Raw genomic sequence first — 61141 nt, 5'->3', positions numbered from 1 at the left:
CCATTAACCCTAGAAATAATGTAAAATGAGTGTTTATTATGGGATAGTGTCCATAAATAGAATAAGACTATTTTTATGGACACCCATAAAAGAAAAATGAGGACTATTTTCGTAGGATGGAAAAAGTCCATAATTTTATAACAATTCTAGTATTCTTATCTAGCAATTTTTTATTAACAACTAACTTCATGTTAAATACTAACAACTTATAAAACTTCCCAAAAAAAGTAAAGGGATTATAGCAAAAAAATACACGAACTTTTATAAAAGTTGCAATTTTCACCTAAACTTTCAAATTAGCCAATGATTGAACTCTGTCGAGGTGAAATTTACAACAAAAAATATAAGTTCAGGTATATTTTGGCCAATTTGAAAGTTCAGGTGAAAATTGCAACTTTTATCAAAGCTCGTGTATTTTTTTGCTATAATCCCAAAAGTAAATAACTGAATTCATTAAGCAAAAAAAGAATAAGAAAGAATTGACATCTAATGATGTCGAACATTTTTTATTTAATAATTTTATTAAAGAATTAAAAAAAAACCTGAAAAGGTAAATTCATTGATCCAGATTAAGAGCATCGGCAACGCCTTACTCGAGTGCCTACTCGAGTAAGGCGTTGCCTTCGAGTAGGTGCGTTGCGGGGGGGCGGTACTCGAGCAATACTCGAGTCTTCGAGTATGCTCGAAGGGGGGGAGATGGAAGGCGCGTGCAATGCACGCACCCTAATTAAAAAAAAACAAAAATAAAATAGAGAAATTCGAATTTTGACTGCTTTGCCTCGATATTTGTGCTTTGACCGACCGTTTGTAAATTTTTTTTTTCTTCTTCTCCTCTTTAAAAAACCCCATCTTTTCCATTTTTCTTCACACCTCTTCTTCTCCAATTTTCTTCTCCTCCATTTCTCTTCAAGAATTTTCTTCCTTCATGGATCCACACAACCCTTTCTACGATCCAAATTGGTGCCCCGATCTCTCCTCCGATTACCATCCCGATATGGGAGGAATCAACTTGGAGGAGACCCCGCCCGAGGAGGAACCGGTCAGTGCACAGCAGAGTGCCTCCCAACCAAAGAAGGGCGGCCGGAGGAAGAAAATGGACACCAAAATCAAGCACGACAAGGAAGGAAGGATCCGTCATACTTACCTTCCCGAGCATACGGATCTCATCGTCCAAATTTGGGCGGAGGAGACCAACGACGCGATCCGTGGGACGGATCAGAAGGGGGAGGCGTATAATTGGGGCCGGATCCGCGCACGTGTGAACCCCATCCTCGGCGTCTAGACTAGGATTTTAATTATGTAATTTTAATGATGGTTTTTTATGATGTTTTAGGTGTTTTTAATTTTTATGTAATTTTTTTTAAGTTTTAGGTGTTTTAAAATTTTATGTTTAATGGCGTATTTAACTATTAGAAAAATATGTTATTTAAATTATGCAATTAAATTTAAATGAAAAACATAAAAATCAAAACTAATTTTATCAAGTAGGCTATCAAGTAACCCCAATGCAGCACTACCTACTCAATAACACAACCACTATCAAGTAGGCTATCAAGTAACCCCATTGCGGATGCTCTAATGGTGGACATGAACTTGAACTTCACCCGGATTAATTATTCCTTTTCTCTTCTCGAATGAGTTTAAGAATCAAAAGTATTTTATCAGGGTAAAAAATTAGTTAAGTTAATTCTTATTTATGATAGTAAATTTTTATATAATAAAAATAGTATTAATAATATTTTTAATTTAAATTAAATATGATAATTCTCTTTTTTACATGGCAATGGCATACCATATAACCGTGAACACAATGCGTTCATAATGGATAGGTGAACAATTTTGTATAATTATAGTTATAAAAATATTAAACTGACTCCAATATGATAATTATTGAAAAATATTTGAATTCCTAGATTACAAATGCCCAATATATCAGACACGTGATTAAAATCAGATTATGAACCTGTTACCATAAACGTATCGGTCTATTACCAAAATCCCAAAATATTCTGTTAGTAAATCATCTTTCTCCCTCTATTTTTAACGTTGATTTTTGCGTTACTATTGTCAATCTCACGATTACTTAAATAGAAAATAAACTAAATAAAAAATAGATCAAATACAAAGCCGTTATACCCCACCCCCACCCCCACCCCCACCCCCCTCAAGCACGCATTCCTGTCTTAAAACCTGTCATCACATATTTGCCAGCTCTCATCACACCATCATCATTTACTCTCTCTCTCTCTCACCGTCTTCGCACCTCCACACCTTCTTCCCATGGCGTCTTCTTCCGACGACGAGGGGGAGGAGTACCTGTTCAAGATTGTTATAATAGGCGATTCCGCCGTCGGGAAATCCAACCTGCTCTCCCGCTATGCGAGAAATGAGTTCAACATGCACTCTAAGGCCACTATTGGGGTTGAGTTCCAGACGCAGACCCTTGAAATCGACGGCAAGGAAGTTAAGGCTCAGATTTGGGACACCGCCGGCCAGGAGAGATTCCGCGCTGTCACCTCCGCCTACTACCGCGGCGCGTTCGGCGCGCTTGTCGTCTATGACATCAGCAGGAGATCGACTTTCGACAGTATTCCCCGATGGCTCGATGAACTCAAGAGTACGTCTCTTTTCCTCATTTCTCCATTTCTACTTAGTTGATTTTTTATTTTTATTTTTGTGGAATGATCAATTTTATGTTTGGAATCGAAATTTGATCGATTTGAAACCGAGGATGAGATGAGTTCATTTGTTCTGATTGGAAGTGATATGATAGAAGAATCGATCTGCTTGATTATGTACAAATTGCAGTATGGATAGGTTGTATGATACTTGAGGAATTTGGTGGCGGTGCTTCCGTTTCAATGGTGTTAGAAAACAAGCATTCCTGTCGAAGAAACAGTTTCCAGCTAGGGCAGAAATTTATTACAGATCTGATTTTTTTCGATCTCAAAAATTGTGGATTCCGATGATTGTGCGTGGGCGGGACTATCTCTTTTGGCGCGTTATCATATTGAATTACTATGGGAAAGTAACATATTCAATTTTTCTTAAGTGAAAGCGAACAGATTAGAGTTTAGATTCTTTTGAGGAATTGATCAACCACGGAGAAAGCTTTAGAATATACTCCGGACAGAAAAGTTGCTTATATTTGAGAAAGAGAATTCCTTTCTGGTTAGAAGAGAAAGTGTGAACAGCGGTTTGAATGATAATGCTGTCTCCATTTTATCATCTGTCACATATTTAATCATAGAAGACATGCTTTGCACATAATTGCAATCTGAATAATCATTCTTGGAAGAATTTAAATTTATAATCTTTAGTTTGGTAAAGTGGCCTCTTCCTCAATTTGGCAATTTTAACATGGAAGTGTCAAATTTTGGGTATTCTTGGTTGGAAACTCTTTGTATTAGAAATTATAATGTGGGAAGAATCTACTTAATTTTTGTTTGGGAGCTCAAAATTGACCTGATTCAAGATTGGAGGTGTATGTTAGATTGAGTTGGAGCCAATTTCGTAAATTACGTTGTCTAGTTTAGTGATACTATAATTTTTTATTTTTTTTTCGGAAGTGGTGAAAATTGTTTGAGGAATGATATAACAGTGGATGAAAGTCAGTTTTTTAAAGCTCAACCTGTATATTTTAATCATGATCTTGATTCCTTTCGTTAGTAGCTTATAACTAACTTAAAATCAAGATTGCTTCGCTTGCTATGTGGCCCCATATTCTGTGATTCTCAGATAGTAGAACAAGAAAATGTTGCTTGCCTTCCTCTTCTGTAGGCTGTATATATATTTATATTGGTTTATATATGGGTACTGTGCTTGTGCTCGTGTGACAATCGAATGCATTATGTGTGTTCATTTACTTTCTAATTTTTTATTTTGGGGAGGAGTTGACATGTGGTGTCTAGATTCTTCTGTCCAACCAAGTCAGTGAATCATTGGTCAAGTTGTTCAGGTAGATTACTCATGTGAAATTCCACAGATTTAGTCAATTTCAGTCTTCACATTTACCAGAGAGTTGTCTAGATCTTTCCCGGTTATGATGGAGTATAAAATTTAGATCATACCACATCATCTAGTATTTACACTTCCTTAAATCTGAACTTATAATCCAGGTTTCCGGGTTCAATCTGGCAATTTCACTGTCTTTTATTTCTTAGAAGGTGGGATTGTTTAGTCTGAAAATTGAGGGATATATATTTGTATGATGTAGGCAACCCTTAGAGTGGGACCCAACTAACTGAATTTTAATACAGTATATTAAGCTTACTGGAGTTTGGAGGTACTAATCTGTTAGTTATACAGATATTGAAGTGTTTTTATTTATTTATTTATTCATTTATTCACGGCCTCTAAGACCTAAGATGATGATTTCTTACTTTTTGTTTAGCCTTTATATTTTTGCTGACATTAATTTTCTCATCTTATGTTTCTATATGTTAAATTTGGTTTAGCAGAAATTTATGTAGTTAATTTGAAATAAACTATTTGTTGGTGACTTTTCATATATTCCTGTCTTTTGTTCAGATTGCACAATAATAATTCGACTTGTATTTTAGGAAATGACACATGCTCTATATAAAATGTTAGACTAAATAAATTGGTTAGGGTACATTTTTTTTCTAAAGTAGATGCCATTTACTTTTTAATACTCATAGCTTTTTTCTTATGATACGAGTAACATAATATTTGCGTACTTTTTGATGTTTCAAAGATTGTGCTCGTGAAACTATATGCTATTATTGGATTATTAGTAGTTAGTTATGCATTGACATAATTATTATTAAACATATTTCTTATAATTCTTCTCTTAATTTTTATGAGAACTAGATTCTCTTTTCCAGAGTGGGGGTGGGGGTGGGGGTGGGGGTGGGAGTGAGATGATTTTTGTAGGTCAAAATTGTTCTTTTACTCACATGTGTTTGAAAAATAATCTTATCACGTACCCTAACACTAAATTTTTGTATTGTAAGTTTGATTTTAGTGATTAATTGTCTGGGGCTTGTGTTTGGGAAAGATATTACAAATTTCTTTGTTTTACTGAAATAGCTTGGAGTTCAAATAGTAAATACTACTATAATTGATCGCTTGATTTGCTTTGAGGTCTCGAGGCTATAATGTTAAGCCATGAGAAACAGCTTTACGAAAGATCTTTTTTTCTTGTATGTTCTTTTTACTCTATGTTTTGTTATCTGATCAAACTTTTTATCTTGTGTGGTAAGATCAAACTTTGTGCTTATATATATTCTGTTGCCGTAGTTCATTATAGTTTACTTTTGATGAAGAACTGAATGAGTTGAAAATATTAGAGAAGAATATTCTGTCTGTGTACTTGCTTATTTGTATCTAGAGTACATATTTTAAGATCCCTACTTGTACATGCTTTGTGAAATCTGATGCGCGCAATACTCTTCATCCAGCTCATTCAGACACAGCAGTTGCAAAGATGCTCGTGGGGAACAAACTAGACTTGGACAATATCAGGGATGTGAGCGTGGAGGAAGGCAAAAGCCTAGCCGAATCAGAAGGATTATTTTTCATGGAAACCTCAGCATTGGACTCTACAAATGTAAAGAAGGCTTTTGATTTAGTCATACGCGAGATTTATAACAATGTCAGCAGGAAGGTCTTGAATTCAGATTCATACAAAGCAGAACTATCAGTCAACAGAGTATCCCTCGTCCAAGACGGTGCTGATGAACCAAAGCAAAAAGGGGGATCATATTCTTGTTGTTCCAGGTGACTCTGGAAGCAAAGCTCTTATTCAATCAAAAAACATGCATGAGAGCCATTTGACATTCTTAAATTTGGTTGATTTATCCTATTTTATTCATCTGTTTTCTTCCTTCTACATAGAAAGGGATCCTACAATGACCAAACGTGGGTTTTTTTAAAAATCTTGAATTTCTATACTAAAACTTCTTTGCTCTGGAAGTGTAAATTATACTCTATTTTGATTGTGTTATCTGGAAATCTGATAACATTTATTTATAGAATTCCCACTACAGTTTGTTTTATCATATTTTAAACACTGAAATAATTATTCATTTTAGTTTATTCTTTGTCTTGATTTGGAACTCCAACTTTGTATTGAAAATGTCTAGATATCCCACTATGCATAGGTTTGTGCAGTCTGCCCACCCCCACCCCCACCCCCACCAGCTGACCAATGAAAATAAGTGGACTTTTTGAAGATAAGGATTTTGATTTTTGACCTTAGTATTATTAAAGATTTGCTCCAACTAAATACTGTGAGCATTGATGTAGGTGGGAGCAGGAAACATCAAAAGATACAAAGGTTTAACTGTAATGTGTTACATAAAATGGCATAAAACATTTAACTGTAATGTGTTGTTACATAAAATAGACAATGATGGCGGCCAAGTTGGCAGAATGACAATCTCATGAGTTGAGTGGTGAGTCGTGAATCCTTTTAATTCCACTAATACTTTTCTGATGAATTACTTTGAGTGCACTCGTGTGTTAACAGTTATGGACATATTAAAAAAAAGAATATAATATATTTAAGATGTAAATGACGATGCTAAAAATTGGTGATGAACGATGGGGGTAGGAAAAATGCATTTAGGTCCGCATAATAAAATTTTAAATGATACTATTACCTTTTTTTTACTTGATAAAATTGGATGATCGCTCCTTAATTTATTACAAAATTGAGTTTTTCATAGATGGGATTCAACACAAAACACAAGTTACAAAACGCACACGAACTCACACACACACAACAAGACCCAATGCTCTAAAAAGACTGATTTAATTTGATAGAATTACGAAAACCTTCCCTTTTAATAGGAGTTTTAGTTAAAATGTCAGCACTCAGCAATAGAAGTGCTTCAATATCCCTCGTTGCCGAGTGTAATCCCCCACTTTTGTTTCACTGTTTCTATCAAAATCTAACTTCCAACATTTACAATTTGGTCTACTTCTCCCACTTTTATTTTGTTCCACTATTACTATAAAGTTCGTTTACTTTGATGGAACATATATACTTTTATGTGACAATAGACACTTCTAGCCAAAAGCATATAGTTTGAGATTTTGGTAGCCACCACTTTTAAAGTATGACTTTAGGGGTCAAAATGCTATTAAAAGACAAAGTTACCCTTACTAATTGTTGAATAGAAATAAAGAAAAATTGAATACACTCCTCACCCACCTCCAACTGCCAACTCAACACCACTTACTCCTCACCCACCCCTCTTCATCGTCTCTCTCTCTCTTTCAATTTTCATTTTGGCTTCCATTACTCTTTCTTCCTCACCATTAATGAAACTGACGATTCTTCATCGTACCTTTGATTTTCGTAGGTTAAGATGGTTCGTACAGCTAAATTAATGTGATAATAAATGAGGATGTAAGGTAGGTTGGTGAAGAAATGGATGAAAAGTGGATTTGTGTTCTTCTTCCTCATTCTTTTCTTTGGGTCGGACGAAAATGGATGAAACCCACGAAAATTTTCTCCAAAAAAATAGCGATTTTTTTATTTGAAAACACTTGGGTCGGACGAAATTCTTTGGGCATTCTGATTGTATTTAGGTATGTATGTTAAATTCACGGCAAATGTATCAATTGTATGTCTTATTTTTTGATTTTACTGAGCGATGAACAATATTTTTGCAGAACACAGTTGTATTTGTAAATGACACAGTTTAAAATATATTGATATCAAATTCATGATTTGTTGTTTTGTAATGAAAAAATTTAGTTTATTCACGTCTAAGACCACATTGAGTGTGAAAAATATAAAATAAATAGTTGATTTTGAGGACACAGTTTGGAGCTATGAATGTGTTCTTAGCTACACAGTTGGGAGCTCAATTGTTCTTAACTACACAGTTGAGCTCAACTGTTCTTAACTACACAGTTGCATCCACAATAAAAAAAAAATATTGTGCATTGTTGAATTATATACACAGTTGACATATTATTTATGAATTAGCTTAATTATTACTATTTGAATTTGTTATTAATTATTTGAATTTTTTAATTAATTATTATTTGAATTTGTTAATATATTCATTAACAAATTATTTGAATTACAAGCTCGTAAAAATCTTAATAATTTATTATTAAAAATTAATAAATATTTAATTTTGTTAAATTAGCTAGTTAATTAAGTGACTAATGAAGTATATTATTTATTTTTTTATTTATTTTTTAAATACAATATTTATTTTCTACACAGTTGAGTATAATACGTACACAGTTGATTATGTAAATATTGTGCACAGTTGAATTGTATATGCATGCATGATATATACGTACTCAATTACTTTACGTGATTCATTTGCAGATATGTCGTCGCGACGTGTAGCAATTCGTCATGGTGGTCATTGGGAGAGATCTAATTACATAGGTGGGGACGAGGTTCTTGTATACATGCATGTGGGTTTGCTATCTTATGATAATCTAGTACGAGAGATTAACGAGCAACTGGATTGTGGTGAAAGCGCCTCTGATTTTTTGTTTCACTACCTGACGAGCATGAGCGATGGTAGGAGAACAAAAGTTGCTTTGAAAAATGATACAGATTTTTTTCGATTGCTTTTGGAACAAAATGACTATCCAATAGTATATGTGGTCAAGAAAGGCAAACAATCAGCTACAGGTGTAGAAAACCGCACTGAATCAAGGCGTTTTGGCGATGGCAAGCGTCCAACAGTCAACGCGCATACTCAGATAGCCTCTTCCGATGACGACATACCCGATGACGATGATGCTGATGATGATATAATGTCTACAGATGATGAGATCGTGGACAAGCGTCGTGAAGAGATAGTGTTGTCGGCAATCCATGAATTTACAGGTTGGATTCGCCATCCTGGTCACCTCGAGAAGATGATTGGGAATTGTAAATTTTCTTCTAATGATCGTCATCGGGACAAAGACGTGCATGCTGAAGATGACGATCCTGATTCGCGTAATGAACTCCGCAATTGGTTGATTGTCATCCCAGAGGTTGATAGTGTCTTACCATTATGTTGGGATGAACCCTCGTTTCCAGATAAAGATCAACTTGCGGTGAATGCCACATTTCGGTCTAAGGATGAGTTGGCAATTGCTGTAGGGCTTTATCACATGGAGAAAAAAGTGGAGTACGCGGTGGATCGATCCAGTGACAAACGTTTGGGTTATATATGCAAACATGACGACGATTGCCCTTTCATGTTGCGTGCAGTACAGAAAGTTGGAATTTGGAGAATCATTAAGTTCATTCCGGACCACACTTGTCATTCGAATTTGAGTCGCACTGCTCCGAGAATGCTGCCGTCTAGAGTAGTTGCTGCATACTTTTCACGTAAATTATCGGTGGAGAGGGTTGTTCTCAAACCGAAAGAGATGATTGATGAGATGCTTAGGCTATTTGGCATTGAGATGGGCTACAAGTTTGCTTTGCGGTCCAGGGATATTGCTATAGAGATGATGTATGGCGCGTTCGAGCAGTCTTATCAGTGACTCCCGACTTATCTATACTTGTTGAGGGAGCGTAATCCTGGGACCCTATATGATGTTCAGACTAGTACTCTGACAGGTGAGTTCCGCTACATGTTTTTAGCTCTTGGACAGTCTATTCACGCCTTTAAACATCATTTGAGGCCTGTCATTGTAGTGGATGGAACCCACCTTAAAGGAAAGAACAAAGGGGTTCTATTCGTCGCAGTTACCAAAGATGGGAACGAAGGGGTCTTTCCTCTTGCAATTGGTCTTGGTCCTATCGAGAATGACGAATCATGGACATATTTTTTCTCGATGTTGCGTATGAGCCTAGGAGATCCGCCGGATGACTTACTGATCGTGTCTGATCAACACATGAGCATCCAGAGTGCCATTGAGTCCATATACCCTAATGTTTCTCACGGGTTGTGCTATTATCATATACAAAAGAACTTGGCGCGATTTGGCCGTCACGTAGCTCAAATATACAAAAATGCAGCGTACAGTTATCGACATGAAGTATTTAACGTCAATTTCACTGCTTTGGAAGCCCACAACCCGGAGGGTGCTTACAAAAGGCTGACGGATATTGGGGTTCAAAGGTTAGTTTTCTTATATATTTATTAGTAATTAAATATATATGATATGCACAGGCTGAGTACAATATGCACAGTTGATCTTTATAGTACACAATCAATTGAATACTTTATACACGGTTGACTGATTTTAAGTTATTTATTAAGGTGGGCAAGATCTAAGTGCCCGGTACGGCGCTACGGTTTTATGACGTCCAATGCAGCCGAAAGTATGAATGCTCGATTGTTATGGGCGAGACGTTTGCTGGTTTGCGCTATGTTGGAAGTGTATCGCTCAATTGTAGAACAATGGTTTGAACAGCGACGCGCAACAGCTTTAGCGAGAGACCACGAGATAACAGAGGAGGCTTTCAGAAAACTCTCTTTGTCTGTAGAATTGGGTCGTCGGTATAAAGTTTGGGGAACAACGACACATGTTTTTAAAGTCGAATCAGATAACAGGACAACCTTTGTCGATCTACAAAGCTTGACATGCGATTGTCGTGAGTTTGATTTGGACATGATACCTTGTCGTCACGCTTGTGCAGCTATACGGTATCTCGGTTATTTATTTAATATAATGTTTCCAATTTATTTAGTTGATAAATGAAATTAACAATTGATCAATTATTTTCTATTTTAGGCATGCCAACCTCAACGTCTATGACTTTGTAGGACGTTATTTCAAACAACATGCTTTATTACAAACTTATGCAGCTCGGGTAGAGCCAGTTCCACAACCTGACATGTGGGATGTGCCGACTTCAGTAACTGGCTACATTATTCGACCACCGGTCATTAAGCGACAATCTGGAAGACCGAAAGACAGCAGAGCTCAATCACATCTTGAGAAATCGTCTACCACACCTCGACAATTTTGCGGTAGGTGTCAAGGACGTGGGCACAATAGGAAATCATGCACTGCATCCATTCCTAGCGAGGCCATAGATTTGAACAACTCGTTGGACCCTGAACCACGGAAGAGACAAGAAAAGAAGTGCAGTATATGTAAGAGTACAGATCATACGAAGAGAAGATGCCCGGAGAAAGAAAAAGACCCGGTTGTTGAAGACTGTGTAAGTCCCGATTAACTGTGTACGTAGTTGTGCACTGTCATTGTGGACCGTAGAACTGAATTGAACACTATTGACTCGTTTTTATTGAATATAATGCCTATTGATTGAAATTGCATACTTAATTTCACTTAATTGCATCGGAATTACTAAAACAAGCCCCGTTTGGGGCAAACTGTGTACGTAGTTGTTAAACTGTGTACGTAGTTGTGCACTGTCATCGTGCACCGTAGAACTCTTGCTATTTTCCCGATTTGAAGGACATGGGGCATCGGAAATTTGGATTTTGTGTCTCCTACGTCAAATTCAAGTAATAACACATCAAATGGAATACTTGTCTTTTATCAAACACGTCTCAATTACTACGATGCTATCATATGCACTCTAACACGTACTCTTAGTATACTTAACTCTCATGCGATATATGCTCAATATGTTTGAGGGGGTAATGGAATTGAACACTATTGACTCGTTTTTATTGAATATAATGCCTATTGATTGAAATTGCATACTTAATTTCACTTAATTGCATCGGAATTACTAAAACAAGCCCCGTTTGGGGCAAACTGTGTACGTAGTTGTGCACTGTCATCGTGCACCGTAGAACTCTTGCTATTTTCCCGATTTGAAGGACATGGGGCATCGGAAATTTGGATTTTGTGTCTCCTACGTCAAATTCAAGTAATAACACATCAAATGGAATACTTGTCTTTTATCAAACACGTCTCAATTACTACGATGCTATCATATGCACTTTAACACGTACTCTTAGTATACTTAACTCTCATGCGATATATGCTCAATATGTTTGAGGGGGTAATGGAATTGAACACTATTGACTCGTTTTTATTGAATATAATGCCTATTGATTGAAATTGCATACTTAATTTCACTTAATTGCATCGGAATTACTAAAACAAGCCCCGTTTGGGGCAAACTGTGTACGTAGTTGTGCACTGTCATCGTGCACCGTAGAACTCTTGCTATTTTCCCGATTTGAAGGACATGGGGCATCAGAAATTTGGATTTTGTGTCTCCTACGTCAAATTCAAGTAATAACAATAGATATAATTGAAAATACGTGCACAATAGTTAGATAAATTCGTACACATCCAAAACAACCTAAGTTATAGTTCAAAACATCCCAAATCATAATCTAACTAAATGTTATCACATAGTAACAGAAAAGATCCGACGACCAACGCGAAGTCTATACTGGGACAGGTACTGCTCGTCGATAGACCCTCGGTGATGCTCTGTACTCGTCACGAGACGATCGAGTATCATGGTGCAGAAGGGGCCGCAACTCGTTGAGTCCGTCTGACAAAATTGATCCGACGCAGGCATCAATTTCAGTAGAATCTCATACAGTTCCTCCAGCTTCGAATCGTGATGCTTCCAGTAGTGAGACAGCCTCAAGAGTCGGGGAAGAAGACGAGTAATAGGCTTCAATTCCAACTCACGATGGGATAATGAAACCCCGGCCTCAGTATCATACTTGTATGCCAAAGAGTCGTACAACTCAGCAATCCATTCGTGCAATCGTACACGAAGGACGACCCAATGACAGCCGCCGACATTACATATGATAATAAGCTACATTACATAATAGGAATTCGTGTTAGCATGTCTATAATAAACAATTATACTCTTAGTAGAAATAAATACCTGCTTCGCATGCTTCCATTCCCCGACGTCTGCCACCAATCCCTTCGGTGGCTTCCAAAAACCGTAGAGGCTTTTCACCCCATGGCCTACTCCAGTCGGCTTTGGTCCGTGGAGTTTTTCAAACTCACTTTTCAATATCGTCTAAATATGTAACAATGAGTAGATTTAGCAAACATATTATATAATGCTAAACAAACTAATCAAAGATGAAGAAACTTACATAGAATTCACATCCAACAATTTTTGTCAACTTTTCGTTCACCGATGGAAATATGCCACATTTCTTCTTCACTCTCTCTCTCATGTAAATCAAATAGCAATCAATTATCTGCACAGTGGATGAAATATTACAGACATGCACAGATGAAGGTGAATGTGCACAGATGAAGGTGAATGTGCACAGTGGATGAAATATTACCTTCCCGGTGAACTCAACAGAGATATCCTCGATGTCCGCAAAAGTGGCATTGTCAAAGTCATGCCCAGTAGATCTGACTACCACTTTTGCATCAGCCGGCTTCGATCTAAATTCTTTGTATAGCCTTTTCAGGCTAGCAGGGGTACCAGGAGCACGAGTACTAACACCCGACTCATACGGGCTCCTCAAGGCCGCAGAGGGACGTGACACTCGTGGACCCAAATCAGGGGGAAGCATGTCTTCATCCGACTCAGGGGAATCCTCATCAAAATGAACTGACGGCGTACTCGGCTCGTTCTCGGCCTGCTCCTCCACGTGCTCCTCCACCTGCTGCGGCTGTGGCTCCTCCACCTGCTGCGGCTGCGGCTCCTCCACTTGCTCCTCCACCTGCTCTTCTATCGTCTCCACTAAAACATCACCCGCCACCTGTTGCTCATTCTGCTGGCTCTGGTATACCTCAGACTCGACAAGAGGCCTATTTGCAATTGGACCGCCACGACTCACTGATGATGGAGTCGCACTGACAGAGGGTGACTCATCCGCTTCTTGCCTAAAAATATCAAGCAATTTATGCGCTAAACGGCTTATCCAACCCTTCTCAGAGTCATCCAGCAGCATATGAGGAGATATTCTTCGAGCCAAGCGCTCAAAGTGAGCCTCCTCGTCAATATCTGCATGCTGGCATGGTAATCCATGCAAGCAGCAAGTAGTAGATGGTTGTGCGGGCTCTGGAGAATGTCTCCGCTGTCGCTTCTCGGCCGCTGCACTTGACTCAGGCTGATGCCCTCTTTTCGTCTTCTTAGGTGGCTCATCTTCTTTGGACTTGTGCTGCCCTCTTTTCCTCTTCTTAGGTGGCTCATCTTCTTCGACCTCCTCAATATCTTCATCTACTAGCAGTTTCTTGGCGGCATGCCTTTTCGAAGGCTGGAAAACCACCTTCATATGATCCCCTCTCACAACACTGAGAAAGAACTCCTGGGCTTCCTCCATAGGAGTAGGTACCATAGGCGTAATCGCCAGCTACACAAAATCAGTTAAAAAAAAGTGTTAACAATTATCATAAAAAACTCACAAAAACCCAATAAATGAAGAACTTTAAGAACTCTTACCTGACGATCGAAAAACTCAGAAAAATCAACAGAAGGGGCAGCATGCGTGTCCCAGTGCAAGAAGCGAGGAATGCTCGTGTCGCTATCACGCTTCCCACACAATTTTCCCAATTTAGGGAGGACCTCGTACATCCATATCTGAAATGCCCACACAGGGCCGAAGATATGATATGTCCTTCGCGTACTCTGGATTTGGTTTGGATGTTTTGCCACCACACTCATTTGATGGCATAAAATGGAAAAACTGTAGGATCCCCACGGAAAACTCGCCCATGCATCCTCGTCCTCTACTAAGGCCCACACCCAGTCCTCTATCCATAAGGTATCCCCACGACAAATCAAGATTTGGTATAGGATAATTATATAGGCAGCCTTCAAGTAATCAGCCGGATCCCTCAATAATCCCGTATTGAACTCATGTTCCAACATCTTAACCCTCACTTTCCCGCCCTGAAAATGACGCATGTGCAGGCTGTCGGGGATGATATAATCATCCTTTGTTGGGTCGAATTTGCACGGACCGAACCTAAGCCCCGTGACTAAGGCATAATCCCGGGCTGTGAACCTAATCTCATGCCCACCAACAAAATAGCGCTGCTCGAACGCTGGGAAGCTAACATCATGCAATTCTCGAGCAATGAACTCGGACAGGGCATTATTGGCGCTGCTCGAGCGCCTCATTTGGGCTAAATGTCCAAATGTTCCATCGAGTAACCTTTCTTCCATACCCATGCTATGAAGCTTTTGTCGAATCCGGGTTAGCACCTCAACACGCACATAAAGATTTGTGCGCGCTTGATATCCTTGCAATTCGGGCCTCACCCATTTAAATCGGCGCTGCAATTATTTAAAATTACAAATAAATAACAATTCATTGCCTAAAATACAACAATAATTCTCTATAAGCATTAAGCAATAAATTGATCATTATTCTATCAATTGTGCACATAGTATTAAACTGTGCCCTAATGCATCAATTGTGCATAATCAATTTCATCAACCAATTTCATCTAAATCAATTGCAACATTAATTGAAAAACCACATGCATTGTAACACAAATCATCTAAACAACACCAATTCCTCATATTACAACTCCCACATTGCATTTATCGTCAAATTCCAACTGAAATTATATAAAAAAAATGACAACTTACTTCTTCCATTGGAGGTTGTTCTTCAACGATTTGCTCGTCCATCGTCGCCGTTGATGGACTCCCGGCAGCGGTAGTGGTGTGCTCTTCCACCGTCGCAGGTTCTTCAACTTGTTGCTTAGACATTTTTGATTTTTTCGAAGGCAAAGAAGGGGTTTTTTTATGCCTCTTCGATTTTGAGAAGGGGGCTTTTTTTCCGACTATTTTACGAACCATCGTGCGCCGCTGCTGCTGAAGCTCTCTCGCTGCCGCCGCTGGAGCTCTGTCTCCGTCCTAAGCGCCGCCCGCTGAAACCCTAAGCGTCGCCCGCTGGAGTCGTCGGGGAGAAGAGGCGCTGGAGGTTGCGCCGTGAAGAATCGCCGAGAACGAAAGTGGTTAGTCGACGGTCGCCGTGAAGAAATGCAAATGGGGAAGGGGAACGGACGGAAATTTTGAAATGGGGAAGGGGAACGGTTCGATGGTTTTGAAATGGGGAAGAAGAAAGATGAATATCGGCCTTTTTTTTTAATTCTTAAGTCAAAGTTTGATTTTTTATTTTGTTTTATCAGTTTTCTTTCAAGTCAAATACTATTTAAATTTTGTTTTATTTTTATTCACTAATTAGTAAGGGCATGCTTGTCTTTTCATTTCATTTTGACCCCCAAAGTCATGGTTTAAAAATGGTGGCTATATAAGTCTCAAACTATATGCTTTTGGTTACATATGTCTTTCTCCCTACTTTTATTATGATAGAAAATTTTCTCCAAATAAGATGGAATATTTTATCGGACAACTCATTTTCACTAATTTTCTCTCCAATATTAGATAATACTATTGTCTTTAGATAGTGGTGTGAAAATATTTTTGAACGCTTTTCAATATTTTTATTTCTAACAAATACATGATAAAAAAGGAGGGAAAAATAAATATTTCCTAAACATATAAAACATTCATGAGACGCAGCTCTATAAATTCGTGTTGATGCATTCTTCTAGAAAACAATGTGACAGATCAACTAAAATACCACTTTTGAGTTCCACCGAAAGTTGTAAAAATAAGCGAATGCATCAACACAAAATCACAATTGTAAACGGATAGTGTGGCAGCACTATTTCAGCACTTGATCAAAGTCAATAATACAAAATACTATCATTATCAATGCATGTCCAATTGAAATATCAAAAATCAAAACTTGATTTATGTTCAAATCAATATCTGCCACATTCAATAATCTAAGTGGTTCCACCAATTACCCTCTAAGGGCATGATTGATCCCAACTCACAAGAAAGGTTCTTTTTCTTTTTTTCATCCACACCCAAAAAAAAAATCATCAGTGGTCACAAGATTAATGCAATTTATTAGAAGATCTTATTCCGACAAGAATAAACTTGTAAATCTCAAAACTAATTACACAACCAAAAGAAAAAACAATACAAGAATCAACAAGTTCTAGAAGCAAGCTGACCCCATCATGATCACCTCAGCTATCAAACATAGTATCTCAGTGCTGCATATTTTCTAAGCTTCTAGAAGCTTTCTGTCCCCATTACTATGATAAAATCTTGAACCAATGATGATGGTGTGTTTGTGTGTGTGAATGTGTTGGTGAAGATTGAGATTGCTAGTGACAGAAACTTTACAACTTTTTTTTTTTTTTTTGGATATCACCTAATTAATTTGACTTAGTTGTTGCAGCAGCAGTCATTTAGACCTCCAGTTTCTTGCCATCTCAAAGCCATTGTTGCCATAGTAGTAGTCCTCAATGGTTTTCTCGATTTCGGCTTGTGTGTTCATGACAAAGGGGCCATGCTGAACCACTGGCTCATTGAGTGGCTCACCACCCACCAAGATGAACCTCAGTGGCTTGGCCGACTTGTTCCATACGCTTAGCCCCTCGCCCGGCCCCAAAACCAAGATATGGTGAGCTGACACGGGAGGCGAGTTAGGTATCCCAAACACCCCTTCCCCTTCAATAATGTATGCAAATGCGTTCCATGACTCTGGGATCCTCTGATGATGCTGAGAGTTGTGTTGTAGGGTGAAATCGAGGTACATTGTTGGGGTTCGCGTGTAAACCGGGGAGTGAACGCCCATCGACTCCCCTGCAATCACTCGAACTTCAACACCGTCTTCCTCTGCATTTGGGATGTCATCTCTCAGCAATTCTTGATATCTAGGCTCAATCCTGCAAGCCCATTTTGTTCATCAATGGACTCATTCTACTGAGTATGCATGTAACTAAACATCAAATGAATACTTCAATTCATTCGTGGAGAGCATGACACAAATCAGGATTGCTTCCACCAACATTTGAAAAAGGGAAAAACTAACATCTTATCATTGGAAGAGAGATTGATCCACAGTTGCAGGCCTGTGTGAGTACCTTCTCCTGCAGGCATTTCTGAGTGGACTATACCCCTCCCTGCAGTCATCCACTGCACCACACCAAGATCGTTACCAATTTGAAATACATAAATAAATTCATGAAATTATTACCTGCACTTCACCGGCATGTATTGTACCCTTGTGACCAGCAAAATCTTGATGTGTGATGCCTCCCTATTTAGAGAGACCATTTTATTTCATTGCAAATACACATCTCTCAACTATAAAAACAGCAGAAAATTACCTGTAACACGTATGTAACAGTCTCAAACCCTGAAAAAACATCATAAATTTATCACTTTCTTTTTCTTTTTTTTTGAATTTATATTTGAATATGAAATTTATATAATCATAGCAACTATGAATGGTAGATACCGCGGTGGGGATGATCAGGGAATCCAGCAGGCGGTGAAACTGAAATAGGAGAGTGGAAGGAAACACAATAAAAATTAGATAATTCAAATTCATGAGCTTATGCAAATAAATCATCATATACCAGAAAATTCATCCAGCAAGAGGAAAGGATCCAGGGACTTGAACTCGGGCCTACAAATTTCGAGCACCAAACAATCGATATTTGAAACAAAACGAAATCAACAACAAAAATTTCATGCACAATTCAAAATTTGAAGAAAATTAGTTGATTGTTGAAGAAGAAATTAGGGTACCTTCCGATGCTTCTTCTGACAACTGCACCTTCTCCCTCGCTCTGGGGCTTGGCCAAGAGTTTCTTGGCTACCAATCTGGGGTGTTGGAAGGCCGTGGATTGAGCGGTTAGAGACATTATATTTCTCAGAAAATGAGAATAAATTTGGCGTTTTGGTGTATTGATGTTGTTGGGTTTGTGTTTTGTGAGATTCAACAACACTAGTTTGGTTGCAGAGATCATATAAAAACACTACACGCTGCCTCTGTCTCTTCTGTCTGCTCCCACACCTCTTATTTATATGCCTCACATAACCACTTTCTTTTACTGCGTTTTTTAATTCTCGTCAACTTTGATTTTCATTTTTCACAACTTTCATAGAAAAATACAAACATTCACTATTTTTCGACCATGTCATTTCGATTGCGATATTTATTGGACGTCATCCCATGAGAATTGAGAACACTTAAATTTTTTCACTGTGAAAATATCATACATTAGTTTTTCGATCGTTCTAAATATTTAAGAATTATTACTATTATTATTATTACAACATTCTATAAACAATTTCATAATCAACTCGATTTATTAATATGTCAGTTAAAAAATAATATTCCTTCCGTCCCAATTTTAATATTCATTTAAGAATGATATGAATTTTAATAAAGTGATTGAGTGTGTTGTGAGTACAATAAGAGTATCACATTTTATGTGAGTGTTAAAATAATGAAAGTAGAGGAAGAATTCCACGTACCTTTATTCAAAATAGAAATAAATACTCCCTCCGTCCACCAATTAAAGGCCTAGGGGAAAAAACACGGGTTTTAAGAAAAAGTGTATTTTTATTAGTTGAGTGGAGAAAGGGTCCCACTTTTTAAGAAAAAGTGTATTTTTATTAGTTGAGTTGAGAAATGGTCCCACTTTTTTGTAAAGAATTTTTGACTTTTTTGATTAAATAATGAATAAAAACTTACCAAAAATAGGTAGGCCTTGTTTTTATGGACGTCCCAAAAAGGCAAGTAGGCCTTGAATTGGTGGACGGAGGGAGTAATAAACTGTGAGAGTACAAATAAGAAAAGGTAAATCATATCTTAATTATGTGCATGTAGTTATGGGATCATCACCCTCGTGCTTACAGGTCAACAAGTTAATAATATTGGTAGCAATTTTTTTAAAGGAAGTCTGAGACAAGATGAGATCCTATGTCCTACAATTTAGTGTGCATCACTGTGTATTATTCTTAATTTGTTATAAATTTTAATTATATTTTTTTAATTTTAATTTATTATGCTTTAACATAATAAATAGATAATTAACAAGGGTTCACTCATCCAATTAAGGTTTATAATTATTTTTTTATATTTATTTGAATTAATAATTGATTATTTGGATTCATTAATTTAAAGTTAGGGTATATAATTTTTTTAAATTTCAATTTCTAATAATAAATATTAATTAGAGTTCATAATATAATAATATTTTTTATTTTCATAAAAAATAATTATAAAATAAATAAATTAAAATTGGTACACACTAAATTGTGGACCAGATGATCCCATCCGGTCTGAGACGCAACGGTAAATTATGTTATTGTATACTCCATCCGTCCCACTGTATCTGAGACTCTTTCTATTTAAGGCGTGCCACTGTAAGTGAGACTCTTTTCTTTTTTGGTAAAGATTTTACTCTTTAAACACATATTTATTTTTTCACCTACAAACAAAATACACTTTTCTTAATTTTCGTGTAAAAAAAATCTCACGTATAGTGGAACTGAGGGAGTAATAACCTACGAACGATATTAAATAAAGTAATTATGCTTAAAAAACCAAATTTCACAAAAATTGTTATGAAAAAAAGAAGAGAATCTCATGGTATTGGTGTTAGTTGAGTGAAGGGCATGCATGGGATTGGAGGTATTGGGAAGGGAAAATATAGAAGTGGGGACCCAATAGTTAGTCGTTGGACTCATCATTCAATGACGTCATCCCAATGTCACACTGATGCAACCTTTGATCCTAATGCGACAATTCACATTTGCTTGCGTCTCCGAGCTGAGCTATAAAATAGTACTCCCTCCGTCTCACTTCAAATATCTCCTCTATTTTAGGCATGGAGATTAAGAAATATGTATAAAGTAGATAAAGTGAGTTGATGAAAATTGTTTAAGTATTAAGTATGGAGAGAATGTATTGCCAAAAAAAGAAAATGAAATATTTGGAGTGGAACGAAAAATAAAAAATGGGACATTTGGAGTGGAACGGAGGGAGTAATAAAATAATAGTGGTATCTAAATTTTTCATCTTATCATCGATATAATTTGATTGTGTGTGTACTTTATAATGACTATAATACATTGGTTTTATGTTATTATAAGCAAGACAATAATTATCACATGTAATCCGCTGGCGGAAATTTTGAGTGTTCTTTTAATATATATATATATATATATATAATATAAGAGAGAATATAATATGCTTCATTCGTTCACGAAATGAGTATTCATATATTCTTTTTAGTTCGTACATGAAATGAGTATCTATTTTCATTTTTGGTAAGTGTACCCTACAAAATCCTTTAATTAATATCCTCAAAAGATAGAACCCTTATTTCACTGACACCACGATCAATACATATCTTAAAACCCGTGATGTCTCGAAATAGATACTCATTTCGTGGACGAAAGGAGTATTTTTTAATAATCATAGTATTCACGTTAATTGCTTCACATTTTATAGTGATTTATTATATGGTTAATTAAGTATCAAATACACCTCTAACATAGACACCTTTTTCACATGTAGCTCCCTATATTCGGCTTTGGTTCAACTAAACCCCTAAAGTCTTAAATTTGATTCAATTACACCATCTACCCTAACGGTTGTTTAACTCAGTTAAGTATTTTATTTTATTTTTAATTTTGTTGGTGATGAAAACACGCCGAAAACACGTCTGTCGCGATCTGCATCCACGACGTCCACGTCGAGAGAACCGTGAAATTGGGGTCGATTTTGCTGCGAATACATAAACCTAAGTCTGATCCCTGCACGTATTCGTACACAAGGTAAATGTGCTCACCGGAAATTGAAATTCCGACCAGTTTAGCGATGTTGGTGAAATGTCCTTTACTGATCACCGACAGTTTCTGCATGATAGCGGCACTCGTCGTGGATTTGCGGAGCTTCCGCTGGAAAACGATGACATCCTTACCGTTGAGGACGACGCAGCGCCACGACTGCGACGAGGAGGAGGAGGAGTGCCGCTTCGCCAGGAAATTGTTGGTGGCAACAGAGTTATTGAGGAGGTATGATGATGATGTACCAGCGTCGATACCGCCGACGATGAGGATGACGAGTAGCCGCCGTGGGAAAATTGACTGGAGAGGTTGGTTTGAGGCGCTCTGGACGACGTTAAAGAAAAAGAAGAAGAGGGTTTTGTCTGCCTCCGATTGGGAAACACCTCTTCTCGGCGTTTTGGAGCCTATTTTAACTTTTTAAGGCTTCGGACCGGGTCTGAAGCTCTTATCGCCATTTTTCGTTCTGCACATAACAGAATTCGATCATGAAAAATCAACGATTTTTCGAAAATTGAGGCAGGAATCGAAGATTGATGCAGAATTGGTCAAATTAGGTTTTCGGCGTGTTTCCACCACCAAGAAAATAAAAAAAATAAAATAAAATACTTAACGGAGTTAACAACCGTTAGGGCATAAAGTGTAATTGAACCAAATTTAGGACTTTAAGGATTTAGTTGAACCAAAGTCGAGTATAGGGAGTCACACTTGAAAATGGTGTCTATGTTAGGGGTGTATTTAATACTTAACCCTTTATTATACTTCATCTATCCACCAGAAATAGAGCACATTCTTTGGATACGAGTTTTAATAATATGATCGGTTAGTGGAGAAAGAGTCCCACCATCATTTAAAATAAGTGATTGAAATTGAATTGAAGTTGTTTTTTTTGTAAATAAATGGTATTTATAAGGATAAAATATAAGAAAAAGAAGTGGGTCCATGTCCTAAAAGGGAAAGTGTCCTATTTTTTGTGGACGCCGAATATTGTAATTGTGCCCCATTTTTAGAGAGAGTATTAGTTTGTTAAATTTGTGTTATTTTTATCTCATTTTTCTTTCTCAGTTAATTTTCAATGTTGAATTTGAGTCAATCAAGTTAAAATAAGATGAACTATTAATAATAAAAATTAATCTATTTTTTCACAAGATTAAATATTTTTTAAAAAAAAATGCAGAGATGTAGGTCATTAAATGTTTTTAATATACTTGTTGTTGAATTAATGAAATGCAAGCAACTATTTATTATTCCATATGTCTCACTATAAGTGCTCAAAACTTTTCGGCACGGAAATTAAGGAAAAGATGTAAATTGGTTAAAAGTGGTGGGACCTACACTTTTTAAAGGGTTAAATTTTTTATTTATGGAAACATGACACTTATAATGGAAGGCCTAAAATAGAATACAAACTGCTTTTATTGGGACAGAGGGAGTATAAGATAAGTGACTGAGTTTTAATCCTGAGAACATTAATTCAACCTGGACCTATAAATTGTACTCCATCTGTCCCACTTAAATTGGCACTTTTTAGTTGGGCACATGGATTAAAAATAAAGAGTTAAGAGTGTAAAGTAGGTAGGGTCCACTTATTTTATGTGTGTAGAGAAAGTAGGGACCACATACTATTTTAGGAAAGTGCCAATTTAAGTGGGACGGAGGGAGTATGAAATTCTCAAAAAAAAAAAATGATCCAGGAATATACAAATACTTCTAGAGGTCATAATTCAACAAATTCAGGCCCTAATGGCAAATCCCGAATCCATCATGTAATAATAATATTCATTCGTTCGCAAAGTTAAAATAATTGAGTACAAGTCTCGATTTCTAATCCTACAATTAAGAAAATAAAGTATGATAGTAATTACTACTCCCTCTGTTCCATTGCTCAAAACTTTTTTGCTCAAAACTTTATGAACTTCGCTCCGATTGATTGCTTGTGTCGCCCGATTCCTGACCATCGGATTCCTGTTTGGTGATACTCTGTGGGTGTGCAAGCCATCGGAATCCTGTCCATCGGATTCCTGCTGTTGGTGGCTGTGCAAAGTGAGATTTGAGTGCCGATCAGTTCTCCCTGTTCCCAGAGCCGTGATCATTGAGCTGCTGGAAGAGCCGAGCCTACTGTGGGAAAAATTTGAGCCAAAGTGTCCCGATGACACATTTTTCCCACCTCGATTGCTCTGAATACTTTCTTTTCTTTCTTCTTTAAGTTCTACTATGTTTCTCTTTTACTTGCTGTTTTTTTTTTGTGATTTGCAGGTACTAAGTGGAGAAAAAGAAGGAAGAGAGTCGAGAAGAGGACATTGACACTTGAGTGTCGAGTGAAGGCGGCAGGATGATCGGGAACCAATCGGTGAAACCTCGGCTAAGCGAAGATACCCAACAATATTGTTATACTCGTAGTTGTCCAAAATTTAAATAATAATTCGAACCTGTTTAATTTTATTAATTTAAATTGTTGCAGTGATTAGTTATTCGTGTTAATACAATTTGAATATTATTGAGTAATTATTGCTAATAAATAATACTACCAATATCCCACAAAAATGTGCACAGTACTTGCTATTTTCATATGTTTTACAAGAGTGTGCATTCTTTAACATGTTCATTAATATAAGATTTAAAATGTGTTTAAGAAAATTGTACAAAATATACAGCTCGATTTTTTTGAAGCCGACCAGTTTAACTATGCAGCTCGATTTTTGAAATATTTAGAAAAGGAAATTAGGAAAAGTAAAAAATAGAGGGAGGCCGGAATTTGAGAATTTGGGATTTGAGGAGATTTTCTTTTTTTATTTGAACCGGGATTTGATAGAGTTGTTTCGCTTGTTTGTGTTTTGCCACGTTAATGTAAGTTTTCATACTTAATTATCCGATAAATAGAAATTTATAACCTAATTGACTCAGTTTTTTAATATTTTGTATATAAGATAGATTTTTTTGTTATCCATTTCATGTTTTCAAATATATTAAATGTATCAGGTAACATGTAATTAAGGTATATGTTGTGAATTTTAAAATTATTAGTATAATATAATTAAGGTAATTCTATTTTTTACCAATTTTTTTTTAAAAAAAAACCCATATGTAATTAATTAAGGTAAATGTGAATTTTAAAATTATTATAATATAATTATTCGAAACAAAATATGAAATTAAAATTACATACATTACTAGAAAATATGACTTTAACTGTCGAATTAAGGAAAATATTTGTATATGAGGAAATATTACTAACGTCTTTATTTTTCTTATTAAATCAATAATAATTTGATTTTCACTTAAAAATTATATTTATTTACTATAAATATCATTCAATTTTTATAATTGCCATGCTAGAGGTTGTACGATTGTGAAAACTTTGAGTTATTCATTATGTAACAAGTTTGACCACGACTAATTAGAGTTAAAAACTCCCTAAAATTTGAGTAATTTATTGCGTAGCATCAGGATCGGGTAACTAAACCATTTCTCTTGTAATGATTAAAATATTAAAACTAATAAACGCAAATTAGCCACCTCGGTCGTGTGTATACTACACTGATATAACTAGCTTTCTCATATTAAGAATTTTATCTTATCTCATGGTGACGATAACTATGACGCTCTCATCACAGACAAGGAATACAAGTATGAAGTATTAGATGATCTTTCTACTTTGATGGGCCCCGCCTCCACTTAATTATTTATTGCTTTTGTTAGAATGAGAGATCAAGCTACAAATTTAAATTTATTCGTCATTCAAATCAAAAAAATATTGAATAGACTCAAGCATTATTACAGTTTTTTGGGGGGTTGAGAATACATAAATCTTTAAAGATGGCGGCGTAATAATGATTTCGAATTTAGAGGGTGTTTGGGTAAGCTTATTTTAAAGAGGTTACCAAGTTTATAGGATATTTCAAAAGCTTATAAGATATAGTTTCTTAAGAGTTTATAAATTGTCAAAGTATTTGGGTAATTGAACTTATAAGCTAGAGAGAGAATTTTTAGTTGAGGAGAAAAAATCTTAGTTATAGAGAAAAAAATTTAAAAAAATGAAATTAGAATGATATATGATGAAAATATATATATATCATAATTGAGTTATTTTTGTAAAATGAGTGTTTCTTATAAAAAAAATGAGAAAATAAGTTGGGATAGAGGAACTTATTTTTTGAGGGGCTTATAAGCTCTTTGAACTTAATTTTACAGTTTATAAGGCTATTTAAAAACTTATTTTGCCAAACACTTTGAAGGGGCTTATAAGCTCCTCAATAACTTATAAGCTGTTTTAAAGAGCTTAGAGCATCCACATTGGGGGTTCCTTGATAGCCTACTTGATAGTGTTTGTGTTATTGAGTAGGTAGTGCTGCATTGGGGTTCCTTGATAGCCTACTTGATAATATTAGTTTTTAAAGAGGAGAGAGAAATTTTTAAAGAGGAGAAGAGAATTAAAAAAAAAGAAAAAAAAATCACTCGAGCATACTCGAAAACTCGAGTAGCACTCGAGTAGCTCCTCCCTGCAACGCCTACTCGAGTGCAATACTCGAGTTCGAGTAGGGCATCGAGGATGCCGTTGCCAATGCTCTTATAAGCTTAGCCAAACACCCTCTTAAAATATTTGGTTTTCAATTACTTTATCATATTCTTTTATATACTTGAATTTGTTGTACGACTCATATGATTTTTCAAATGGGAAAAAGTTGTTTGTTTATATTATGGCTAAAAAATATAAAATTTATATATTTAAACTTTTATATTTAAAATAAAATAGTATTTAATAATTTTTTTTATTTTAAAAATTACATTTTTTTTAAATTGCAGTGTGCATTAAATAATAAAACTAGCAACATTGTATTTTTTGTTTTAAACAAAATATTTAAATATATTGATTTTAAAGCTATTATGGCCAAATAGCATCACTCTTTTCAAATATACTTTACCTATTCTCTGTATACAATTTGCAAGTCATTGCACTTGAACTAGGGTTTAACTAGTATGCTTGAAAAATACTTGAATTCTTACTACATAAAAAATGTGTATATGTATATTGTTTTAAAAGAAAGAAAGAAAAAAGCACTATAATTTTTTTTACGACAAAAAAAGAAAAGAAAAAGGAGTAGTACTATATTAAATGCAGCAATCACAACCAAATTGATGAGTGGGAAAAATGGATGGCATTTAACTCCACCAGATTCATCGAATTTAGCAGTTATGCTAGAATTGATATGATCCGCTTCTTTTTCAATTAATTAATATACGAAAAAAAATTAATTAAATCAATATATAATCTCTTTTTTATTGATACATAAATGCTCAATCTGAATAAATACTGATTTTTAATCTTAAAATATTAACTAGACAAGGAGAAAGTGTCAACCCATATGCGTGCAAGAAAGATAAATTGTCTTAATGCTTAAGATCCCTTTGACATATATAAAAATATTTTCGTTGCCTAACTAGAATGCAAATTTGTCTTCACTCATAGAAGAATCTTCGTATAATAAAATTTTGATTAACAGGTTTTGTCATAAATATGATTGTTCTAAATTTGTGGCTTCAATTTTGATTAACCCATCTTTCATTCAGCAACTTTTTTAGAGAATTATTCCATTCATTAGTTTTAGAGAATTATTCCATTCATTAGTTTAGAGAATTATTCCATTCAATTTTGTCTTCACTGCAGCTCATGGCTAAAAAGTAAACAAACTTAACCCTTTGGGCTTACCAGCAGAGAGGGGGGTATTATAGTCCAAATGTTTCAACCTAAAATAAAACTAACCAACATCTTTTAGGTCTGTCTTCTTAGGAAAAATATAAAATTCAGAAAACACACAAACTTTCATTGAATAGATATCCTATCCATCTAAATTATAAAAATATCTTTTCATTTTAATGTTCCAACTATTGAATTGACATAGTAAATTTTGTGACATTAATTTTTAGTCGTTATCATAAACTTATTATACAAGAATAAACTAGGAAATTTTAATTTTAGTTTTTTACCATTTGTTTTTCCAACATCATTCGTTTATTTGGTACGAAATGGACTTTTTAAGTATAGAAGCCCAATTGCACAATTTTGTAGTTTGTTATCGGATTCGGAATGATGATTTCCAGATAAGACACTTCCTCCTAAAATCCATTATAAAGAAGTTAGAATTTTTAGGGTTCGGAATCTCATTTGCTGCACATTTATTTTGGAGGTTTTTAGTATAGTATAATATTTTTCAAATTTATATTTGAGTTATATGAAAGTATCCATTTTGAGATAAAAAAAAAAATATCATTACACCATTTTGATATACTCATTTTATACTCCATCCGTCCAACTAAACATGATTCACATATTATTGACACGAAAATAAGAAAAAGATTAAATTGGATAAAAGTGGTAGAGTCTATAATTTTTCACGAATTAAATAATACTCCCTCCGTCCCACTCCAATAGGCTCACTTCTTTAGGGCACGGAGATTAAGAAAACTTATTTTTTAATAAGAAAGTGGTAGTAAAGTGGTGTGGTCCACACCAATTAAGTACTCCCTCCGTCCCACCATTTTAGTCCCCTCCCACTTTTCACACATATTAAGAAAATGCATTTAATTTTTATATTTTTATCTTTTATACCCTTATTTATTATTTTCAGACATTCTTTTCACATTTAAGTGAAGCATTAAATAAGGTTAATTTATATAGTATTAATTAGAAAAGTGGACTATCTTTTTGGGACATCTCAAAATGAAATAAAGGACTAAAATGGTGTGACGGAGGGAGTATAACTTTTTTTACCCAAAAAAGAAAAATGAGCTTATTTGAGTGGGACGGAGGGAGTATCTTCTATGAAAATGAGTCAATTTTAGTGAGACGACTCAAAATGGAAAGTAAGACATGTTTCATAGGACGAAGGGATTATTTTTTCAAACTTTACAAAACAATCTATTAACAAGAGAAGAGTCGGCGGTTCACGATCGTATCGAAGGCAACAACGGTTAAGGTGAGGTGGTGACCTTGATGCGCATAAGTGAGGTGGCGCCGCCTAGAAGGAGTTTCGATTTCGGCCGAGGCATTGGCTATGGCAATGAATCTTATGATATTTGTGTTATTAATGTTCTTATATTTACAATTAACGATAAATTAGTGATTAATTCAGGATTCAAACCTAGATAACTTGTGAATAAAGGCAAAAATCATACCATACCTAGTTGGCTAGCTATTACTTAGAACGTGAATGATAAAAAAATAAAGGTAATTCATAATCTAGTTTTTTTTTTAAAACTCGGGGGAGAGGAAAGGAAAGCGGTGGGGTTTGAACTCTGGACCTCATTATTTGTATACATGAGTTCGCATCGTTTGGTGTTCCACTGGGGACAATTCATAATCTAGTTATGAATGGTTTTAGACTTGCTTCATGAGTTACTTAAGTTCAAATTGTGCATTACTCATGATTAAAATAATAAATGGGTTAGTTTTTTATTTTATTTAATATTAATAACTATTTTTTATATTTGTTATATTAATTTGGATATTTTAATAAAAAAATCTCTTTATATTTTATCTTAATTTTAATTTTAAGAGGACTTCTAGAATAAAGCTCCAACATTTTTTTACTAAAGTGAAAAAATGGACTCATCACAATGCCTGAACAGAAACTCTATTTCTTAAGATGAGCTTATATTTCCAAACCAAACAAACAAATGTGTCTATAAAATTAAAACGGGTGGAAGTGGAACAACTCCAGTGAATATAAAAGTTCAACGAAATCTAAAGATCATTCATCATGAAATATCAAGGTAAGCAGAATTAGTAGATCGCATATAACGAAATCTTGATCATAAATTTTCCAAGAAATGCGAATATATGAACTATTGTAGGTGAAAGAAATTCTGAAAACCCTAATTAGTAATTACTTACCAGTACAAGATAATAATAATAGCACAAACAAAAATCAGCACTATTGCGGTTTCACATGTGCAACAAAATTTTAATCTTTTTCAAGTACCTCAAATTATACAGCATGCTTTGGTCCCAACCACTTCTGCATCCAGCGCATCACATTTGTTCACCACTCCAATCTTATAAAAGTGGCCTTTCGGCTTTCGCAACTTAATTCGCGATGAACTTGAAGGGTCATAATCACAAGCACCAAGCTTGTTGACTTGCCATGCTGGGACATGTCGATGATTAGGCACCCTTAGGCTGCTTTCTCTTCTTTGCCCCCGAATTCAGGAGTATTGGACCATACAAACATAACCGGAGCCTCCCTTCTACCAGTGGTTGATGGAAGTAGCTTCTGTACAGGTCCCAAAACTCGTCTCTGGGAAAATGTATGCAGATAATATGCAAATTAGGAACTGTAAAACAGATCTTGATACAGTTAAGATATATGACGAAAAACAGATATTCTTCCTTTATTTTTCCCCACATGTGACCCAGTTATGGAATGAGTTATTTTTAGATTGGAGCGAGTGTGAAGAGATCAGATTCTAATACTAATCTATTATTCCAGATCCAAAGGTTTTCCGGTATGAATACCTTTAAAAGCTATCTTCATGAGTTGCAAGTAGCAACTCCTCATGTTAACTCCCCCAGGACCCCGTATGAGAAGGATTTCATGTGCCGTAGTCTTGGAATTTGGATTACACGAACAAGGATCAGATAGAGTAGTATTATGAACAATCAAGAACAGACCCTAGATGATATCATTTTAATGTTTGAAAAGTAGAATGCGGTCTATCTCTTACGTCTGGAGCATTTCTAACTAAATCTTTGAAACGGACGGTTATGCAAAATTCATTAGTTGATATTTGAATTTTCAAATGTTTCTTGTTCCTACTTGCATAACATGTTACACATCCAGTAAGGTGATCCAAAGATCAAAGGTTAAGACAAACTTATCATAGACGTAAATGAAGCAATGGACCATTTACCCTTCAGGATACATATTTAATATTTTTAATGGGTCCAGCATGTGATTCTATGGAAAATTCATGTACCAAGAAAACATTTCGATGACAACAGTATCCCAGCATCACATTTGAATATCTCAGATGAGGGGAAGGAAACAGGAAATATCTGAATCTATTGAAAAGGAACAAAAGTCAGACCTGACTTGCGGAAGAGTGAATAAGGAATAGCCCTTGACATCTGTGTTCATGTCAAGCACAATTACGGATAAACGAGACAGCCCCAGTGCTTCCATATCAATTAATTTCTTAATCCTGCAACAAATTTGTATTATCATTAGAATGCAGCAAACAATTACCAAAAGAAAATCTGTTATAAGTATGTCTTAAATTGTAAGTTGACATAAAAATACGATAGTTATCTTTAATAGCCATATCTGAAGAGAATTGCAACTGAAATTAGGTTCAAAAACGAGAAAACGGGTGCAGATCAGGAAACAAGAAATATATCAGAAGCAATTTAAACTAGAATAAATCATAGCACCTGCTTGGTGTTCCACTTGCAATATTGACACGATTCTTTAGTGTAGATACCTGGTGAAACATTAATATATGTGTCAAACTTGAGATAAGATAAGGATATCAGATCTTGGAGGGAGAAGAGATATGAAACATTAGTAAGAGAAGACAAGTTGCCACTGAATATTAGTTTTGAATGAACATAAGTTGAAGTGTCGACATAAATTGAGTTTAGCTACATGCTATATGTATCATCCAAACAATTCCGAATTTGAACTTACTAGCCACAGTAACCTAAGCCGCTAAAGGAATAGTTAAATAGATAGTACTCCCTCCGTCCGCCAAAATTATGTAAAATTGCTTGGGCACGAGATTTAATAAAATTAGTGATGATTTTGATGTAGTGGAGAAAGGGTCCCACCACTTTATGAGATGTGTGGTTGAGATTGAGTTTTGAGTGGGTTTTTGTAAATAAAGAGTGTTAGTAAGGATAAAATATTAAAGAAGATGGTGGGACCATTGCCATAAAAGGAAAGTAACATAATCTTGGCGGACGCCAAATATAGTAATTTTTACATAATTTTGGCGGACGGAGGGAGTATTAATCTTCTTAGAACCCTATTTAAATTGCTTTTGTACAGAATTCTAGAAGGAATAAATCTGAATACATAACACCATGTGAACTCACTTTTCAAGAAAGGAATAATTCTAATTCAAGATTGCAGAAAACATGTAAGACTGAGAACCTGTTCCTCAATCTTCATATGCTTAGAGAACAGCTTTGCAGCATGGCAGTCTCCTGTCAAAGATCGTAATTCCCTGGATGAGCAAAGTCACTAGTTAACGAGCATGAATTCAGAAATATTTCATATTTTCTACCTTTTTTATTCTTTTTATTTCTTTGGAGGGTGTATCAGGAGAGGGATGTTGGGTTCAGTTTCGACTTATGCATGTATTATTATTTATAAACATAATATAGCCATGCTTTTGGATTCATAAAAGCAAATCTCAAAGACCGAAGTAACAACCTGAGAAGTTCCAGTGATCTCAGTGCAGACAAACTTATAACAAGAAGTGCAGGACTCCCGGGATCAACTTGCCCTTCTTGAAGATGTTTTTCACAGAGCACTTTTTTCCATGATGATCCAAAAGCAACTTTCAAATCCTCAACCAAGTTGCCAGTATTATTTTGAGCTGTGTCCTGGCCTTGCTCAACAATGCATGTTTCTGTTAATTAAATGAAACCGTATAAGATACTCAAATGAAAATCAATTACACCTCTTTCAAATGTTAATTGTTCATAATCATTCACAGAATGTATGTTGCTTACTGAAGATCTTGATATATTGGTTCTATAGTGACCTTGATTAGAGAGTAACATATGTACTAACGTCAGGACTTCATGGTACACAATGATTCAATCAAATGAATTCATGAGCCTTCCAAGTACCAGGGAATTCTACAGAATTATATCAATCTATCTACCATCATCGTGAGACGGCTCATTTGCAATCATGACTTGCTCCTATATATGTGCATTTTGAGCTGGTCCCGTGACCTAAAACGATGTTAACCAGTTCATCCGGTTCTCTATCAATTTAACTATAATAAGTTGCCCAATTTTCTATGTGTTCCCTCAACTAGGCCATAATATTAAATCTCGGTCTGGGTTGGGTTTCAAAAGATTGTCACAGATACAACATAAATTCTTATACTTATGAAAACTAAGAAACAATTTCGTATCTTTAATTGTTAAGAATGCAGCTCAAGCCTACGTCTTACTTCAACACTGGGCATTGCAAGAGGTATTAATAAACACAATTCACATTCAAAATACAGGAATCAACATAAGAATACTGCAACTAACAGCAGAGATTTGAGAGGAAAAGCAAGGCAACTAAAAGCAACACAAAAATTCCACATATCAAAATTCTGCAACTTAAAACAAATGATAGATAAATAAATAGAGAACATGATCACAAAACTAATTAGAAAGGGCAACCTTTGAGGGAATCGAGTTCAAGGGAGGAAAGCTGAACGCCGTTGGCGGATTGATACTGGTCGATTAGAAAACTCAACTGCTGAGAGATGCTTGGCCGTTCAACGAGAATTCTTTCAACCTTTACCACGGCGGTTTCAGATTCAGAACCCTTCTTCTTTAGATTTCTTTTAGTGTTATCTTTACTCGACTTTTTCTTCTTGTCCTTAGTTTTGGTTTTGGCAATAGATTTCTTAGGCCGCAACTGCGGCCGCTGCTTTTGGCGCTTTTTTGCGGCGGCGACGGAGCCGGTGGTACCAGTGCCCATTGTTGTTTAGCTGTTGAGGTTATGGGCCTGCTGTTATGTTACTGTTTTGCCAACGGTAGGTCTTGGTCTTTCAATTCAGCCTAAAACAACGTTTGTTGGGACTTGGGAAAGTGGTGCTCATAAAAAAAAAAAAAAATTGATGTAATTTAAGGGTAAAGAGTATATATCTATTTTTAAAAATAAAAATATATATATATATTTATATTTTATCAAATATATAAATTATATTCCTTGTGACTGTTTTGATTTTATATCAATTCAAATTTAAATATATTTTTATTATAAAAATGAAAAAAAGAATAGTCCAGTCACCATTGGACAATGATTGCCTTGTCGCCTTGCACTTATAAATCTACCATCGACTATTGTAAATTACAAAGCAACCACCTCCACCATCCAATCACTTATCCACCACACTCGATTTAAATTCTTGAGCTCGACGTTAGATCTTTGAGCGTTCGAACGTCAAACAATAGTTAATTTTAAACTAGTAATCCACATTCGAACGTCGAACAAACGTTGAGCATCGATCGCATTCTAGAGAAATAGAAGGTGCAGTGGCGCAACAACGTAGAATGGTGGCGCATCGCCACAGAGAGGATGAGAAACAACTCAGGAAGAAAAAAATGAGGAAAGAGAGAGGAGATGGATGGTTGGTAGATGGCAGAGAGGAGGCACGACAAATAGGCATAGGCACAATGAGAGGCGCATATTTGGGGGGCGCTCAACCCCCCTTCCCTGCCGTCGACAAGAAATAAAAATAGAAATAAGAATATTTCGGAACTCACTACCTTCTCCCCTCAATACATAATAACTCATTATTTACATCAAATGTCATTGTGGCTCACACGTAATTATCTTTTTTTATTTAAATTCTTTTTTTAATTTATCTCTCCTACTTTTTGGACAAATATATAATCAAAAAAGTTATTTTATCTCTCCTATTTTATTATAAGGGTTAATTGCCGGAAAATCTACATACTTTTTCGTTTTTGGGTTTTTCCCATGACAAAAAAAAATTACTTGACAATACATGAATTGAAAAATTAAAAGGGAATTTTCCCCGCATTCAATTTCCGACCACCGCCGAAGTGACGTAGATCCAACGTGTCGAAATTTAGTTCAGGTGTTAAATTTTAAAATATTACATGGACGCCACAAAAGATCCATTTTTCATATGTGCAACAATCTTAAAACAAGATCCGAAGCCAGAAGTCCAAGCATCGTGGAGATCGTCTGCTTCATCGAACATAAACAAAAGTTGGCACTTGGTACTCTTAACTCAATACTAATATTTATTACAACCTTTATTTATGAAAGAACTTTCTACTTTTTCTTTTTAAGACGTCCACAAAAAAATTTATACTTATTTTTTCAACGTCTACTTATAAATATTCTATTTATCCTTACTTTTTCATCAAATAATATTAATTAAAACAACACAATAATAATTACACATGTTCACTATGCTCAATACATTCAATAATCTTTTCTCCACTCTCAACAACTTTTACTTCACTATCAATACACTCAACAATATTTTTTTTAAAATTCGTGTCAATCCCTACTAATTTCTTCTAGAGTGACATACTCGTGCACAATACGAGACTATTTGAGGTCTATTAAGTGATTAAGTGATTATAGTAAACAAACTTTATTACATTTGAGACAAACTAATTAAATTTTAATTGTGATTAACCTCTAATATACTACTAGTAACCAATAATTTATTTAGAACGTAATTAATAAGTGGCGCGCGGCCATCCGGACGAAGAATTTTCTCAAATGAAAATTTACCCAAGTTCAGAATTCTGAGACTATTTTCCCCAGTTTTCAACAAGCATTTCTTGAATCATACCCTAACTTCCTCGTACTGGCTACACCAACCGTATTAGTCGCAATTATCACGCACCATAACACCACAAAAATACACTAGTCTGTGTAAATCAGTAAAACTGTATATGAAATACTTTAACAATTGAGTGTTTTTAAAAAGGACATCTTTTAATACATAGGAATATTTGGATCTTACAAGTTACAACAAATCAAAATCAGAATCAGAACTCACCACCCCCCCCCCCCCCCCAAAAAAAAAAAGAAAAAGAAAATCCCCCTGAGTTCACAGAGCAACAATTTCAGTGGGCTTGCACACAACGGAAATAGATGTCAATCAATTAGAAAACTCTTTGCAATTTCTCATTTTCATAGAAGTATATTCATATTGATTGTTATATATGTTTACAATAGCCATTAATGATGGCTTGCATACCTAGTCATGCAGGCTGAGCTGCCAAATTTAGACAGTAGCGCTTTGTCTCATCCATTTTGTGGCTGACCACTTCTCTCCTGATAGTACTTCACATCCACCATGTAAGCTGTTTGGATCTGATTTTCCATCAAGACCCTGACACACACAATTCAACAATCAATTTGGCATATGTACCTCAACTTATTCAACTAATTATTCCCTATATGTCTAATCAGTCTGTTGAGAATACTACTCAAGAGACGCTACTGTGTACAACTATTTGTTCATTGTTTACAGATACTCAGACCAACATTTTCTTTTTTTAGATATCTGCATAGTCATAAATCCACCACAATGCCACCCCCTGAGGAGCCCCTCAGACCATCATGCTTCACATCTTAACTAAGCATTGATAATAAATTGGGGAAAGATTGAAACTAAAATGAAGGTACAAAGTCACAAACCATGCTCCAGAAAAGTACAGCATCTCCTTTAATCGGCTTCACACACAATCCTTTGGCCATTTTCCCCCCGCAGCTACATTCGCCAGATCCAGCCTAAGGTTTTCAAAATTAAAATCCAATTAGGGGCAGCTGAACGAATCAACCTTGCACTTCAGAAGATTTACTAAATTTTCAGATACTTCCTTAGTACATACGCAGGTTACAAACTTCAGGTTATTAATAGCTATGTCAGGATGACAAAAACATAAATCCTACAATATTTCATGTAAGCATCCAAACAATTCTTTTGAAAAGCAAACGATATGGATTCTAAACGCGACTTGGGCACTTAATCACACATTTGGAGAAAGAAATTCTACCTTCCAATTAGTACCTCAAGTTCTGAATTTGCTTGAGCTTAAGTTTGCTACATTTAACTCCTTTCAGAATTAGTAAAACATTTTTTTACCTAAGCAATACAGTAAAGAGATGCTGGTTTTTTGTTCGCTCTTACTTAATCATGTTTGAGCACTGGTTAGGTAATAAACCTACACCTGTTAATTATTTCATACCCACATCAATCAGCATATTTAAGATTATCTATAAACCTGCAGTTGCGCCACAGAAAGCTCAACAATGACACAGTTACAAGATTTTTAAACACAAGACAAGTAAACCACCTTTGGGAAGTATGTTTCTCCCCCCTCGACATTGTCACTTAGATACATGAGTACGGTTCCCACTCTTTGACCACCGTACTTTAAATTAAACTGCAAGAAGAACCTTGGTTACATTTAAATATGGGGTAGTTTTAATGATAACCACATTTTAGAACTTGAAGAAATGATTAGCCGAACAAAACTGACTGGTGCAGGACAAACTTACCGTATCAGAGAAGTAGTCATGGTGTGGTCTGTAAAACTGATTCTTTTCATACCTGTGCTTCTGCAGATGTTAGCCTTCATATATTAAAATCTCAGTTCTGTGTTTGATTAAGAAACTGAATAAGTATACATATAAGAACTCACCTCAATACCTGTATACGTTCCCCATTTTCTACTGGTACTTGAGCATACACAGAAATCCGTTTCTCAATTGCCTGATGGTGTAACAAACTGACAATTAGTTGTCTACAAAAGGTGGGCAATTAAATACAGAAAACAAAGTAAGTAACATTAAAAACAAAATTCAATTTGAACAAAAAAGGAATAAAGAAAAAGAGCTCGAGTATAAACGTCAAGCAGGAGTTGGCAAAGATAGCTGAAGTGGAATTTCATGTTACCTGTATCATTGGAAACTTCCTTTCTTCAGCAGTTAGAAACATTCCAGAACTTGTCCTAACTTTACTCTTTATACCCTGAAACAGAATATAATATGATGAAATACAGCCAGACATTGAATGCAAATATTTAGAATAGTGTTTACAAACTCAAACAGACCATACTAAGAGTAACTAAGAAGAAATGGAGTATAAATTTGTAACAACATATGGAGCAATACCCATCAAGAAGAGTGGAACTATATCAAGGAACGACCACATTGTAATCCAGAAAATAAAGATATTCACTCTTCCCAATACAGAGCATAGTATCACAAACAATTCAGAAGAAACTCGACCATTAGCATGAAATTAGTGAGAGAGAACTAATTACTTCAGCATGTACTAATTGCATTAACCATAAGCTTTTATCACGGAATAAGAACAAAGACCAGGTATTTAAGTAAATAAATACACTCAATAATTAGACAATTTTAACAAATTGTTAGTTACTAAAAGGTTAAATAAGTATTCGTATTGGAATTCACAGAAATAATAAAGGGTTGATCAACGAAAGTTTCAACTACAATGCTAGAACTAACCTAGCTCACCTTTCCAGTTCTTGCGTCCACTACAGTAGAAACCTCTAGACGAGGTTTGGAAATGGCTCTGAGGTAATCACACTCCTGTAAAGGCAAGAGACAGAGAGCTGATCCAGTCATATATTGAATTGATAACTACTCTAGTTTTACCATATCCACAAGATGTAATAGATTTCTAACAAAAGGCTATCTTCTGCTCTGAAAGTTCTTTTTGCCTCATCGAAGGGTTACCCTTAAACAATTAAGAGGGTGTTCGGCTAAGCTTATTTTAGAGAGCTTATAAGCTCCCGGAGCTTATAAGATGTTTCAAGAACTTATAAAATGTAGTTTCTTAAGATCTTACAAGTTGTCAAAGTGTTTGGATAATTGAGCTTATAAGCTAGAAAGAGAATTTTTAGTTAGAGAGAGAAAATCGAAAAGAGATGAAATTAGAATGATATATAATGAAAAATAAAAAATCATAGTTGAGTTATTTTTGTAAAATGAGTGTTGCTTATAAGAAAATGAGAAAATAAGTTGAGGTAGATGAACTTATTTTTTGGAGAGCTTATAAGCTCTTAAAGCTTATTTTTACAGCTTATAAGCTCTTTAGGAGCTTATTTTGCCAAATACTTCGAAGGAGCTTATAAGCTGTTTTAAAGAACTTATAAGCTCAGCCAAACACCCTCTAACTAAGTTTTTATAAGTGGACAGTAATCAGACAAGTCTTCCTATTATCATTGGTTCTACCAGTTGGATCAGTTCAATCAGAGGGGTGGTTTTTATTGAATATCTGTACCCTTCTATTTCATTATGTAAAATGGTAACAAAATGATCTAACTAATATATGTAAGAGAAACATAATATAAAGTTACTAAATTACATCAGATAGTTACAATGAACTGATTGAAAAAAGCCCTCGGCTCGAAACAAAGTTCTAAAGAGTATCAAAAAGCCTTTACTTTGTAAGGAAGACTCATTGGCCAGTATCAGAAGGAAACACAAGACAAACTTTTGCTGTCAACCACTAATTTCCAGTGTAAATTTGTCAACAATTTTAAGTAAGAGGAGATAAATGATTATATTTATGCCTACATGGGAAAAAAGGTCTCCTAGAATCCTTGCACTGGCACATTCCTATTCATTCTTTAATTCTTTTAACTTCCTTAAAATATGATATCAGTATTGTCTAAATATCATCATGTCAGAAATACTTAAAATAATTAACAAAAGAATTTACAAAATGACGTAATGAGTATACCTCATCACTTAAGAAGTTATGAAACACAACAATACGTGGTGACCAGCTGACAACTTCAGGTTTTACCTGCATTACAGGTGGGTGAAGATTAATTTTGTGTTGGTGAAGATTGGCAGATGCAAGATATAAGAATCTTTGAACCTCATCACAATTTTCTGCAAAATTGTTACCTAGCATGCTAGATTATCTATCTGTTATGGCAAAATCTGTGTTTTGTATTGCATTTCCAGGTCTGGTACAACTTGGAGCTTTCACAAGATTTCAACAAACTGGTTAATTCTCGAACATATTATAATTTTATTCATTACTTTTGAAAGCAATAATTCCAAAATAGAAATTGATTTTCACAAAGTTTCTGAGGCATTTAGAAAACTGTCAGACTTCATATTGCATCTGTCCCTTTTGGACAATCTAAGAAGGTTGAACACCTTTCTCTCTTTGCATCTCCACTTTGCATGCAACTTCTTGCTGCTAGTTTTAGGACTCTGTATCTCTATCAATTAATTGTCCCCACAAATTAAAAATTTAAAACCAAAAGAGGCTATTTATTTAGGTGTATTCTACATCAAAATCTGTCCAACCAAAGCAAACCAAACCCTCTATAATTGTCTAAATGGACTAGTTGAAACTTGTTTTAAGAAACCTTACTAGGGGCCCAAAGGTACAAAACAAATAATAAAGAGCTGTAATGTCTTCACTATCTGTAAATTCAGATGAAACTGGAAGATGATGTAGGACAATAAATAAGTACATCATGCATTTAATGGAAAAGGCGAAAAGCTTATCTAATATGCTCCAAAAATACCAAGTTTTGTCTGCAAGATTATGTCAGGCAGTAGCAAAAGATAATTAGGAAACAACCAAATAACATACATATCCAAGACGCAAAACTGAAGCTTCTTTGTCATCCCAATAAGAAATACCTGATAAAAGAAAGCGCATTACAAATGTTAATTTTTACTACAGGCTAGTAACATATTCTGAGGATCAACATTACTTAGTGCAACAATAAAGGTATAAACCTCTAGGATATTAGAGACTACCTCCATTCAGATGCTGAATTCTTGTCAAAGAAGACTTGGCCCCTACAAGCCAAAATATTGCGAAAAGGTGAAATGATAGACATTTAAGTCTATGACTAGTTCATTATCAGACAAAAAGCATCACTCGACGTTGATTTTCCTATGAGTCCATAATGAAAGTAAACTGGCAATAATTACTGGAATGCTTGCATCGGTTCCACGTAGGCATGTACTCAAGCCACTACCAGTACCAGAGCACAATAAAACATACATAAGGTACACATTTCTTCTTTGAAGTACAATTAATTTTGCATTAAGCAGTGCAATCAAATTCCACAGGATCAGGCAACAAATCACCACCTAAAATATTACCAAATGTCTACTATATCGGTGCTTAGGCCCCAGAGTAAGGCATTAATAAAAATTTGAAACAAAGTGTTATCTTCATGGTTATCTGTCAAAATGAAGAAAAAATTCAGACATGTGATAGCTTAATTCCTGTTTTGATTAAACGTCGTCTTGCCTCCTTGTGTCATATCAATATGGGATGAGAGAAGATTAAGCATTCAGGTATTACAATATAAGGATGCAGAACGGGCAAAGGAAGTGATTACTCAAAAGAAATTAGTTCATCCAAAACGTTAATACTTTGGTTCACAAGGAATTACTTCTAATAATACCTACAAACTGGAAGTTTTATTATTCAGATTTTGATAGGATTGGATTGGAAATACAGCTTCGATGGGTGAAGTAAAGGAATTATCAAACTCGGTCCAATCACTAATTGAAAAAGAGGGAATAACCTTTAAAAAATACTATATACTATAATTAAAAGTAGGTAGTTTCACAGGAAACTATATGTCAGGAAATAAAATCAAATTAACTATTTCCACTCAAAAGCTAGTTTCAAAGTCCGAAAAAACAACATTATAAATAAAATTTATGAGAAATGAAGACTTTAAAATAAATGCAGATCGTAGCAATTTGACAATCAACAAGAGGATGATGAACAAGAAGTGGTTAACTGCGATTATGAGGATTGAGAAATCGTGTTGCTTCTTTCAAGAGTAGCATTCGACTTGCAATGATACTATCAAGGTGTCACATTATCAAAGAAACAGCAAGAAAACTCAGAATGATGGGGACAAGGGGCTGGTCCGTTGTTGAGTAGCATCAAAGAATGAATGAGAAAGTTCAGAAATTATCTATAAAAAAAAAAAAAAAGTAGTTCAGAAATCTACCAGATGACTCCTCCAACCTTCTAATAAATGCCAACTGAAGCAAAGCTCCTGAACCATCAAATGGAAAATGTCACTTGCAAAACTGCAGCTACGAAACTAAAGATAGAATCGAAATAAGCATATAGTTGAACGTAGCTACACCGAAAATGCAAAGAAATCGATTTGAATGTGCAATCCTTAAAATGAATCCTAATGTTTACTCATCAAATAAAACCCCAAGTTGATTTTCAGTATGTAATTCAAATAATAAACGATAACTTTACTCTATAAAAATAGAATATCACAGACACGTCAGTACTCTTTTGAGCTGATCAATTCAGTTATAGACCAAATAAATAGGAAATCATTCGGATCCAATAAATTATAGATTAGCAATTAATAGTTATCAAGACAACAGAACAAACTAGCATCAGTATACGATATTAAAACATTCAACTAAAGACACCATTTGCAAGCTAAGAAAACATTGAAAAATCTAAAGACAAGTAGAGCTCCCGAAAAATGAAGCCATATCACATTGAATCGCAAAAAGAGATACAGTAATCATATCGAATTATTCAAAAAAGAAAATGAGACGTTTATTTTAATTAAATTGAGGTAGAGATCGGGGATTACCGAAAATCATTCCAACAGTTACGAACGTAAGGATAATGAAGATGAATCTCATCGAAGAAGCAGCCATTTGGATTAGAGAGAGAAATTAGAGGCGTGGAGATTGGTAAATCGCAACAGATTAATTCATCATTGGTGCAAAGAAAGTCTGATTCATAATTTCGTGGGCAACTTTGTCATTTTAATTAACCCAAACACCTTAACACTAAACGCAATTACTGTTTCTAGAGTTTGAGGCTACAGTGCACAATTTTTTAGTAGATAAATTAGCAACGCATTATGCATGGATAGAAGTTTGTACTGTAAGTTTGTCTTCAAAATCAAACATAACTTAATAATATGATGAATGTATTGCTTATTGAAACTTGAAAACCTAATATATGATCAATAAATTTTACAATGGAAAATAACACAATTTGGGGCATGATTGTAATTACATGTTTATGATAAAGCTCGACTGGTAAAATTGAGGCATTCAAAGACTCTCTCATTTTAGGTGTAGAGGTTGCTCTAAAAAATATTTTATACTCCCTCTGTCCCAATAAAAGTGGCCACTTTTTTTTGGGCACGGAGATTAAGAAGGGGATTGTTATGTTTTAATTGAGTGTGACCCACCAAAATTAGTGAGTAATTTTTAGAAAGTGGCCTACAATTGTTGACCAAATTAGTGAGTAATTTTGACATTTTTAGAAAGTGGCCTACAATTGTTGACCAAATTAGTGAGTAATTGTTGACTTAATTAAAGTAAACTTTTGCCATTTTTAGAAAGTAGCCACTTTTAATGGGACACCCAAAAAGCAAATGTGGCCACTTTTATTGGGACGGAGGGAGTAGTACAATTACAATACTTTACTTTTGAGGTGCTCAATTTTATTTGTTTTTTTTTTTTCAATATGATTTGACATTATATCTTGTACTCCCTTGTTTCATTACAAATGTCTCATTACTTTTTTGACAAGGAAGGAGATTGAAGGAATGCGTAATTAGTATATAAAGTGAGTTGGTGCAGAGAGAAAAATAAATTGAGATTTATAAATATAGGTATAAAGAGATAAAGTGGTGGGCCATTAGTTAATTAATTTCTTAATTATTTCGTAATGGAGCGAAAATTTAAAATGCTCTATTCCTTAAGTTATATGTGAAAAATGCTCTCTTTTATAAACATAAGCATTTTATGCTCTATTCTTTAAATACCATTTCATTTGATGAGTTTGTTTGATTTTTTGTGAAAGTCTTACACATTTGACCAATTTGACAGTTATCACTCATAAAAGTCAATAATTTGACAGCTAGTCAAAAGTACATATGACCGGTGGGTGACTATATTTATTTTGTAATATCGACTTCACTTTCAAACATTTGCAAACGAGTGTCAAATCTTTTGAATTTTTACAATTTATTGGGGATTCTCCAATTTTTGTAACAATATGAAAGACCCCATGGACTACAATCAATTAGAATATCCATTCCGTTAATTAGGAAGCAATCTGGACCATTGATTTTCCAATGATTTAGGGTGGCTGAAGAAGTTTGAAGATGGAAGCAGAGAAGATCGAGAAGAGAAGAGTCAAGGGAGCATGGTGTTGAATTTGCAAGCGTCAACGTTGGCGTGCCTTAGGGAAGGAAGCAAGTAGAGATTGAAGTTAGAGATTGAATTTGATTTAGCTACGCTAATGAATTTGTGTGGTGTGGTGTTTTCATCAGGGCAACGTGCTCCACTTGGCTACAACCAAGGTAGCTATTACACCACCTGCACTCCCTTCTAATTAAATATTCTTTTCGTCTTCGAAAAATATGCCTATTTTATTAGTATTTTAGACATTCTTTCAAAAATTTGTATTTTTTATTTTTGAATATTATTATAGTGGGGCTGATGGAATTCAGCGAGATGCCATATGAATACATATTACTCCTTCCGTTTCACTTATCATAGCACATTTAATTTGGACACAGAGATTAAAAATAAAGGGTTAAGAGTGTAAAATGGGTAGAGACCACTTATTTATTATTTTTTAAAAAGTGTCATTATAATTGAAACAAATTTAAAAAGAAAGTGTGCCAAGATAAATTGAACGAATGAACTACTATTTTATCGTACTTTTGTTTATTGAATTGCGAATTAGAAAAATTAACGTTACAAAGTAGTGCTAGTTGTAATGTTGTAGTAGTTCCATTATATCTACTCATAGTACATTCATTTAATATAATTTTTTAAAATTCGTGTCACTCACGCCACCGCAACTCTTTCAAAGACGAAAGGAGTACTATTAAGCACGACTACACTTCTATGGAATTCAGGAGACCCAAAGTGAAGCGAGATGCTATATGCGTACGGAGATGAGATTCAGTGTCCCACAATCTTATGTGTGTCAATGTGTCCCATGCTTATATCTATTATTTTAAAAATATTTTTTAAAAAAATAAAATTTATTATAATACTATGAATTATAGTGAAGTTTTATATCAAAAAATTATTTTTTTTAAAAAGTATATACCATGACTTTGAATTTACCAACCTATTATTAGCTAATAAAAATGAAATTAAATGATAAAAAATAATTATATACCCTAAATTGATGGAATAAACCCTAGTTAATAATCACAAAATTAAACTAAAGCATATAAAATTGAAATTTAAAAAAATATACATAAGAAATTAAACAAAATTGAAAATGGGACACAAAGTGGGACATAAAGTTTGGTACGAGTCAGGGGATGTTTTAGGACATTAACTTAGATTGATTTGAAAATTAGGACAATAACTTTCGAACTTGTAAAAATATGATACTAATTATTTTTTAGAGTAAAATAGGACACTAATTAATAAGCATCGTAAAAATAAGGACATCTCTCAGCCGATAATTGGCTAAAAAATGTCCTGCGGATGCAACACTTATTAATTAGTGTCATGTTTTACTCTAAAAATAAAATTAGTGTCCTATTTTTACAAGTTCGAAAGTTATTGTCCTAATTTCCAAATCAATCTAAGTTACTGTCCTAAAAAACCTCTCGAACTCAGTTTGGTACACTTCATCTCATTCCATGAGTACGTATACTACTTTAACATATTTATTATAGTATTTTGTTTATTCAATTGCGAATTAAAAAAGTAAAGTCACAAGGTAATGATAGTTGTAGTTCCATTATACCTCGTACGTACTAAATCATAGTAGTAGCAATTAAACCGATGAGTGACGGGCGCCGACAATTTGGTCGACGAATATCTTGAGATTCACTTGAGAAGTCCCACCCTCGGCCATGGCTTCCCTCGCCAAATCCCTCCAATTCTTTGCCTGCTTCCTCATCTCCACGCTCGCATCTCCACCGTCCATCACCATCTCCAAGCACCTCTGGATTTCATCCGCCTCCACAATCTCTCCGTTTCCCGCCTTCACTGCTCTGACTCCACTCCTCCACAAATCCTCCACCAGCTTGGCGTTGGTGCTCTGATCAGTCCACTGCGGCAGCGCCACCACCGGCACCCCGGACGCCAGACTCTCGAGAGTCGAGTTCCATCCACAGTGCGTCACGAAACACCCCACGCTTGGGTGGGAGAGAACCTCAACCTGAGTGCACCACGCCACGATTTTCCCTTTCTTCTCAAGATCCTCTCTGCAGCTCAGAGTTCGGTCGTCGCCGTCGGAACCTCTGATCACCCACAGGAAGGGGCGGCGGCTTCTCATCAGCGCCTCCGCGACGGCCTCCATCTGCAACCTCGGCAGCTCAGAATAGCTCCCGAAAGCCACGTAGATTACCGATTCCCTCTCCGCACACTCCAAATACTGCATGTAATCTTCCGATTTCTGAATCAAATCACCTCCAAAACTAGTGTCGGACGGATCCCTTGCGTCCAAAAACGCAGAAGGAATCAGCGGCCCGATCGCCAGCAATCTATACTTGTTCAAATATCTCAAAGCATCGGCCTCCAACTTGTCGAACGTGTTCAACACCACCGTCGCGTGATCCTCTTGGTCCAGTATCTCAAAATTCTCAGTCAGCATCGGAATCGCGAAATTGTACACGCTCGGATTAGTCTCCAGAAAGAAAGACGGCAGATCGCAGCGGCGGAGGCGCGGCAGCCCCGGTAGCTCGATCACCTCATCGGAACAAGGATCGAAATTCCTATTATGATAATGAAAATAGACGCCGAAGAGGACCGCTGGTTGGATCCAGAGCAGCGTGACGGGGACGGCGAGGCGGCGAGCCGCGCGGCCGGCCCAGGGCACGAGGAGATTGTAAACAATCCGCGTGTAAGGGGTGCCCTGGGCGCGCTTGGCGGCGACGGCGTCTTCCACGGCCTTGGTGCCGAAGTCGGAGAGCTGTTGCATGAGTTTGGTGGCGTCTTCTGTGGACCAGTCGGTGGTGGAGGAGAAGGAAACGACGTCGATTAGGGGTTGGAAGGATGGAGAGAGAGTGTGGGACATGCGGGCGGTGGCGTAGGTGCTGGTGAGGATGGTGACCTTAACGCCGTGTTTGGCGAGGTGTTTAGCGAACTGGAGAGATGGGTTGATGTGGCCCTGAGCCGGGAAGGTAACTAGTAGGATGTGCTGCTCCGCCATTGCTTTTCTGTAGTTTGTGTTTCTTGGGGGTGTATGTATATATACAGATGCATTCCAAACAACGTGAGTAATTTTTTATACTCCACTCCTGCAACAGAGTATAACATATAGGATAACACCAAACTTTAAAAAATATTGATACACAATGCTGTTTTGGTTGAATTGATTATGAGGTTATGAACAAATGAATGATTGTGGTTTAAAGGAGAAAATAGAATCATGTCCAAAAATGAACTTCATATTTTTTTATGGGATGAACGAAAATGAAAAATGCAATACTTTCTTATATGATTGACAGAATATATTTTAATTTTTTTGTGTATTATTAATTTGGATGTACAATTGTTTTTATAGTTATTAATTTTAATTGATAGCTAACTATCTATCATTGAAAGAGATCGATGAGGTCTTAAAGGGGACACCAAGCGGTGCGATATCCAGTGTGTGAACAGTGAGGTCCCGAGTTCAAATCCCACTGCTCTCCCTTCCCAATTCCCCCAAGTCAAAAAAAGAAAGAGATCGATGAGGGGCTGTTATCTATCCACTCTGGGTTTATAGTCGATATGACATTTTTTTTCTTGAATTATTTTTACAGACACTTTTAGTAATTTTTTTTTTTACAAACACTTAATGTCAATTAATTTTGCATCTTATGTTATATCCATTATGGTATGGATACTAGAATAGGCGAGGATTTAGGTCGGCACAAAAAGAAAAAAATGTGTTGGACTGGTGAAGTATGGAAATCGAATAGATATATATCTTGCAAGTTGATGCTTTTTACATCACTGTGCAATATTTTCCTAGTGTATCAATATATGATCTCCATATATTACGAAAGATTCGAAACCTATCAAATTTTGATAATGAAAAATCACAACAAAATTAAAGAATTTTGTATGATTGCATCTACAAAAAACAATTAAGAATTTTCATATGGAATAAATTAAATTTAACAATTTTATAAATTTTCTCAATTTCGATGCAAGGTACTTCATCCGTCCACCAAAAAAACTCTCACTTCATGCTGAACGCGAATATTAAGAAAGCTAATAAATATGTTGTGAGTAAGATAAAAAAAGTATATGGAATCATTTGTCCCATTATTTTGTGTGCAACATTGTGTACCACTCTTAATTTATTTATTTCATAATTATTTTTTATAAAATAAAAATATTATTATATTATGAACTCTAATTAATAGTATTTATAACTAAAAATTGAAATTTTAAAAAATTATATACCCTAACTTTGAATTAATGAACCCAAATAATCAATTATTAATTCAAATAAATATAAAAATAATAATTATAAACCCTAATTGGATGAGTGAACCCTTGTTAATAATCTTTTTATAATATTAAAGCATAATAAATTAAAATTAAAGAAAATATAATTAAAATTATAATAAATTAAGAGCGGTACACGTCTACATGATGATACACACAAAATAGTGAGACGGAGAATCAGATGTGGATAAAAAGATAGTGGTAATGACATTTGATTAGTCTTGTTAATCTTTTATTAGAAAAGGGTATGAACCCTTAAACAAATAGAGATGGTTCACATTAATTTTTGGTTTATTTACTAAAACCGATTTTTATTAGCTATTTTCGGATATTTTAATGTTATTAGTTAAATTAAATATAGCATCATATTTTAGCAATTCTCAATATAACAATTGAATAAATGCAAAACCATAAAATAAACCTCCAAAACAAGGCAGATGATAATCTAGTAGTGGTGGCATCTTTAAGACAACATCTAGTGATGCCGCCGCTTGCCAGCCATGATTCATACCCAACGTCGGGCATTAAAGATTCAAAGATTCCAACCCGGCCCATTTTATATATCTTTCGGATTCGAAGATGGCAAATTCAGAGATCTCTGCATTAGAGAGAGAGCCGAAAGTCTCTGAATCAGAGAGCCGAACACGATCGAAGAAAAGTGTGTTGCAGTTAGCCCCATTTGCCTTTTTGTACCTTTTTACCCTCCCTCTTTACTTTAAATTACTACCCTTTGCCATTAATTATCCCACCTCATTTTTTAACCTACTTAATTATAGATTTAAGTATTCATCCTTAATTAATGCAAAATAAATTTATGTCTATTAATTTAGTCTCTCTCTCTCAAATGGAATTCTAGAGAATTCCAATTCATTTCGCAGTTGCCTCTCTCTCTCTCTACCAAACCCTAGATTGCGCCGCGTTTTTCTCTCTTTGCATCGTCTCTCTCTTGTTCTTCCTAAATATACCATTGTTGTGTTACTCCATGGATCATCCCTTTGAAACTGAATCGATTGTGCCGGAAACCCCGGCCTCTGATCTCTGTGAATTGGTGCCGTGGTTGCTGGCTGAAACCGAGCCGCCGCACCTTCCTATCTCTGAATCGGAGAAAACGACGTCGGTATCTGAAGCAGCACCGTGGTTGCTGCTGGATACTGAAGCGGCTCGTCTCCCTCTCTCTGAATCGGAGCAGATATCGCCGGTAGCTGAAGCGGCGCCGTGGTTACTGCCGGATACTGAAGCGGCTCGTCTCCCTCTCTCTGAATCGGAGCAGATGTTGCCGGTAGCTGAAGCGGCGCCGTGGTTGCTGCCGGATACTGAAGCGGCTCGTCTCCCTCTCTCTGAATCGGAGCAGATGTCGCCGGTAGCTGAAGCGGCACCGTGGTTGCTGCCGGATACTGAAGCGTCTCGCCTCCCTCTCTCTGAATCTGAGCCGCGGGGCCTCCCTATCTCTGAATCGGAGAAATCTCTATCTGAATCACCGGACTATGATTTTGATAGCTTCCATCTCTCTGAACACATCAGACGAGAGAGGGAAAAGACCGATCGAATCTCAGAGCTCCGCGAATCTTTCAGACGCGATCGGGAGAAGGCCGCTCGAATTTCAGACCTCAGAGAATATTTTAGACGAGAGCGCGAGGAGGCCAAGCGAATCAGGTTATCTCGTTCTGTTAAACCAGGTGAAATCGTGATTTTTACTTTGGTGGGGATGGCTGGTGATGCCTTATGTGTGTTTTCATTTCAGCTTCTTTGGTGGGGATGGCTGGTGATGCCTTATGTGTTTGCTGCCTTCTCTGTGCTCTCTGATTGCGTTCTCTGTCTGCCTTCATTGTGTACCTGTGATGCTCTATTTGTTCTCTGTGATGCCTTATGTTTTGCATGGTGAATGTCGATTGTGTACCTTTGTTGCTCTCTGTGTACCTGTGATGCTCTCTATGTACCTGTGATATCGATTGTGCATCTTTGTTGCACAATCGGCATCGTTGGTGCCGATTGAGTGACATTGGTGCCAATTGAGGTAATTGTAATAGCCCAGTGATGATGTTAAAGTCTGAGGGCAACATCTACAAAAAGTTTACATTCCAAACACCCCAAAAACATGCATGGTGTTTGTCCTTGTAAACATTTTCACCTGTAATTACATAGGCTTTTACAGAATTCTAGTCTGTAAGTAACACTTCATTCAGCCCTTCTATGACATCTTCAAGTCTTAAAATTTCGCCTTCTTCACTTGATTCCATCTGTAGGAACTCTAGACCTTCCTTGACAAGTGATTCTTCAACTTGAATACATTGTGGTAACATCCCCTGCCTGGACAGTCTTTCTTTACTCATATGTGGAATCTTGTAGTTGTTCCCACCCTTACACTTGATTATCTCTTGATAGCAGCCTTGTAAGGTTAGGAAAACATTATTGAGCTTCTCTGGTGGGTATTCCTCGTACGCAGCTTTCACATTCTCTAGTAACTCCTCGATATTCTTGGCTGGTTTTTGATCTTTTAGGCTCTGAATAGCTCTGAAAAACCCGAGGTCGTTGACATTTGTATTCGGTGAATTAGCTGGCTGGCATACTAATTGGAATTTAAATCCATTAGTATTTGCAACCGCTTGAAACTCTGGATCATTTGCTTGAATGTGTGGTTTGGCATTATCTTGTTGGATATATATGTGCTTGCTTGATGTCTTCGGCCACTTGGCCATGAAGTCAGGAACCATCTGCCATAGTAAGGCTATATGATGAATTTGCAAATATTCTGATAGCATTTAATAAAAAAAAATTGAGTATGCTTACCTGTTTTATAAGGCAGTCTCTAATGATGGGCTTAGTGATTGCTGCAATTGCCTTAACTTCCAGCGTACCTTTCACTCTGTTTTTCGAGTTCCTTTGTGCTGGCTCTGTGGTTATGAAAGGATAAATGCCTAACTTTCCATCGAATATGACTGTGCCATTTTCATCAATGATAGGCCTCGCAGCAGCACACATAAACATGATTTTTTCAATATGTCTTTTTGATTTGCATGTCCTATGTGGTTCTTCCTCATCGGGCAGGAGGTAGTATCTATCATTGGTTTTGGTAAGATAGAACCATTTTTCATCGATGTGGATGGTGTTGTACATACTTTGGAATGGTATAAAACCATCCTCACTTACCCCACTGAGTTGTTTAAGGCTCCACCTCAGCCTACATAGCTTGTTTTGTGTGGTAAGGAAGGGTTTTATGGCATTTGTATGTGGTTTCAGTTTTTTCTCCTTCACCCATTGATGAAGCAAAGATTTAGACACTCCTAGGTGAGTCGACATGCATCTCAGTGTACTTCTTTCTAAAACTGAAAGTTTTTTTACTTTTTCACCATCAATGAGCATCTTATCCTTATGTATACATCCTTTTCTAATTGATTTAACCTGGACAGGTACACCGGATGCTCTTTGATTGGAGACTTGGCTCCAAATCCTCCAAATGGCCTTCAAGTTTACTTTGAAGTGAAGTGCCGCCTCTTTTTTTGCTCCATGGCGAAGGTTGCCTTCACTGCTATGCTCTAACAGCCACTGGACAACTTTGTTTATTTGATCATCTTGTAACTTTGGCCTTTCTATAGCAATTTTTTGTTTTTGAGTAAAATTAGGTGGGAATTGAATGAGGTGGAGATGTGGATTTATAGCTGTAATGGCGGGTGTAGTTGTACTTTTGGCTCCAAAGTTTTGGAGCCACTGTGGAATTGTGGATGATGCATATTTTAATAAATTTATTTTGGCTCCAAAACGTCAATTATCCTTATCACACATATTTCGAATTCTGCCTATTAAATTAATTAATCAATGAAACATTTGCCTATTAAATTTCGAATTCTACCTATTAAATTAATTAATCAATGAATTAAATGGAAAGCTTAAAGTCAATAAAGTACAAGCATTCTCTTAAGTAAAGATTAGCAAAAAGTAAACAACTACCCTTATCTTTTACCTACAACACCTTTTCCAGCTTTCTTAGTCTTCGTGCCCACCCTCAAATGGGGCTTTAATTCGCGGACGGAGGGAGTAAAACATTACTTGAGTTTATTTTGTGGATAAATTTTTAAAGGTTTAATTAAGTACTCTCTTCATCTCACTCCAATAGTTTCATTTTCCTTTTTCGGATGTTACACTCCAATAGTCTCATTTCTATTTTTGGTAATGATTTTACATTACAAATAATGTGGTCCCACACACCTTTACTCACTTTTATAGTAAAAAAGTAAGTTTTTTAATTTTCGTGTCCAAATGAAATGAGACTATTGAACCGGGACGGGGGGAGTACTATTTTTCAATAAAAATTAGTCTTTGTTATTAATTTTTAAAACTAATACTCACTCCGTCCACGAAAGAACTTCCTACCTATTTTTGGACTATATCCCATCAATTATAATCCTTTTATTTTTCACTTTTCACAACTCTCAATATTAATTATAACATATTTTCAATACATTCAACTACCTTTTATCCATTCTCAATATATTCAATAATATTTTTTTTTAATTCATGTCACTCTCTCCTAAAAAGTTTATGAAAATTCTTTCATAGACAGAGGCAGTATTTGACGCCATGCATGACTTCATCGATTGCGCAAAACGGGTAAAAGCCGCACTGGTGACTGGTGAGTAGATAAACTGGAAATTTGGCAAATTGGATACGTAAGTAGAAGAGTGGGGTCATCATCACTCATTACTAGACTACTAGCTATCTATACAGCTAGTCTAGTAGTCTGCATGTCGGATAGCTAATTCATGTTTTCTTCTTATGTTAACCCATATATACATGTATATTAAGAAATAGCCATTTTTCAACTTTGTTACATCCCATAGTTGAATTTTTTAATATTTTATTGGTATCAAAAAGATTTATCATTTGTCACACAAATTACTGTAATGGATTGGCATATTAATTAAAAAATTAGCGTATAATACACTGACAACTAAATTCACGGGGTCATTTGATCTAAATTATTTAAAATTTGCGCGAATACAGGAAGAAATTGGCGCAAAAATGAATTTAACACAAAAGTAATTTGCGCAAATTCACGCAAGCCCAAATTCACGCAAATTTGCGTTACTTATTGTTTTTACGTGAAGTTCTATTTGTTTGCGTGAAATTATTTTATTTTTTGTGTGAATTTATTATACTGGGCCAAATTTTTTGCGTGAATTTTGACGGATTCTTTTTTCCATGAAAATTCAAGCAAAATTTCTTTTTCTCTTTCTTTCTAGCAAAGTCCAATTTTGCTTATCCAATTTCAATCAAAATTTCTTTTTCTTTTTCTTTCTAACTAGCAAAATCCAATTGAATTTTGCTTATCCACTTTCAACCTAAATTCAATTTCAAGTAAAATCGAATTTCCAGCAAAATCCAAATTCAAGCAAAATTTCAATTTCAAGCAAAAATTTCTTTTCATTTTTTTTTCATGCAAAATCCAATTTTGCTTATCCAATTTTAAGCAAAATTTATTTTCCTTTTTCTTTTTTTTTCCTAGCAAAATTCAATTTTGCTTATCCAATTTCAAGCAAAATTATTTCTAGCTAAAATTTACCTATTTTGCTTATCCAAATTATTTCACGCAAAAATTCACCTTTTCTCTCCTATTTTCACCTATTTCTCTCCAAATTATTTCACGCAAAAATTCACCGATTGCAAGCCAAATTTTGCTTATCCAATTTCAAGCAAAACTCACCTCCTGCTACACGCAACCAGTCACGAATATAATTTGACGCAAAAAACTAAAATAGCGCAACAAAATTCACGCAACTAAAAATTGAGGAAGAAAAGTATATTTGCGCGAAAAAAATTTGAGGAAGAGAATTTTGCGTGAAAAATTTTAGGCCAAGAAAAGTATGTTTGCATAATACTCCATCCGTCCCACGCCAATAGGCTCACTTCTTTTGGACACGGAGATTAAGAAAAATTATTTTTTAGTAGGAAAGTGGTAGTAAAGTGGTGTGGTCCACACTAATTAAGTACAATTTTTTACCCAAAAAAAAAAATGAGCCTATTGAAATGGGACATCCCAAAAAGAAAAATGAGTCTATTAAAGTAGGACGGAGGGAGTTAGTGATATATGGTAGATGTGTATATTTATGACATAATAAGACAAAATCTACCAATAACCCCCACCAATACCCATAAATTCGATCAACAGAGAATAACAAATTCACTCATTCCATCTGCAAATCTCAATAAAGGCAGGTACACTTAGGGGTGGGACAGTACGGTATACCTTATTAAATCGATCATACCTTATACCTTACCTTTACCTTCAGAATTGAGAAAATTCATACATTTACCTTACATTTACCTACGGTATACTTTAGTTCGGTATACCTTAAGTACGGTATGTAGAATATACAAAATATTTACCGTACCTTTATTTCGGTATACCTTACTGAATTTCGGTATACCGTACTTTCACGGTAAGTACGGTATACCGCACTTTAACGGTATACCAAAATAATTGGTATTATCAAAATCGAAAAAATTCAATCGGTATACCGCACTTTATATTCGCATACTTGTATGCATTCATGTAATATATAGTAAATTATATAAATGTTATAAGTTACATATAATTTATATGTTAGAAGTAATATTATTTATAATGTAATACTAATATTATAACTATGCTATTATATATGTAACTATTATAAGTTAGATGTATAATTTATTGTAAAACAATAATTTTAGTTATATATTATAACTATACTATAATATCAAAATAAATAATTTTATTTTATTGTATAACTTATACTATATACTATATTTTATTTGTTTTTCTATCATTTGATGATATTTATAAATTTATAAGTTATAGTAGTATATACTAATATACTATATACAATATAGATGTTATAAGTTATATGAGATTTATAAGTTACATGTAATCTAAGTTATAATATAATATCAATATTAATTATAACTATGCTATTATATACATAGATGTTACACGTCAGATGTATAATTTATTGTAGAACAATAATCTTAGTTATATAATATAGAATATTATATTATAACTGTGTTATGATATCAATATAAATAATTCAGTTATATTAAATTATATAACTTACATACTATATTATATTTTATTCACTTTTATATCATTTGATAATATTTATATTCGCATACTTGTATGCATTCATGTAATGTATAGTAAATTATATAGATGTTATAAGTTACATATAATTTATAGAAACAATTGTGTCAAATGGCCACATTGAACATGCAAACACAATATTTGGCCACTAATTGAAAAAACACAAATTATGGCCATTAATTAGGCAATATGCCTAATATACCCCTAATTGGGCGGACTGGGTAGGGTCAGGAGTGCGGGTCGCGTGCCGGGTAGGATCAGGCACGCAGGTCGGGTTAGGCACTTATGGCACTATTAGTGCCATAAGTGCCAACGATTTTTTTTTTTATTCCCCCTGCCATGTCTACCCCCCAGACCCCCGACCCCACCCACCCCCAAGCCAAAAGAAACTTTTTAAACACTTCCCCTAGGGTTTAGATATTCCATTTAGGGTTTAGATTATCCATTTAGGGTTTAGATGATGCTGTTGTTTCTATATTTGTTCTGCATGTTTGGCACTTATGGCACTAATAGTGTCATAAGTGCTAAAAAGACCATTTTACTTTATTTTATTTTGGATTTTCGTTGGCACTTATGGCACTATTAGTGCCATAAAATAAAATAACAAAAGTAAAATTTGATTTATTTTTATCTAGGGGGAGTATTTTTTTTTGTTTTTGGCTTAGGGGTGGGTGGGGTCGGGGGTCGGGGGGGTAGACAGGGCAGGGGGAGTAAAAAAAAATTTCGTTGGCACTTATGGCACTAATAGTGCCATAAGTGCCAAACCCGACCCGCGTGCCTGATCCTACCCGGCACGCGACCCGCGCTCCTGACCCTACCCTTGTCCGCCCAATTAAGGGCAAAAACGTCCCAAAGCTATAAAAATGGCCAATATTTATGTTTTTTCAATGAGTGGCCATAATTTGCGTTTTATGATCCATTTTGACTATTCCAAAATTTTACTCTAATTTATATGTTAGACGTAATATTATTTATAATATAATACTAATATTATAACTATGTTATTATATATGTAACTATTATAAATTAGATGTATAATCTATTGTAAAACAATAATTTTAGTTATATAATAACTATACTATAACATCAAAATAAACAATTTTATTTTATTGTATGACTTATACTATATACTATATTTTATTTGTTTTTGTATCATTTGATGATATTTATAAATTCATGTACAATTGTATATATTCACATAATATAGATTATATACATCATTTTATAAAATTTATAAATATTTTTTAAAATATAAACATAAAAATATATACTCCCTCCATCCCTGAAATAAGTTCATCTTTTTCCTTTTTGGGATGTCCCCCAAATAAGTTCCTCTTTCTTTCTTTTCATTTTTGGACAACTACCCCACCACTAATACTCCTTCCGTTCGCCAAGATTATGACAATTTGGAGTTTAAATTTATTTAAGGCCATTATCTTAGGGCTATTTGCAAAAATAGGCCACTATTTTTCGGACTTGCAAAAATAGGCCAATTATTTTAGTTTTTGGTATTTTTAGGTCACATGTGTACCAAATCAGGCTATTTTGGGCCACATTTTGACCCCAAAAAATGGCCTATAAATGCTGAATTGAGCTCAAATGTGGCCTAAAACTGTCAAAAACTAAAATAATTGGCCTATTTTTGCAAGTCCGAAAAATAGTGGCCTATTTTTGCAAATAGCCCTAAGATAATGGCCTTAAATAATTTTAAACTCATACAAAAGACCGGATGAAATTCACCTGCCATCATCCTATACCTAATATTAGGCAGACCTATTTCCAAAGTTGCACGTCCACTACACATTGTCTAGGTATCTTTATACCTCGGTAAACAGATTTTCTGGGCACGGATTCTTAGCAGCAGCCAATTTTTTTTTTTTTTGAGGGAACTATTTCCTAAGTTGCACGTGCACTAATCTAAGAAAGTCACAAAAAGCTGAATTCTCAAAATAGGAAAATGACCCAGACCGGATGAAATTACACCTGTGACCTGCCATGATCCTATCATTGTCTAGGTATCTTTATACCTCGGTAAACTGATTTTCTGGGCACGGATTCTTAGCAGCAGCCACATAATATAATTATGGCAAAAAAATAATTACCCACAAAAAAATAATTACCCACAAAATAATTACCCACGTCATTTCCACAATATTAGTTATTTATCCCCACGGATTCTTAGACAGACCTATTTCCTAAGATTTTTTTTTTTTTTTGAGGGAATTTTTTCCTAAGTTGCACGTGCACTAATCTAAGAAAGTTACAAAAAGCTGAATTCTCAAAATAGGAATACAAAAGGAGTTTAAATTTATTTAAGGCCATTATCTTAGGGCTATTTGCAAAAATAGGCCACTATTTTTCGGACTTGCAAAAATAGGCCAATTATTTTAGTTTTTGGTATTTTTAGGTCACATGTGTACCAAATCAGGCTATTTTGGGCCACATTTTGACCCCAAAAAATGGCCTATAAATGCTGAATTGAGCTCAAATGTGGCCTAAAACTGCCAAAAACTAAAATAATTGGCCTATTTTTGCAAGTCCGAAAAATAGTGGCCTATTTTTGCAAATAGCCCTAAGATAATGGCCTTAAATAATTTTAAACTCTGACAATTTGCTTGGACACGAGATTTAATAAAATTGGTGATGATTTTGATGTAGTGGAGAAAGGGTCCCACCACTTTATGAGATGAGTGGTTGAGATTGAATTTTGAGTGATTTTTTTGTAAATAAAGAGTGTTAGTAAGGATAAAATATTAAAGAGGATGGTAGGAGCATTGCCATAAAAGAAAAGTGACATAATCTTGGCGGACGCTCGATATAGTAATTGTGACATAATCTTGGCGGACGGAGGGAGTAATACTTTATTTATTCTTACTTTTCACTTTTTCACCACTCCCAATACTAATTATAGCACTTTTTCACATTTTCACCACTCCCAATATTAATTATAACATATTTTTCTCCACTATCAATATATTTTACCGCTTTTCCTTAAAACCCGTGCCATCCCCAAAGATGAATTTATTTTGGGGACGGATGGAGTATTATATATTTTAAAACTATAGATTTTGATACGATATATACCGCTATTTTCGGTATACCAATCTATACGGACAACTGGGGTATATCAGAATAAGGTATTGTACCTTATTACCGGTATATATCGAATATTAAGGTATACCAGAATAAGGTATGATACCGCATCACCGGTATATACAGTAATATTCGGTATACCAGTAATACGGTATCATACCGTATTTCGATATATATCTTTAATACGATATTTATTGATTTTTTCGGTATATACCACGGTATCGGTATACACCGGTATACCCCGGTATTTGAAAAATCCATACCTTTACCTTACCGTAAATCTTCGGTATGGTATCATACCTTACCAAAAAAATCGGTATACCTTAAATTCGGTATTTTGCGGTATTTTATGGTACGGTATGGCCGGTATACCGAGTTTTCGGTATATTTTTCCAGCCCTAGGTACACTTAGATTTATGAGCTGCATGGGAGTACACAAATAATAATAAAAAAACTAAAATTGGTATAGAGTGCATTGATTTAAAAAAGTGGGCATTTTCAAAATAGAGATTGACAATCTTGAGTAATTTCATGTATTTCCAATTATATCTAATTCATTTTTACCTATTAGGCCTATATTGTCACAACCCAAAACCCCCTAAGTTAGATAAATGACTTTAAATTATACAGCCCAAAACCCCCTAAGTTAGATAAATGACTTTAAATTATAGATTATGTTCTTAGCAATAGAAATTTAACATTAATTCAAGATTTAACATTAATTCAAGATTTAGCCATGAATAAGTATTTGCATAATTTCCTACTCTTGGGCCATATTATTTACTTGGTTGGGCTAGAATAACATAAGCCCATCAGCTTTTAACTCGTAAAATTTCACAGCTTCTTTTACAAAAATTTGCTTAGACGGCAACGTGTTTCTTCCTCAACCGCCACTTTGTTTTCACCTTCAGCCACTAAAATTCTTACTTCAGCTTCACTCTCAAGTATTCTTGAACAGTAAGCATAATTTTTTAACCACATAATTTTTATCATTCATTTTACTTGGCCTTGTAGAAAAGCTTAATGCTTGCTGCACACGAACTTCACCCTATTTAAACTCCACTCCATCATCCTCAATCTATCATCCCCAACTCACTTCCTCAACTATTCCTTTCATTACACAATTCAATCTGCAGATTCTCCCTACAGAATCTCAGCTGGTAAATTTTAATTGTTTTTACAAAGTTATTATTTCTGCACAAAACCAAACTCCCACAAAAGTTCTTATTTTTTAAAACATGCATACACAGCATTAAATTTATTAGAATGCATATTCACTGCTTTTACAAAAAGAAAAGAAAAGAAAATAGAAGAGATTGAAAGAGGAGCACAGAAGAAGGGAGGGGAACGGTTGAACAGCGCCGCCGTGGCGCGAAGCGCCGGCGGCCAGCGGGAGGAGACAGGGGCGGCGGCGCGGTGGCCTCTGCCGCTGCTGTGCTGTTCTGGTCGGACAGAGGAAGGAGGTGGCTGGACGGCGATGACGGCTGCTGCTGTTGTCGGCGAGGAGGAGGAAGGGACGGGGTAGTGGTGCTGGCAGGCGACGAAGGATCGCCGGAGAAGGCGCGGCCGCGGTTGCGGCTGGTGCGGCGAGGACAGGGGCAGGGGAGGAGGAAGAGAGATGAGGGAGGAGGGCGAGAAGTGAGGGGTGAGAGGGAAATAGAAGAAAGGGGGAAGAGAAAGGAGGCCAGAGCCGCCGGCCTCCGGCGATTGGCTGCCTTCTGGTGGCGGCGGCAGGGGGAGACCGAGGGAGAAAGGGAGAAGGGGAAATGGGGGCTGCGTGTGTCGGTGGGTGAATTTAAGTTAGGTGATTGAGAGAATGGGCTTGGGCCTAGAAGAGTTTGTTTTTAAATGGGCGGCAGATTTCTTTCTAAATAGGTTGCAATTGCATTTGATTTTAAATATCAACCCATATTTTCATAAGAAAATATATTTTACTATTAATCTATTAGACCAATGATTTTTAAAGGATTTTATAATAGTAAATTCTTAAGATTTAAACTATTATTATTATTTTAAAGTTTAATTAGGCCCTTACATTTTATTATCTGAATTTATCTGACTAGGTGCGGCGCGACTAGGATATAAATTTTAATTGAATTACTCAAGTTAGCATTCAAGTTGAAGTTCAAGTTCAAAATTCAGGTGTGTGATTTATTTCAGTACATGTTGTGGTTAATCTTTGTCTATTTTAATATTATGTGTTTGCCATATGTGTTGTAAATTCAGTTATATCGCTAGGGGCCCGCTCAATGGGTCCAGGACTTCACCGTCCTTAGTATGCCACAATGCGATTTCATGTTACAGTTAAGGTTGCAACCTATTCGCCAGGGGCCCGCTCAATGGGTCCAGGACATTAAAGTCCTTGGTATGCCACCGTGCGAATTTCAGTTATCAGTACAGTACAGTGCAGTGCGTATGTGTTGACCATTTTATTAACGTGGACAATGATTGCATGTTTCCCACACTGAGTGTACTCTGTATACTCATTCCATATTTAACATTTTCAGGTTTTTAAAGGTCGGAGGCGCGTGGAAGGTTGAATGGCGAATCAAATGTTTTGAATTTAGTTTTACTTAAAAATGTTATGTTTAGTAAAGTATTTTAAAATAAGATATTTATTTCTTAATTTTTCACATTAAATATCTATTTATAGTCATTATGGTATAATTATTTATAGTGTGATAGAAAATGCAATCTTCTTTTTATACAAGAAGAAGAGGAGACTAATCTACAAGGACTTTTTGATAGACGAATATCTCTATCAAGGCAAGACACTAATCTAATCAGACTCTTATTAGGGTTTGATCCAAATTAGAGTACATTTTCGAATAGAGGCAGCACCCTAGCACCCTAATGTAGTGAAAACCTTTTAGTCATAGGAAATTCTAGTCATACAAATAAAAATATGAAAATAATATCATTTCTGACTAAATTACCCTTTTAGTGTGTAACAGTGTAAAATACACTATTACACACGTTTTAGAAGCGAAAAAGTGTGTAACAATGTATTTTACACTGTTACACACTTTTTCGCAATCACACATTTTTACGTTATTACACACTTTTGTGAAAAAAATCTATATAATCTATAATAACCCTTACGGATTGCCGAAAATAGTAACTTTATTTTTATATTTTTTTTCATCTTTCCATTTTTAGATATTAATTATAGTAAAT

General features: G+C 35.3%; 6 protein-coding genes and 1 long non-coding RNA gene across 13 annotated transcripts; 3 read left to right on the top strand and 4 right to left on the bottom strand.

Moving 5' to 3' along the window:
• The first annotated feature begins 2123 nt into the window (after positions 1-2123).
• Positions 2124-6020, top strand: LOC131001366 (ras-related protein RABA5c-like). Its single transcript, XM_057927741.1, has 2 exons — positions 2124-2617; positions 5424-6020. Exons 1-2 carry the CDS (start codon positions 2281-2283, stop codon positions 5744-5746), a joined length of 660 nt encoding a protein of 219 aa, XP_057783724.1. The 5' UTR covers positions 2124-2280; the 3' UTR covers positions 5747-6020.
• A 3542-nt stretch (positions 6021-9562) lies between these two features.
• Positions 9563-11125, top strand: LOC130998113 (uncharacterized). Its single transcript, XM_057923548.1, has 3 exons — positions 9563-10061; positions 10203-10589; positions 10678-11125. The coding sequence occupies exons 1-3, from the start codon at positions 9571-9573 to the stop codon at positions 11123-11125; spliced, it is 1326 nt and encodes a 441-aa protein (XP_057779531.1). The 5' UTR covers positions 9563-9570.
• Positions 11126-12211: 1086 nt separating this feature from the next.
• Positions 12212-16163, bottom strand: LOC131001343 (uncharacterized). The gene is made up of 6 exons (XM_057927710.1): positions 15458-16163; positions 14303-15139; positions 13194-14213; positions 12996-13103; positions 12776-12916; positions 12212-12703 (listed from the first exon to the last, which is right to left on the bottom strand). Exons 1-6 carry the CDS (start codon positions 15668-15670, stop codon positions 12278-12280), a joined length of 2745 nt encoding a protein of 914 aa, XP_057783693.1. The 5' UTR covers positions 15671-16163; the 3' UTR covers positions 12212-12277.
• A 616-nt stretch (positions 16164-16779) lies between these two features.
• On the bottom strand, positions 16780-18865 carry LOC131001364 (pirin-like protein). Its single transcript, XM_057927739.1, has 7 exons — positions 18488-18865; positions 18316-18365; positions 18195-18233; positions 18064-18092; positions 17931-17993; positions 17766-17869; positions 16780-17619 (listed from the first exon to the last, which is right to left on the bottom strand). The coding sequence occupies exons 1-7, from the start codon at positions 18706-18708 to the stop codon at positions 17136-17138; spliced, it is 990 nt and encodes a 329-aa protein (XP_057783722.1). The 5' UTR covers positions 18709-18865; the 3' UTR covers positions 16780-17135.
• A 10444-nt stretch (positions 18866-29309) lies between these two features.
• LOC131001342 (uncharacterized) lies at positions 29310-33387 on the bottom strand. 3 transcript variants are annotated; one of them, XR_009093905.1, is made up of 7 exons: positions 32943-33387; positions 31969-32167; positions 31687-31759; positions 30966-31015; positions 30623-30736; positions 29455-29832; positions 29310-29380 (listed from the first exon to the last, which is right to left on the bottom strand). XR_009093905.1 is itself a non-coding variant. In XM_057927709.1 (7 exons), exons 1-6 carry the CDS (start codon positions 33244-33246, stop codon positions 30090-30092), a joined length of 792 nt encoding a protein of 263 aa, XP_057783692.1. In that variant the 5' UTR covers positions 33247-33360; the 3' UTR covers positions 29695-29832; positions 30051-30089. The 3 variants fall into 3 exon arrangements, 2 of the variants coding, with proteins under 2 accessions (XP_057783691.1, XP_057783692.1); XM_057927709.1 differs by lacking the exon at positions 29310-29380 and adding an exon at positions 30051-30141 and having other exon boundaries at positions 29695-29832; positions 32943-33360; XM_057927708.1 differs by having other exon boundaries at positions 29310-29832; positions 32943-33382.
• Positions 33388-35406: 2019 nt separating this feature from the next.
• Positions 35407-46863, bottom strand: LOC131001341 (prolyl 4-hydroxylase 1-like). 5 transcript variants are annotated; one of them, XM_057927706.1, is made up of 12 exons: positions 41916-42250; positions 41301-41348; positions 40081-40122; positions 39911-39960; positions 39038-39103; positions 37807-37881; positions 37220-37294; positions 36966-37036; positions 36823-36874; positions 36618-36707; positions 35959-36051; positions 35407-35650 (listed from the first exon to the last, which is right to left on the bottom strand). In XM_057927706.1, exons 1-12 carry the CDS (start codon positions 41980-41982, stop codon positions 35543-35545), a joined length of 837 nt encoding a protein of 278 aa, XP_057783689.1. In that variant the 5' UTR covers positions 41983-42250; the 3' UTR covers positions 35407-35542. The 5 variants fall into 5 exon arrangements, 3 of the variants coding, with proteins under 3 accessions (XP_057783689.1, XP_057783690.1, XP_057783688.1); XM_057927707.1 differs by having other exon boundaries at positions 36823-36882; positions 36974-37036; XR_009093904.1 differs by lacking the exons at positions 35407-35650; positions 35959-36051; positions 36618-36707; ... (5 more) ...; positions 39911-39960; positions 41916-42250 and adding an exon at positions 45062-46863 and having other exon boundaries at positions 40081-40219.
• A 12487-nt stretch (positions 46864-59350) lies between these two features.
• LOC131001340 (uncharacterized) lies at positions 59351-60610 on the top strand. Its single transcript, XR_009093902.1, has 2 exons — positions 59351-60106; positions 60191-60610. It is a non-coding gene; the product is annotated as an uncharacterized LOC131001340 (long non-coding RNA).
• Positions 60611-61141: the final 531 nt, after the last annotated feature.

This window comes from Salvia miltiorrhiza, chromosome 8, assembly GCF_028751815.1.
Source record: "Salvia miltiorrhiza cultivar Shanhuang (shh) chromosome 8, IMPLAD_Smil_shh, whole genome shotgun sequence".
Classification (NCBI taxonomy): domain Eukaryota; kingdom Viridiplantae; phylum Streptophyta; class Magnoliopsida; order Lamiales; family Lamiaceae; genus Salvia; species Salvia miltiorrhiza.
The sequence above is the reverse complement of the archived record's forward strand: the minus strand, read 5'-3'. Positions and strand labels throughout refer to the sequence as shown.

What these genes read in the sequence shown, in the direction of transcription:
- LOC131001343 (XM_057927710.1), bottom strand. Translation starts at nt 15,670, where the DNA reads ATGGTTCGTAAAATAGTCGGAAAAAAAGCCCCCTTCTCAAAATCGAAG. An exon ending in CTGAGTTTTTCGATCGTCAG is followed by an intron (nt 14,214 to 14,302) that starts GTAAGAGTTCTT and finishes GATTTTGTGTAG; the next exon opens with CTGGCGATTACGCCTATGGT. An exon ending in AATGGAAGCATGCGAAGCAG is followed by an intron (nt 12,704 to 12,775) that starts GTATTTATTTCT and finishes TATGTAATGTAG; the next exon opens with CTTATTATCATATGTAATGT.
- LOC131001364 (XM_057927739.1), bottom strand. Translation starts at nt 18,708, where the DNA reads ATGATCTCTGCAACCAAACTAGTGTTGTTGAATCTCACAAAACACAAA. An exon ending in CCCTGATCATCCCCACCGCG is followed by an intron (nt 18,093 to 18,194) that starts GTATCTACCATT and finishes ATGTTTTTTCAG; the next exon opens with GGTTTGAGACTGTTACATAC. An exon ending in CTGTTACATACGTGTTACAG is followed by an intron (nt 17,994 to 18,063) that starts GTAATTTTCTGC and finishes CTCTCTAAATAG; the next exon opens with GGAGGCATCACACATCAAGA.
- LOC131001341 (XM_057927705.1), bottom strand. Translation starts at nt 46,471, where the DNA reads ATGGCGGAGCAGCACATCCTACTAGTTACCTTCCCGGCTCAGGGCCAC.
- LOC131001366 (XM_057927741.1), top strand. Translation starts at nt 2,281, where the DNA reads ATGGCGTCTTCTTCCGACGACGAGGGGGAGGAGTACCTGTTCAAGATT. An exon ending in ATGGCTCGATGAACTCAAGA is followed by an intron (nt 2,618 to 5,423) that starts GTACGTCTCTTT and finishes CTCTTCATCCAG; the next exon opens with CTCATTCAGACACAGCAGTT.
- LOC130998113 (XM_057923548.1), top strand. Translation starts at nt 9,571, where the DNA reads ATGTTTTTAGCTCTTGGACAGTCTATTCACGCCTTTAAACATCATTTG. An exon ending in ACGGATATTGGGGTTCAAAG is followed by an intron (nt 10,062 to 10,202) that starts GTTAGTTTTCTT and finishes TTATTTATTAAG; the next exon opens with GTGGGCAAGATCTAAGTGCC. An exon ending in CACGCTTGTGCAGCTATACG is followed by an intron (nt 10,590 to 10,677) that starts GTATCTCGGTTA and finishes TTTCTATTTTAG; the next exon opens with GCATGCCAACCTCAACGTCT.
- LOC131001342 (XM_057927708.1), bottom strand. Translation starts at nt 33,246, where the DNA reads ATGGGCACTGGTACCACCGGCTCCGTCGCCGCCGCAAAAAAGCGCCAA. An exon ending in TGAACTCGATTCCCTCAAAG is followed by an intron (nt 32,168 to 32,942) that starts GTTGCCCTTTCT and finishes TTTAATTAACAG; the next exon opens with AAACATGCATTGTTGAGCAA. An exon ending in TTCACTCTTCCGCAAGTCAG is followed by an intron (nt 29,833 to 30,622) that starts GTCTGACTTTTG and finishes ACATTTTCCCAG; the next exon opens with AGACGAGTTTTGGGACCTGT.